Source organism: Mus musculus, chromosome 10, assembly GCF_000001635.26.
Source record: "Mus musculus strain C57BL/6J chromosome 10, GRCm38.p6 C57BL/6J".
Classification (NCBI taxonomy): domain Eukaryota; kingdom Metazoa; phylum Chordata; class Mammalia; order Rodentia; family Muridae; genus Mus; species Mus musculus.
In genome coordinates this window covers 21,664,288-21,736,376 of record NC_000076.6, presented here as the reverse complement: position 1 = coordinate 21,736,376, position 72,089 = coordinate 21,664,288, and the positions used below count along the sequence as shown (strand labels likewise).

General features: G+C 42.4%; 1 long non-coding RNA gene across 1 annotated transcript; it reads right to left on the bottom strand.

Moving 5' to 3' along the window:
* Positions 1-42,398: 42,398 nt before the first annotated feature.
* Gm5420 (predicted gene 5420) lies at positions 42,399-45,532 on the bottom strand. The gene is made up of 3 exons (NR_045843.1): positions 45,140-45,532; positions 44,556-44,795; positions 42,399-43,971 (listed from the first exon to the last, which is right to left on the bottom strand). It is a non-coding gene; the product is annotated as a predicted gene 5420 (long non-coding RNA).
* Positions 45,533-72,089: the final 26,557 nt, after the last annotated feature.

The window sequence follows — 72,089 nt, the reverse complement described above, 5'->3', positions numbered from 1 at the left end:
ATGCTGCTAGGTGTTCCATATATAGTATCCTGTGGGAAGCCACATGTGCCGTTGCTGAGTGGCACTGACTACTGCTGGCCACCATGCATAAGATTGGACAAACAACCAATGTGTACATATGCAGTAAAGTTTTTTGCAAAAACACTGCCTGGCCCAGGCATGATAATGAGGTTCTGTAAGGTACTGAGAGTATAACCAATCGGATGTGAGACATGCAAATGAGGTATGATAATGAGGCTCAGTGAGGTACTGAGAGAGAGTAGCCAATCAGATGAGGAACATGCAAATGAGGCTTAGTGCATAACCAATCAGGGTATGAGACACGCCTCTCCTAGGCCTATAAAAGCAGCACCAGCTCTGGGCAAAAAGTCTTTTCGCCTCTGCAATCAAGCTCTCCCAATAAACGTGTGCAGAAGGATCCTGTTGCAGCGTCGTTCTTGCTGGTCGAGTCCGGTGCGCGCAAGAAGTGGTGCTGAAACCCGGGACAAGAAACATCTTCAGGCACGAGCGAAGACCCCCTACTACAGGGAGGATTCAGAACTGCATCGCGGGGAAGGAGCGGTTAATAGAGGTTCCCGTAAGACAGACTGCTGAGAAGGATCCGGCGTGGATTCAGAACTCTTCAGCTGGGGAGCGGTGTTAATAAAGGTTCCTGCAAAACAGACTGCTGAGAAGGATTCAACAGCATGGATTCAGAACTCTTCAGCTGAGGAACGGCGGTACCGGTAAGTGTAAAGAAATTAATGTAAATCTCTGAGAGGCATGCTCTCCTACGAAGTAGATCCATTAATTGTCGCTGGGATTGTGCTGCTTGCTTGCTTTCTTGCCTTAATTTTATGCTATTGCCTTAATTGTCATCGCCCTGGGCACGAGTGTATCTGCTGGGAATAATTTCACGTAGATAACGCTTTAGTCCAGGACGATCATGGGTAATGGCCAGTCTACGCCCTTAGTAGGGCCGGTGCAAGCCTTGCTTAAAGAAAGGGGTTTAAAAATTTCAGAAAGCACAGTGAGCGGGTTTTTGAGAGAAATAGACAGACTTGCTCCTTGGTTTGCCCCCACTGGGTCGCTGACGCTACCTAGTTGGGAAAAGCTGGGAAAAGATATAGCAAGAGAGGAAGTAGATGGGAAAGTGAAAGCAGGGACAAGGCCGTTATGGAAATTAATTAAGGCTTGTATCCAGGACAAGAAATGTGAGCTAGCTGTTAAAGAAGGACAGCGACTTTTACAGGAGCAACAGGAAAGTATGTCAGAAACAGAGAGAAATGACAAAGAAAGCGCGCGCAGAAAGATAAGTAAAGGGAGAGAAATAAAAGGAGAAAAGGAAAAGAAACCAAAATGTAAAGATAAAAAAGATAGAATAAAAATTAAAGAACAGAAAATTAAGTCAATTTACCCTCCTCTGGAGGACTTTGAGTTATTAGAATTGTCTAGCTCAGAGGATTCGGAACTATCAGAAGGAGAGGAGAAAAATTTGGAGGAGGCTGCTGCAAAGTGTAAGGCAGAAAGATCTGGTCCAATAGGAAGGAGTATCAGTGCTCCCCCACCACCTCCGCCTTATACAGATAAGAAAACAATTGGCTATGGCCACTCCTTTTGCACTCCTAAAGGGCTGCAAAAAATATGTCAGGCTTTTCCTGTTTTTCAGGATCATGCTCAACAGCGATATTATGAGCCAATATCGCATAAACAAGTGAAAGAGCTAGCAGAGTCAGTAAGGACCTATGGAGTTAATGCATCATTTACTCAGTCCCAAATTGATAGATTGGCTCACAATGCCATGACTCCTTTTGACTGGATGAGTGTGGTAAAGGCATGTCTTACGATGGGACAGTATCTAGATTGGAAGTCTATATGGCATGATCTGTGTTTGAGTCAGGCCCGTGCTAATGCTACTGCAGGGCAACAAGCATGGAGCTTTGAAATGCTTACAGGTCAGGGTATATGGACAAATAATCAATTAGGATACCCAGTGCAGGTCTATGATCAAATTAATCAGGCAGCAGTGAAAGCTTGGAAAGCATTGCCTAATCGAGGAGAAGTATCTGGTAACTTGACAAAAATTATTCAGGGAATTAATGAGCCGTTCTCTGAATTTGTAGCTCGCATGATGGAAGCGGCAGGACGTATATTTGGTGATTCTGAGGCCGCAATGCCATTAATTGAACAATTAGTTTATGAGCAATGTACCAAAGAATGCAGAAATGCTATCACACCATGGAAAGGGAAAGGAATACAAGCATGGATGAAAGCCTGTAGAGAAATAGGAGGACCTCTTTCAAATGCAGGGCTGGCTGCTGCAGTCTTGATGGCACAAACAAAAGAAATAACCTGCTATAATTGTGGACAAACAGGTCATTTGCAAAAGCAGTGTACAAAGAGTAGAAAGAGTAGGTTTGAAAAGACAGTACCAGGTATTTGCCCAAAATGTGGGAAAGGAAGACATTGGGCAAATGAATGTAGATCAGTCAGAGATATAAAAGGAAGGCCAATACCTCAGTTTAAAGGGCAACAGCCAAAAAACGGAGTGAGGGGCCCCCGTCCCCAGGGCCCCCAAATGTATGGGGCATTCCAGACCACAGTGTCCATGAGGCCACCCAGAGACCGAGAAGAGCCACTCCGGGTTCAGCAGGATTGGACATCTGTGCCACCTCCAGAGTAATTCTTACACCTCAAATGGGGTGCCAGCCTATTTCATCAGATTTTAGAGGTCCCTTACCAAAGGATACAGTGGGCCTACTGTTGGGTAGGTCCTCTTCTGCTTTGAAAGGATTGGTAATACATCCCGGAGTTATAGACTCAGATTATGAGGGACAAGTTAGGATTATGTGTTCTGCACCCCGAGGTATTGTAGCCATTTCTCCTGGAGATCGCATTGCTCAATTGCTGATTCTTCCTAGTTTGCATAACATGTTCCCTAGTGGCCGGGACTCGCGAGGAGATAAGGGACTCGGTTCTACAGGAAATAATGTGGCCTACATATCTTTAGATTTGGATAATCGTCCCACTTTACAATTACAAATAGAAGGAAAAACCTTTCAAGGTATAATGGATACAGGAGCAGATAAAAGCATTATATCTAGTAAGTGGTGGCCTGCTTCTTGGCCTGTTAATCAATCATCACATAGCTTACAAGGATTAGGATATGAGGCTACCCCAACTATAAGTGCAAAATCCTTACAATGGAAAGATAAAGAAGGAAGGACAGGGCTTTTTCAACCTTATGTACTCCCTTTACCTGTAAACTTATGGGGGAGAGACGTGTTATCAGCTATGAACTTTATATTGACTAATGATTACTCTCAGAAAAGCAAGGAAATGATGAAAGGAATGGGATATATACCTGGACTAGGTCTTGGAAAAAATTTGCAAGGTAGAATTTCACCAGTTAAAGCCACTGTAAAGGCAGACAAGAAAGGGCTGGGTTTTTTCTAGGGGCCACTGAAGAGCCTTTGCCCATTCCGTGGCATACGGAGGACGCGGTGTGGGTGCCTCAGTGGCCTTTACCCTCTGAGAAATTGAAAGCAGCTAAAGAATTAGTACAAGAACAATTAGACCTGGGACATGTGGAACCCACTCAATCACCCTGGAATACCCCCATTTTTGTTGTAAAGAAAAAGTCAGGTAAATGGAGATTGTTACATGACCTAAGAGCCATTAATGCACAAATGCAAGTTATGGGTCCTGTACAAAGAGGACTCCCCCTACTCTCAGCTCTACCTAAGGATTGGAGAATTATAGTAGTAGATATTAAGGATTGTTTCTTTTCAATTCCATTAAATAAGAAAGATAAACCTAGATTTGCATTCACCTTGCCTTCTATTAATCATATGGAACCTGATAAAAGGTACCAATGGCGGGTATTACCCCAAGGAATGGCAAATAGCCCTACCATATGTCAGTTATATGTAGGAAAAGCTTTACAACCGGTTAGGGATGGTTTCCCCTCCTTAAAAATTTGTCATTATATGGACGACATTGTAATCTGTGGACCTGAAGAAGAAAGTATACAGCAAGCTTATGGCTTGCTTAATGAAACTTTAAAAAATAATGGTTTGAGTATTGCACCAGAAAAGGTACAGCAGTCTAATGTTAGTCATTTTCTAGGAGCCACTATTACTTTACAATGTGTCACCCCACAAAAGATTAGTATTAGAAAAGACCATCTAAAGACACTAAATGATTTTCAAAAATTATTAGGAGATATAAATTGGATTAGACCTTATTTAAGGATCCCTACTTCGGAATTAAAACCTTTATTTCAAATTCTAGAAGGAGACTCACATATTACCTCATTGAGACAATTAACACCTGAGGCTTCTGATGTTCTTAGGAAAGTGGAAAAGGCGATCCAAACAGCACAGTTAACTCGTATAAATGAGCAAGAACCTTTGTGCCTATGCATATTACGCACCATCAATCTGCCAACTGCTGTGTTATGGCAAAATGGTCCTTTAGTATGGATACATCCACATATATCCCCTAATAAAACTATAGAGCATTATCCCACCATGGTAGCAAATATGGCCCATAAAGGGATAAAAACTTCAATCACTCACTTTGGAAAAATGCCTGATAGCATAATTGTCCCTTATACTGTCGCACAAATGCAAATATTGTGTGCTACTATAGATGAATGGGCCATTCTTAGATGCAGTTATTCTGGTTTAATTGATAATCATTATCCTAAACATCCGTTATTACATTTTATGTTATTGCATCCAGTAATATTTCCAAAGGTAACGGCTAATACCCCTATAAAGGGAGCCATTGATATTTATACAGATGGATCCAAAACAGGAGTTGGAAGTTATGTAATCAATGAAAAGGCTGTAAGGTTGCAATTTACACCAGGAGCCCCTCAATTGGTAGAATGTTTGGTGGTTTTAGAAGTCTTTAAAAGATTTCCTATGCCCATAAATATTATCTCTGATTCTATTTATGTGGTTAACGCGGTTCTAGCATTAGAGACTGCCGGAAATTTTAAACAGTCCAGTCCTGTATCTGAAATTTTGATGAAAATACAAAATTGTATTTTGATGCGTGAGCATCCCTTTTATATTCAACATATTAGAGCACATACATCATTACCTGGACCTATGGTTAAGGGAAATGCAATTGCTGACTCAGCCACCAGAGACATGGTTTTCCTATCACAAAGTTCCATAGAAAGTGCAAAAAATTTTCATCAGCTTTATCATGTCCCTGCCTCTACATTACGACAAAAGTTTAAGCTCACAAGAAAAGAAGCCCGAGATATTGTCTTACAGTGTGGTAAATGTGTAGAATTTGTTAATGCACCTTCCGTGGGTGTTAATCCTCGCGGATTGCGACCCCTAGATGTTTGGCAAATGGACGTAACGCATATCCCATCTTTTGGGAAATTACAATATGTACATGTATCCATCGATACCAGTTCTGGTGTCCTACATGCCTCTCCCTTGACAGGGGAAAAAGCAGTTCATGTCGTATCTCACTGCTTAGAGGCTTGGGCTGCATGGGGCAAGCCCCTAGTGTTAAAGACAGATAATGGTCCTGCATATACTTCTTCTAAATTTAGCCAATTTTGCAAACAAATGCAAGTAAAACATATTACTGGATTGCCCTATAATCCACAGGGCCAAGGCATAATTGAGAGAGCCCATCGCACTCTGAAACAATATTTGCAAAAACAGAAAGGGGGAATAGAGGCTATGACGCCAAAGATGGCTCTATCCCTTACAATATTTACTCTTAATTTTTTAAAATTGGATGATTCTGGAAGATCACCAGCTGAAAGGCACGGACAATGGCCTCAATCGCCCAATGAAATGGTCAAATGGAAAAATGTCCTTGATAATAAATGGTATGGCCCGGATCCTATTTTAATCAGATCCCGGGGAGCTATTTGTATTTTCCCACAGGGTGAAGAAAATCCACTTTGGGTCCCGACGCGACTGACAAGGACCGTGAAAGAGCAAGATGAACCCCAAGATGATTCTCCTGCTCCTGATGATTGAGACCGGGATAAGTATACCTTTGTGGGCCATAGTAAGATCATGGCCAGTACCTTTACCGATACATTCCAATTCTTCTACCTTGCCTTTATTTTTTGCAACGGAATGTTTTTTGGATGCGCCTTGTGCACGACAAACTCCTCAAGAGCCACGGGTGTATAATAGTACTAGTTTTCATTTGAATTATACACTATGCTTTGTGCATAATGTGGATAAACCTTTTACACCCTGTATATTTTTAAAGAAAAAGATTATCTCTAATTGGGCAGATCCCATTAGCCAAAATAAGGGGAGCTCTGGAGTGTTGTTTAATGCTTTAACACAAGTTGCTCAAGGAGCGCAATCAGGCTCAGGTGATGTTGAAAATAATATAATTTCACCTATAAACATCACCACTATTATGATAAAGGGAAAGGTGACCATTCCCAAAAGATCACGATGGCCTGTTGGCAATGCTACTGCTATACGCAGCATGCCTTGGTGTCATCCGGACCTCGCATTTCCTATAGTTTTTTCACCTTGTCAATCAAAAATTTTTCCTCGGAAAGAAATAGCAAAGGGTTTTGTTTTGTCACCCCCACTAGATTTTGCTATAATGAACGATAAAGGAGATGCTACAGGGAAAGAAAATATTTGGCCATATTACCAATGGATATTAAGCAATGAGGCAGGTGCTAGTACCAGTCTGTCAGCCTTTGCATTGCTGACTGGAACCTTTCATGAGATATTGAATGTTTCTGCCACTCTTTCCAATACCTCTACTCATTTAGATAATGTGACAACTAATAGAATTATCAAAAATATGACTACTTCTCCAGTAGAAGTTTGTGTCAATCCTCCATTTTTCTTTATATTGGCTGAATTTCAAAATAATACAGAATGGTTAGATTGTACAAATGTCACTTGTTTTTTGACGCAATGCTGGAATGGAACCAAATTCTTAGCCTTAGTGGTTCATCTACCAATCTTTGTCCCTGTGCCTGTTGAGGCAGATCCAGAGAAGTTCCCAATAACGAGTCTTATTCGGCAAAAGAGAGGTTTTGGAATCACAGCTGCCATTATTACAGCCATTGTGATGTCCGCGGCATCAGCAGTTACCGCAGGAACTGCTATGGCCCATCAAGTTAATACTGCTGACACCATAAGTCAGATAGCAGAAAAATCCTCTGAAGCATTGCTTACCCTGCAAAAGGTGGATTCTCATATCGCCTCAGGGTTAATGCTAGTGAATCAGAGAGTGGATATTTTACAACATAATATGGAACGGATGATGGATGTCATACAAATGAGTTGTGTGGCATCCACATCGCATGTGTGCATTACTCCCAATAAGTATATTAATAATTCTTTTATTAAAAGTACAGACCTATCGAATTACCTGAAGGGGAACTGGTCGCAGGAGCTGGAGAGGTTGCAGGCGAGACTGCAGATGCAGATCCTGAACCTTAATGGGACCAGAGTGGAACCAGTGACTCTCGGAGACTTTACCTCTTGGTTTACCTCTGCTTTTTCTTACTTTAAGGAATGGGTGGGAGTGATTTTGTTTGGTGCTGCCATATGCTGTGGACTGGCGTTCATGCTCTGGTTGGTATGCAAATTCAGAACCCAACAAAAACGTGACAAGGTGATTGTAACTCAGGCACTTTTAGCTATTGAAAACGGCTCCTCCCCTGAAATTTGGTTATCTATGCTCAAGAATTAGTCAGCATGAGATTAGATGAGAGAGACTCAACAATCATTGATCAGCCCTTGCTCATCAATAGGGTGATCATGATTTCCCCACTAATTCAATTTTTGGCTGGCCTCTTTTGCAGAGTTCGCCCTAGGTCATTTAGCAGTTATTGTCACACAGCACTGCGGTATCCAGAGACGGGCAACTTTCCTCGTGCACAGTCCAACCTAAGACATGGGGCCCGGTGGCGATAGGGTTACCCTATGACGGGTAAGGCTGTGACATTAGAGGAACGACCTAAAACAGGAGCCACGGCGGATGGGCATAATTGCACAGGCCTAGTCCAGCCTCATTTTATTAAAACAAACAGGGGGAGATGTGGGAAGCCACATGTGCCGTTGCTGAGTGGCACTGACTACTGCTGGCTACCATGCATAAGATTGGACAAACAACCAATGTGTACATATGCAGTAAAGTTTTTTGCAAAAACACTGCCTGGCCCAGGCATGATAATGAGGTTCTGTAAGGTACTGAGAGTATAACCAATCGGATGTGAGACATGCAAATGAGGTATGATAATGAGGCTCAGTGAGGTACTGAGAGAGAGTAGCCAATCAGATGAGGAACATGCAAATGAGGCTTAGTGCATAACCAATCAGGGTATGAGACACGCCTCTCCTAGGCCTATAAAAGCAGCACCAGCTCTGGGCAAAAAGTCTTTTCGCCTCTGCAATCAAGCTCTCCCAATAAACGTGTGCAGAAGGATCCTGTTGCAGCGTCGTTCTTGCTGGTCGAGTCCGGTGCGCGCAAGAGTATCCCATTTAACCTTATCAGCAAAACAAAGGATAAGCTTTTAATGCACAATGTTATTGATGGAAGAAAATCAAGGCTTTTAAAGTTAGCTGTCAGTGTCATATGAACAATGAGTAGGTGGTCTCTACGTTTTCCAGTGTCCTCATAACCGTATTATGTGAACAGCTCTTTTCTTTACTTCTGACATAAACTTTCGTTAAGGAGCTCTACTACTTTAAGAAGAATTAAAAATAACTTCTTGAGTTTCATAGAACATCTGAAAGTATTCTAAATCCCCACATAAATTGTGCTTGATATGAGGGCAAGTATTTCATGTATTTTTGTGCTTCTACACTCTGTAAAAGTAGGGAACCTGTCTTCTTAACACTTGAACCACATTAACCCTATTGGCACTAATCCCCAGAGTCATGTCTGATGACACCCAGAGCAGGATGTCACCCAGGAGCTGACTCACCAGATAAGTACCAAGAGTATTGTTCGCAAACCCTCAGATTTACTGGGAGCTATTTTAAGTAACCTTGGATTTAAAAAAAGACCTTATTACAATTAGCATATCTTTAAAAAGAGAGATGTCAGTGCTAAAATTCCCCCACTCCATATGCCTCTTTTGATTTCTCAGTTCTATCCTGATAGCTCTTCAATTGTATAGAAATCATTTCATGCTGACTCCTGCATTCTGTCCTCACTGCAAGGCAAGAATCTAATGAAGGCACCACGCTCAGCAATAGGAAACGAACTAGAAGGCATTCACCCCAAAGAGTAGGGAGAATTGAAGCAAAGGGGAGTGGCATCAAGGTGGGAGCCACTCCGGGAGTAATACACCTACACGGGGAGCCATGCGCCTACACAGGGAGCCATGCGCCTGCACGGGGAGCAATACGACTACATAGGGAGGCATTCGCCAAATGGAGAGCCATGTTTCTACCTGGTGAGCCATGCGCCTACACGAGGAACCAGGTGCCTGCACAGGGAGCTGTGCACCTACACCGGGAGCTATACACCTACACGGCACGGGAAGCCGTGCACCTACAGGGGGAACAATGCACACACACGGAGAGCCATGCACCTATGCAGGAAGCCATACGCCTACATGGGGAGCCATGTACCTACACAGGGTATCATATACCTACACGGGAAGCAATATGACTACATGGGGAGGCATTCGCCTACATGGAGAGCCATGCTCCTACCCGGTGAGCCATGTGCCTACACAAGGAGCCAGACGCCTACACAGGGAGCCATGCGCCTACACGAGAAAGTCTTGCACGCGCTCAACTGGCCAGGAAGAACGACGCTGCAACAGGATCCTTCTGCACACGTTTATTGGGAGAGCATTGGTTGCATAGGCGAAAGAAGAACCCCGAACAAGGAAAATGATGCTGCTTATATACCCCTCCATGTGACATGTCAGCTCCTGATTAGCTGCTCACTCATGACCCCACTACTACGCCCCGGGATGGGCAGTGACTTGGCACGAATTTACTCTTGCACCTGCGCACATTACTTGTTTACCAGTTAGGCACAGCGGAGGCTCGTGATGGCAATTGCTCACAGCTCTCCACAAGAAAGCAATGGATGTGTGCCTACATGGGAGAAATGGATGCACCTACAGAGGGAACCGAGAGATGAAGGCTAAAGAAGCAGCCACAAGAAAACTTGGCTCGTCTTCCTTATGCTTAGTGCAAATGTTTTTAGTACACTTCAGCATACTTATTGCTTTCTCTGAAGTAAGCCTGTCTCAAGTTTCCCTATAACCAGTTCAAAATACTCTTAAATGCCAAGACATTGCCATTCTGATAGGTTTCTAGAAATTAAGGTGGTAGCATCTCATCTATATCCGCTGCTTAATGTAGCGTTTGGTGAACTTAAGTGTACCTCTCAATCAATGGAAAGTTTGTTAAAAGACGGACTCTGGGTTTGCCAGCCTGGGCTAGGGCCTGGGACTCAGCACTCCACGGAGGCTTGCTGGTCACGCTGATGCACACTGATGCTGCTTATCCACAGACAGCTCTTTAAGGAGTAAGGACTTAGGGGACATGCCAGCTGTGAGGCAGTGTGACCTTACACACTTAGCTGACATGTTTAATTTTAGTATTTTTCTCTGCGTGCTCCTGTGTGGACAGCATTTGAGGGTAACTGTCCTTTAAAGTCCCCTACCCCTTCTGCTGCAGAGTCTGCAACAGGGCAAGCAGCATTGTATGGGGCCCTGGGGAGATATGTCCTGGCCCTGGAACAGCTGTGTATTTTGTCAACACCATTACTCTCCTCTGCTGTGTATAATAGAGGATACAGTGTACTGAAGGATAATCTTGGGGTCAGAGCTGAAGGAGAAGGCCAGAACTGGTGACCTTTAGTCACTATGTGACCCAGCTTCCCAGCTTCAGGGGAGCACTTGAAGGTTTGTACCCACCGCTGGCATGAGCTCTGGGGTGACAAATTACTTCAGAGTCACCACCTCCTTGGGTTTCCTTGGGATACATGAGCCTCTGTCTCAAAAGGACAAAACAGTTTCTCAACCAACTAAAGTCTTCACGAGGTCTAGTTATACCATTCCTGATAGGCCTTCAGTCAACCTACTACAGAGATAGACTATACTACAGAGATAGTACTGTAGAGAGTGTTCACAGCAGCACTCATCCCAATAGCTAGATTCTGGAACCAACCCAGAGGAGTGGTGAAAGAAGATGTGGCGTTATGTGTTAGGTCTCAAAGAAATTCAGCACAGATGGCTAACTGGTTCTCATGTTTTCATTCTTTATGTATGTACAGAGAAGAATTCTTGCCAGCCATGATGAAAAACCAAGTTACGTTGTTGGCAGAAAATGGGCACAACTGCAGATTATCTTACCAGTTAAAGTAAGCCAGCCTCAGAAAGACAAATATTGTGTGTTTTCTCTCATCTGTAGTTCCTAAATTTTTATATAGACACATAAAGCTTGTGTCTATATAAAAATGAAAGAAGTACAATTGCCTAGGGGAACACAAGGGAGAGTAGGGAAAGGGGTATGCTCACATACAACATACACTTGTATGAAGATCTTAAAAAATGAATTATTTGAAAAAAGAATCTTTGCCTCTTTGGAAATCAACAGAGGTGGGGCTTAATGCAGGCTCCAAGCTGTTTCCACAAGAAAGGAGTACAGTCAGGAAACCCAAATTCAGGTCAGGGCCAGGGAGACTGTCTTCCTGAGAAAGAAAAGTAATTATAGAAGAGTGTTTCAAAGAAAGTGGTGGAAAGTATTGCTAATATGTCTGGAGGCCTTCACATGGAGCAAGCTCTATGGCCAAAGTTCCCTGGCTGAATAGCTACCACAGGCAACCAAGACAATGGGTGGAATCCAGCCATGCTCTTGCCAGGATAAACTGGGCTGATGTCCTCCTGGTTGTTTTCCTTGACCCAGTGCCTGGGCACCGCCCCTGTGAGAACCCTGGAGAGCGCTAACTTCCTACCCAAGCCCCACTCCTCTGTCTACCCTCTCCCATCCCACCTTCCCAGTTAGGTGAGATATCTTCACACACTCGTCTCATGGGACCATGTTCACTAGGACCAATATTTTACTAAATTGCAACATTCTACTTCCCAGGATACTGGCCCCTCCTTTTCCTGTGGCTTCTTAGGTTGCACTGTGATCTCTTCTTGCATGGGGCCCCACCATAATGCTAGGAGAGCCTCATCATACAGGGTAAATGCCAGTGAAACTACGCTTTTGGAACCTCCACAACTTGAACTAAACAAATCTTTTTTTCTTCATAAAGTAGTCACTAAGACTCAGGTATATTGGTATAGTGATGGAAAGCTATTCCACACACTAAAAACTTTTCTTTTCTCTGTTCCATATACTACTTTCCTTCATTGCTCCCTGAACACTTTTATTCTCTGTTTGCATTACATTATTTTGTTAGGCACATAACAAAATATAAATTATATGCATGTCTTTAGTCTTCTATCAAGCATCTTGCTTCCCTCCATCTAATACAGAGGTCTCTCTATGATTATGTAAATGTGTTCTCATTCTTCTTGATAGCTACAGAATATTTAAACACAGGAATCTACTATATTCTACTCAAGTATTCTATTTGCTGAAGTCTTCGGTAATTTCCAGTGTTTTCTGCTGCAAACAGTAGTGTAAGAAACTCCCTTCTGATGGTCTGTTTTACACATGTTCAGGTACAAGTAAAGGCTAGATTCAGAGACAAGCTATAGCTGACTTAAAGAGTAAATGTAGGGCTAGAGAGACAGCTCAGCCTTAAAAGCTAAGAGTCAAATATAAGAGTAAATGTGATGTTGACACAATGTTGCTAGATGTAGCCCCATCTCCCGGGCTATTCAATAGGGTTTGGGGCACTCTGTTCTCTCTAGTCATCTATGAGATTAACTGTTTATTTCTCTGTTGTCTTGCCAAAGGAGTATATGCCATACTTTTGCCCACATGATAAATGACAAATGTCACCTACTATAGTTGTAAGATTTGGTTTCTTGTTAAAGGTACACCTTTAAGGGCCAGTTTTACGTTCTTCTGTGTTCTTCTCCCACAGCAAAGCCATTATTGGTTGTTTTTCTCTTGAATTCTGAGAACTACTGGGATATTGAATATTATAATTAGCATTTTAAAACCCAGATTTTATCTTTAGATTTTTGCTTGTGGTAATTCTTAGCCATACTTTAGGTTTTTCTTTTCTTTTTTTTAAATGTATGCATCTAATTTTATTGTTATTTTCTCTCTAGATTTTAGAATTTGAATCAGCAATAGACAGAAAGATCTTTTTTTCTACAGTCTTGTAGTTTGGCAACAGCCTCACTATGCAGTCCAAGCGATCCTCAAGTTTGTGATATTGTCCCATCCCCTTAAAGGCTGGGGTTACAGGCATACACCTGGATCTTATTACGGTTTTCAATAAATTTTACCTATATGCCCCTAGACCATTTACTTGGCTTCATTTTTCACATTTAAATGGTTTATCTACTAGATATGTACCCTGTGATGTGACACAAATTGTAGCCAGCATTACCCTTGATTCATTGACTCTGTGACATTTACCAAAGTCAATTGGAATGTTGTCTTGACCCATCTTAAATTTTACCTTTGCCTCCTAGCAATTTCTACTCTGTCCACCAGGCCAGTGTTGGAATTCATGCAGTCATAGATTATCTCTCCCAGAATTTACTTTTAATTAAAACAGATACATCACTTTCTCCCCTGTCTTTCCTCTATCCAGTTCCTCCCAGCCTCCATCAATAGTCCCATACACCCCCACTCTTAGTTAATAGCTCTGTGAAATGTTTCTCCTCGTACATAAACATGCCTATTGATATTGCTATGGTTTCTGTCTTATTTATTCAGGCAGTTCTAGGAGAGGCTGTTTCACAGGTAATTTCCTGGTGTGTTCTTGTTCTTACAATCTTTCTGCCTCTTCTGCATGTTCTCTGAGCCATAGGTTCTGGAACTGTGGTGTACATGTGTGCACTGGGGCTGGGCTTCCACGAGCTGTTGGTATCTGCATTGCATCCACGTGCGGTTTTCTGTGATGGTCTCTGTTTGCTGTAAAGACAGCTTGGGTCATTCTGTTTATTTGTTTAGTTTCTGAAGGGTGGTAGCTACACTTACCTAAGAAGGGGGCCTTACACACAAAGATTGTCCTTGGGCCAGGGATCTGGATCTAGGCCTGTGGGCTTGCAGAAAATGGAGGGTTAGGGTAAAGGTGAAACCAGCCTTATACTATTTGTCAATAGTTGGATGTTTCAAGTGTTTTTTCTAGGTATTATTACTTGAATTGTGTTGGTTTTATTAATAGTAGAACTGATCTTTAGTATATATATATATATATATATACACATATATACATATATATATACATATATATATATATACACATATATACATATATATATACATATACATATATATATGTGTGTGTGTGTATTCAGAATGCAAGGTTGGTTCAATATTCATAAATCAATTTCTGGGCCTGTGGATATAGCTCAATGCTACAGTGCTTCCCTAACTTGTGTGAGTCCCTGGGCTCGATCTCTAGCAGGGCACACACACACACATATGCATGCATTCTCACATATACATATACACAGGCATGTACACACATGCACACAAATGCACATGCATACATATATGCACACACAGATATATGCATACACAGATACATGCACAGATAAACATATACTATCACCACTACTTCAATAAATGATTACACTTTTGGTATATACCATCACATGAATGGATTTGAGGGCTTTATCTTAGGAGAAGGAAGACAAGCACAGAATAATGCTACAGAATTCTACTTTTATAGTAGTCAAAATGATAGAAACAGCATGAATGGTGGCTCTATGGATAGAGGCGATGGAGATGGGACTTTATTGCTTAGAGTACAACATTTCAGTTTTGCAGAATGAAGAGTTCTATAGGTGGAATGTATAGATATGCTTCTATAGGTGAAGTATATCTACAGATTCAGAATATGAATGCAGTTAATGCCTTTGAACTATGTTTAAAAATAAAAGAACAAAGTTTATGTTTTATGTATTTTGTCACAAAAAGATATCATGAATCAGTTACTATATTAGTATATTGAAATTATAAGTAAGATAAAACATAATCTTTTCAATGAGACAAAAATGCTTTTGGCAAAAATTTTCATAATTTTTAAGTATTTTCATAATCAAAATTTTAGTTGAAGTAACAGAAATGTTCAAACTATAATAACAGACTTTCATAAAGGCCTTGTGGGTTATAGTAAACACAGTGGTGAACTATTCCTACTAAACAGGAAAATAGCCCTTGGAATTGTTTAGACTTACTTATTTAACTTAATGTATATGAATGCTTTGCTTGCATGTACATATGTGTGCTCTGTACATGCTTGGTGCCTAAAGAAGCCTGAAAAGGGACCCTGATCGCCTGGAACTGGAGATGCAGATGGTTCTAAGCTACCACAAGGGGGTTGGGAATCAAAGAGCAGGTCCCGTGCAAAAGCAACAAATGCCTGTAACCAGCGAGCCATCGCTCCAGCCCTTAACATATCCCATTTAATAGAAAACTAAGTTTATAGTTGAATTCTTTTCTGTAATTTCCAGCTGATGGTGAGTTTGATTAAACATCGAAGGGCCCAATAGAAAGCCTGTAGCTGAGAAAGCAAGTCCTCCCTGGAAAGCTTGATTTGGAAAGAAAACAAGAACCAAGAAGTGAAGTTACCAAGTCCACAGACTATAAAATCAATGTGTAAAATGTAGTATTCACTTATGGAAAACAGATGGAAAATGAGATTTAAAAAGCAATTTGAACTACTTCAGAATCAAAACCCATCTACTATGAAAAGTTGAGGTTTTCAGAACCCAAAAGCTTTGTACTGAGAGCTTTGAGATGTCATCGAAAGAAAGCTGGTCTGGATAAACGTAAAGTCACAGAGGTATGAGGTACACCATACTGCATTAGCTACTGTGCTCTCCTTGGCTATGAAATGGCTGAAAGACACAACTTCAGGGAGAACATATTTATTGGGGCTCACAGCACGAGGAGATCTGGTCCATTGTGGTTGAGAAGACACTGGCAACAGAAACACCATGCAATGTCACAATCACGGCCTTGGAAATAAAACCAGATGGCTACCATGAAGCAGAGGGAACATGCATTGGTAATGGGATTGGCTATCACCTATAAGGCCTGCACCCAATGACCAGCTTCTGCAGTAAGGCCCCATCTCTTTAAGGGTCCATCAACCTCCCAAAACTGCATCACAAACTGAGGACCAAGTATTCCAGTAGGTGAATAATAGGGAGATAGACATTAATGGGTGAAGGCTCTGAATGGTAAAATTCCAATTATTCTCATATTGATCTAAGACTCAATCTACTCCCAGCCAAAGTACCAGTAGGCACTATTGATCTAAAAACTGAGGAACTCGTCATAAGACTTATACGATAATACAAAAGATCTGCAATAGTCACATGGATTTGGGAAAGAAAGGGAGCAGTGGTTCTTTATAAAAGTTAATATAAAAATAGTTCTGGGGCTGGAGAGATGGCTCAGAGGTTAAGAGCACTGATGCACTTCCAGAGGTCCTGAGTTCAATTCCCAGCAACCACATGGTGGCTCACAACCATCTGTAATGAGATCTGATGCCCTCTTCTGGCATGCAATCATATATGCGGGCGGAATATTGTAAAATAAATAAATAAATAAATAAATAAATAATAGTTCTGACAGTCATAGTTGCAAAACTAAGGAGAAAACACCTAGCAATGAGCAAGTGCTTTGTGCATCTAAAAGGTTAACTGGTACTGAGATGACTCAAATTGTCGTCTGGGAGACATGGTCACAAGAAACCACTCTGACACCCTTGCCCTAGTCTATGCCTCTGGCACAGGGTATGACCTAGTCTATCCTTACACCTCTATAATGTATAGCAAGATGAAGTATAGCATGGAAACAAGGGGAAGGGGGCAGAGCGTGTGAGGACCCCTCCCTGATGGGACCAGTGGCCCCTCCTTCCTTCTGCTGTTCCTGTTTCCTCACTTCTGGGCTAGGGTGGTTTCTCTACTTAACCCTCCATCTTCAACTCCTAGGTGAAGGGCCTTGGCTTGGCTGATTCCCAAATCAGAAAATAGCTTCCAGGGGCTGCGGTTCCCATTTACCAGATTTTTAGTTGTAAAATCCTTAATTACTAGGATCTTAATAAAGCCTGTGTTATCTTGTAGGTACTTTATATTTCACTTGTCTTTACAAACAACTTTGACGTTTCCAGTGTTTATAGATCAGTTGGTTGACACTGAAACAGGCGAACAGTTTTGCCTAAAGGCAAGTCAATTGAGCGAGCTTAGGAACCGACTCTGGTTTCTCACTGTTTTAACCGTTTAATTAACACTACAGAGAAACAACTCCACCATCATCACCATCTGCCACAACTTTCTTGTTCTTATCCCTCCTCTTCTTCCCCATTCTCCTTGTCCTCTTCCTCCTTCTTCTTACCATGTCGGCTCTTAGTGAATACTATTAAGTCATTAATATTTGACAAAAGTGTATTTAATTGAGTTACTCTGTTGTTCTGTGTCTGCTAGAAGGAGTTCAAAATGTAGTGTGAAGACAGAAAGGAGCAGATTCTAACAGGTATCTCCATGCAGAAGGTGACAGTGGAAGAGACGAGCAGCCACCAAAGCAGCTTCTCAGACTGTGGGCACAGGCGACCTGTAGGGTCAGGTGAGAGCAGTAAGATGCCATGGGAGAGCTGATGCCGGTCAGCTGCTTACGGAGCAAAAGAGAAGGTGGCTGATGAAGCAGCCTAGCCACAGCTGTGGCCCCAGGAAAGGACGTGATTGTGTCCAGGACTGTTTGCCATTTCATACAACCTGTAGGTGAAGCTCGAGTGAGAAGCAGCGACTGCAGAGTTAAAGATGGCAAGTCACAAGAGTCCTTGGTGCTTGCTTAAGGGGCTTAAATTTTCTCCTCAGGCAAAGGCAAGGCAGGCAGGGAGTTTAAGCTTCTTAAGGAAAGGGACTTCAATGTGCCAGTGTTTTGGAAAGATCACATAAACGGGATTACAGAGAAGAGAGAGCTAAGCTGCTGTTGCTATAACAGAGGCCTGGGAAGCAGAAAGCCTTACCCAGAGGAGGCAAAGAGGAGGAGGAGGAGGGCTGGGCTGACATCCCTGGCTCATTTCCATCAGTCAAAAAGAGATTTCTTTCTCTCAGTTCACTTTATTGGCGTAAGGAAAAGGAAGGAGTGGTACCCCGGGGCTTTCAGACTTGGACCTAAGCGGATGCCACTGGTGTTTTGTGAGCAGAGAGTGCCCGAATGGCAGGCAGATGCCCATCCAAGCCCTCTGCGTGCCTAACAACAAAACTAGAGACTGATCAACAGGTGTCCAAGCATGAGCACAGATGTGATTGCATTGTTCTTTGACTTGAGTAGCTATACTTCCATTTAGTCTTTTGACTACACTGTGATTGCCTGATTAGTAACTGCTGATACACAGCTTCAGAAACTATGACACTGGCCGGATGATACGTCACCCTTTAACAAAAGCCATCTTTATTGGCCACATGAAAGCTACTGTTTTTCAAAGAATAGAAACAGATACATGTGCATAAAGTCTTGCCTTCCTCCCTGCCCTTTCCTGTCCTTAGTCTTTTGTCTTTTTCTTTTCTCCCCTTCCCTTCCTCCATTTCTCCATTTTTCTTGCCTTGTGCTCTTGTCTCCTCCCCTTTATCTTCCTCCTCCACACCATTATTGATCCAGGAGAAACTCGCTCTCCACCTGAGCTGACTCCACGACTGAGTATCCTGTGAGCACCGGGAGCTCTCAGACCTGGAACGAGACAGACTTTGCTATTGAGCTTAGCAGTCTCATGGAAAGTCCCATCGAATACCCCTTTCACCACCTCCTGCTCATCGCATGACCCACACTTCACCTTCTGTGGCCTGGATTGATTACATTCTCTTCCCAGCTGGCATGTAGAGATCACCTCATGGAAAGAAGTTTAAAAATAATTGTACGTTCATTGGACATGGCAGCGTCCTGGTGGGAAAGGACATAGGCAAGAACAGAGATACTCGTTTCTACTGGTAAGAAAGTGCTTTAGGTACCAAACAAAGCCAGAGGAAGACCAAGGTTGATAGAGATCTCTGACTTTGAGTAAGATGACATTCTTTAGTTGACAATGAAGCAGTTTGAGTGTGACCCTTTGGAGGATTTTTAGTGGCTGCTCTGCTATAATCAGCACAGGCTGTTGGAGAGAACCTGCCATACATTCACATTGTGAGTTTTATTGACTTGCTTTGAGAATTCGAAATTACTTCCTTTACTAGTCTTCAACGTCCTGACCGATCAATTTAGTAAGACTAGCTAGTAATTCACTAGAGCTTCTGGGAATTTGCATAGGTAACTTTGGTGAAACATTTCCCAATATAAATTTATTTTATTATTACCGCTTATTATCATGGACAATAATCTCAGTTTCAAAGGATATTTGATACATGAATGTTTATAAAAGCATGATACAAGAGAAAGTAATTTGTGGTGAAAGATGTTTTTGCAAAACCTTCTGGGATCTCTAAATTTCCATAAACAGGGAGCATTGTTAAGCTTGAGAGAGGATATTATCACTTACTACACAGTTATTTTCCACTCTATTCTTGGGAAACGAGTATCACGTAGATAGTTGGCAATGTGGTCAGAACAGAAAGTTGCACACAGTTCATATATATATATGTATGAACATATATCACAAATCACTCTCTTCTTTCTGGTGGACTTTACAGCAGATTAAATGGTATTAGGCCTCAGTTTGAGTACACAGAGGTCTGAAAATCTGTTCTTCTTTGAAATATGGTTTTATTAGAATGCAACTATTTTAATTTTTGTATATTTTTTATTGATACATGTATGTGTGTGCATGTGTGAGTTTATGTGCACCATGTGGATTCAGGAGGGAGCTCACAGAGAAAAGGGTATCAGATCTTGGAGCTGGAGTTACAGACAGTTATGCACATGTCTGTGTACCATGTATGTATGTCTATACATTTACACATGAATGCACACACACACACACACACACACACACACACACCAGGTACTACAAACCAAACTCAGGTCCTCTGCAAGAGCAGTACATGCTCTTAGCCACTGAACCATCTTTCTAGCTCTGTAAAAACAGGTTCTTTCTTCTAGCATACACTCAATTCCTGTAGTCTCCCCTCCCCCAGCCTGAAACCTGCTTGCTCGGGGTGGAGCTTCCTGCTCATTCGTTCTGCCACGCCCACTGCTGGAACCTGCGGAGCCACACACGTGCACCTTTCTACTGGACCTGAGATTATTTGGCGGGAATCGGGTCCCCTCCCCCTTCCTTCATAACTAGTGTCGCAACAATAAAATTTGAGCCTTGATCAGAGTAACTGTCTTGGCTACATTCCTTTCTCTCACCACCTAGCCCCTCTTCTCTTCCAGGTTTCCAAAATGCCTTTCCAGGCTAGAACCCAGGTTGTGGTCTGCTGGCCGGACACAACAAATTCCTAACAGCAATATTGCTTAATTTTATTCTAGCTTCTGTACATCTACAAGGATAAAGATATGTATATAAATTTATGTAAATCAAGGTCATTGGAAATCACGATCTTTTTATATTTTTAGTATCAGATGGCTGCTGAAGCCATGGTCTGGCAGTATATTTGGATACCTTTCAAGTTTTGGGGCTTTGTTAAAAAGGATTATTTAAACAAACAAACCCAACATTTTTGAATGAATTCAGTATAACCTAGAGCTTTGCCTCCAGGCAGGAAAGTCTGACTCACTGGGGATAATTGCAAACCTGTGCACACAATCCATGTAACTAGACTAAATATGAACGGAATCAATATTAAGACATTTCCTCTCAATAATGATAACTGGATCTTAGAAGCATTTCAGCAATAAATAGCCATGGTTTAATTTCTTTAAAAAATATATGTGGCGAATCCACACCCCTATGAGACATAATAAATGACTTAATGTTCAACTCACTAGAGAGATTAATGTCCATCTAGTTTAGCAAATAGAATACACACACACACACACACACACACACACACACACACACAAAGAGAGTACGTTGGCTGATGCCTTTGGTCATTCAGATGATGGTTAACCTTGCAGACTCCTAGAGAGAGTTGGGTACACATAGGGGTTATCCCAATACGGTCTGTAAAAAGCCCAAAGGGAAAGAAACTTCTAGATCATACTGCCAACTCCCAACTAGCAAGTCTCATTTGAGAACAGGGGGGTAATTGTTCTGATATTGCAGAGAGCCACATGGGAACAAAGTTCACAGTGAAGAATATGGGCAATAAAAACAGTTGGTGTTAGGGTACGAGGACAGGGGTGGGGGTGTGAATCTCGGGTTTATACTTAGAATTTATTTAATGCTATTTGTATTTTAAAAGTCTTGCTTCATGTGTAAATGCTTACACATGAAGAAGCTTTAGTTATGTGAATGTCAACTAATATTTATTTTGTACCAGTTGTGCATTGCTTTCAGTCATGTCTACATAAGCTTTGTGGTAGGAGTATACATTGTGGATTCCTTGGGACCACAGACACCAAAAACGAAGGTGAAAGTTATATTTTAATCATGAGATCAAACTATTAAAATTACTCAAAAAATCATATAGTGAATTTTAGAATTTCTGCAATTGAAAATCATCATAATACCTAAAGACATGTCATATTTCTTGGCCTTCACCCTCTTCTCCTACCTTGAACTACCATTGCTAAGCCAATCTTCCCAAAGACCAGCTTCCTCCCAAAATTCTGCTAACACCTTCAGTTCCTCTCCCTGGACACTCCACAGTTTTGCCTCCTGATGCCTGCTATAATTGGGTCCCATATTAACCACACAAGCATCTCTTCTACCTCACCTGTGCTAACTTCAATCTGTTAGTTTACTTTTCATACTATTCAACACAAGGTCTGGACTTGAGCCCAACTTATGAGCTGTTACGGGCTAAATATCTCTTATCTGAAATTAGTGGGACCAGGGGCTGGTGAGATGGCTCAGTGGGTAAGAGCACCCGACTGCTCTTCCGAAGGTCAGGAGTTCAAATCCCAGCAACCACATGGTGGCTCACAACCATCTGTAACAAGATCTGACGCCCTCTTCTGGTGTGTCTGAAGACGGCTACAGTGTACTTACATGTAATGAATGAACAAATCTTTAAAAAAAAAAAAAAAAAAAAAAAAAAAAAAAAAAATTAGTGGGACCAGAAATGGTTCAGATTTTAGATTTCTCTTTGAATTTTGAAATATTTGCACATTCATAATGAGATGGGGACAAGACTCAAGTCTAAACATGAAATTAATTTGTGTTCCATATACACTATCTATCTGTCTGTTTGTCTGTCTGTCCTGAGGCTTATACAACATTTTTTCACAGCCATGTTTGGAACACACTATTTGTGACATTATATCGGTGCTCAAGACATTTCTGAGTTTTGGAATATAGGGGTTTTAGAATTTTGGATTGGGTTACTTAACCCGTATTTTTAAATTTCTACAAACACTTTTTACATATACTCCAATTACTACTTAAGCTTGATAATCTTGAATTATTTAAAAAAGTTAATACACATTGTGCTATTTAACCTCCGTTGTCCATTTGATGAGAAATGGAATCACCCAGAGGTAGATAACTGGATGTCCCTGGGAGGTGGTTTTGCTTAGGTTGTTCGAGATGGGAAGGCACAGCACAGTGGGTGGTAATGATTCCCATTGGGGCTATGTAAAAGTGAGAAGAAAGTGAGACCAGCCCAGTGTTCACACTACTCTGCTTCTGACCTTGGACACAATGCGACCAGTTCCTTTCAACGTCTGTTACTGTGACTTCTCCAGGATGACAAACTGTAACCTGGATCTGTAAGCCAAAATAAAGTCATTTCTATATCAAGTCCCTCGTGCTATCCTATTGCTTTGAAGTACAGGAAAAGACATCTATGTTTAGTATGTTTTAAAAATCATATCAGCATCTTTTGCTACCTACTGAAGTACATCTTTTTTATCTCTCATAACAACAGTTATATACTCCTGCATTGTTAAATTACAGTGACGTGGGTTTAGACAGGCACTGGACACTTATTAAATGAGAACAGTGTAGCCGGGAGGGAGAAAGGTTCTGGTTCTAATTTTGCTGAGATTTCATAAAAGTTATGTTGGCTAAGCCATTGATCCTTATCTACAAAAAGAGCCAATAAAAGGCTCAATTGTTACTTCTGAATGGTCCCGTCGTTGGGGATGATGATACACCCCTTCTACCAGGCAGCTTTTATTGCTTTTTCTTATCAAGGTTTCCCTTCAGAATTCTTGTGCAGGGTAATCTCAGGCATTCTGTTCAGCATCCTCCCCAGAGCAGAGCAGGCACCTGTAGGCAGGCCTCAGACGGTTTGTTGGTCTGGCTGTATGGCCAAGACAATAAGCAGCTCAGAGCTGGAGGGTAAAGTCAATAATGCAAATGTAATAACCTTAGCCCTGAGCAAAAGATAGAGCTACATTCTCAAATGTGGCCCAAAGCTCAGACTTCAAGATGACTGTCTGCTCAGAGAGCTCAAACTCTAAAGGTGTGAGTGCGGTCCTGGAGATGAATGTCGGCTGTGTGCAAGGGAGGCACTTCAGGCTCCAGCCATGCCTTCGTCCCTGGTATTCACTTAGAAGAACAGCTTGGGACATTTGGGGTCAAGTCGAAGCTGGCCTCCGCAGTTAGGGAAGGAGGGGCTCCTAATGAGGGAGGTCAGGGCAGTGCCGGGAATGCAGGGTGCACAGAGACAACTGGAAGATCCTTCTTCCAGAGAGCCAAGTCGGGCGTGCAGGGTGGGGCAACTAACTACTCATGTCTCTAGTCTGAAGGGAAATACGGCAAGATTCTGTCTGAAAGCAATGCCTTCTCCCTTCTCAGAGAGTTTAACCATGGCCTACGGGACACTATCTCTTCCAAAGTCCTCAGATAGCTGTTTGCTGTCAATAGCAGTGCCAGAAGAGAGTGGCAGGTAGTTGCTGGAGCATGCTGGGTACACATAGCCTTAATGACCACAGTGGCTTCTTGGGTCAAGTTCTAGGCCAGCATACCTTAACACAGCAGGCATTAGTTAAGATGGATCACCATCTAGGCCTGGATGTACAGAACTGACTCACAAGGATCAATCAAGTTCTCCCCCATTCCCCTGCCCTCCATCCCCACGGATACCAGAAAAAGAAAAAGAAAAGAAAGAGAAGGGACACAACAGCAAGCTCCCTCTTCTCCTCACAGGGCCCCGCTTACAGTGGAGAATTCCAGAAGGAGGAAACGGGCACTTTGAGGGGGTGGAGGATGTGGCAGAGATCCGAACTTCTTGTTTGAGGAAGTTCTTAATAACTACCCATCTGCCTTCAGAGAAGAACACATTATTCATTTCAGTCTTGCAGCCTGAGTTCTCAAAACCAAGTCCTGTTGTCAGAAATCTGTGTCCTCCTGTTTTCTCCGCGACAGCATGGACCCCAAGGAGTCGCAAATGATCTTCTTAAATAGTCCAGTGATAATTAGGAGGAGCCCAGATAGCCAGCACACTTTCCCCCCCTTGGCGAGTAATTATAAATTCTATGACTATTTAAACGCATCCTCTGCACCACTTAAAGGGCAGGGTAATAATTAATCAGCAACAAGTGATTCTTGGGCACTTAACAGTTTTCTAAGCATTAATCATACTCACAAATGACTGCTAATGAACCTTATCAACCATTTAGCAACTCTGAAAGTGAATTTCTCTGCAGGCTTAGAGAGCCTTAAGACATTTTAGTTTTACCAAGCAAATATTACCCACACTTCAATTCCTGGGGAAAGAGGTTTAGAAAGTGAGGTTAATTGTTTTGCTGTTCTTTTCTGGACCCAGTTCTGTTTCTGAGTCCAGAAATTGTACATCCCATCTGCGAGGCAAGAGCTTGTCCTGACCATCCTCCACCTCATTTCCGAGAGTGCTCTGCCCGCCTGATCGACTGACTGCATCATCATCATTATCATCAGAAAAAAAAGAATAAGAATATCTGATCTGAAGGAAAAATGAATTTTTAAAAAACCGGGACCTTTTTCTTAGAAGACAAGTAAACTAATGTCTCATTTGCTTTTAAAATAAAAGATGGGGTACTAGAAGGGGCTTAGGTGTAGGAGTTATAAAGGAAGTCTTTATTTAGTTTAGTAGCTGGAAGAGGTTCAACACAGGAGAGAAGACAATGGCGACAAAGAGGTTCGCAGATAAAACTGAGGTTGTTATTTTGTTGCCATTCTTTCTAGTAGGGAATGGCAATCTTCCTCCATAAAAGACCGCTTAGTAACTAGTCTACACAGCTGTAAAGCACACACAGCCTCTGCTTCAAGCTAAGAATGTCCTGAACATTTTCAGCTCACACCTGAACAACAAAGGCAAGGAGCTGTTGGACCCCCAGGGGTAGACTTTGCTGACTGCTGTGCTAAGACTATAGAACAGGACAGATGTTGCCAAGATTCACCCTCTGAAATTTTTATGTGTTTTATAAGAAAGTATCCTTACATAGAAGCTTAATATATTTTAATGGGGAAATATAAACTGGCCCCTCTCAGAAAGTGTGAATTAATATGTATTGGTGCAAGATAAATGACTTTCTTTTTAGGCTTCTCTGTCTTGTGATCTCTTAAGGGAACATGGGAAGCTTTGAAAAGCATCCTATGTCTAGGTTCAGGCATAAAATCTCCTTTAAGACCTTCTCAGATAGGATGGCTCCCTATAGCTCAAACTCAGGCTGGCCTCCAACTCAAGATCAGACCCTCGGTTGCCCAAGTGCTGAGTTAACAGATCCACTACTGTAACTGGCATGGCTCCTTAAATGTTTACATTTTCGTTGTTATTTGTTGTTGTTTATCTTGTGGTTTTTTTCATTCTTTCTTTCTTTGTCCTTTCTGAAGATAATACAATTTATGTGCTTAAATTCAGAATCATCCAGGTGATTGCCGTGGAATGTTTTCTAAATTTAAGATCTCTGGGTGTTGGCTTGATTGGACTGTTCTCCCAAAATGCTATGAACTGGGCTGCTCATGCCAGCAGGGATTTATTTCTCACAGCCTTGGAGGCTGGGAAGTCCAAGATCAAGACAGATTTGGTAGCCAACGAGAACATGCATCCTGGCTCGTTAGAGGAAAGCTTCTTGGGTTGCTTCATGATTCAGGGGGTGAAGTAGTTGATGTACGTGCTGAGGACCTGCGTCTAAGTTCCCAGAGCCCTTGTTGTACTAAAAGGCTGACACTGTAGCGCATCCCTATAATCTCAGTGCTGTTTCTACAGGAAGTGGACTTGGAGACCGGAGAATCCCTGGATGCTCCAGTCAGCTGGCCTGGTGTAGGCTGTGAAGCAGCAAGCAGCAAAGAGACCCTGCCTCAAACAAGGTAGGAGCAAGGACTGCCATCTGAGCTTGTCTTCCGACTTGATGCACACCCTGGCAAGTATGTGCTTGTACTCCACGGGCACACATCTCTGCACATCTCCTTCTGCTTCTCTCCCTCCCTGCCTCTCTTTTCTTACTCGAGGGAAAGATCAGAGGGTCTCTTATAGACCTCTTTGAACGGAGCAAGAGCACCAGCTCAGAGGGCAGAGCCGCATTACTTCCCTCCAGCTCACCTCTTAATATCGTTGCTTGGAGGACACGATTTCTGCCGGTGAAACACCATCACTGTACCCTGACGATGAGAAGACCTGGCTGCGGTATGGATAAAATATGCAGGTGAACGTAGCAGTTTCCATCAGCTGACCGGAAGGGAGGTCTGTGCAGATAGACAGAGCCGAGAGATGCTTACTAATAGTGCTTTTACATCGTCGGAGCCAAACCATTGGTCACACCCAACTATTCTTCTTTACTTGAATTTCACTGAACTTGGCTTATGCACTTTATAAAGTTAGTTTTGACTTGTATAGCTATAACTGAGGGGTGGGGACCATCAGATCAACACGGGAGGCTGGTAAGAGTTGGTGGGGGATTTTCTTTGTTTGTTTCTTTTTTCTTTTTTTCTTTTTCTTTTTTTTTTTTTTTGCTTTTTAAAAAACAACACTTAGAAGGAAGGGTGTCAAAAATCTTAAAGGCCCTGTTTTAGATACCAAATAAAATAAGTATGTATACAAAAATCTTAACAACAATGATATTTTCACTTGAATCTAAAAAAGCTCACTTGAGGCATTTTTTTGAGAGAATGAAGTTCTAGAAACTTAATGTAACTGATGGAATTTGACTGAAATTTAAGCCCAAACCTTCACTAAGATCAAGTCTTCCATATAACTATCATATATCTTGAAGAGAGTTGTATATTTTGGTGCGTACTTCATGGTTATATAACCTAAAATTTAGCTTCACTTTTGTTATCTGAATGTTGAACACGAAATGCAAATGCAAATAAAATCTCTATTTGGTTCCTATTCCTTTTATAGCACAGTCTGGTTGCATTAAAGGGTAAATATAGTTTGAAATATGAATTGTCTCTCACTTGATTCAAATTAGATGAATTATTTTGCACATTTAGTGATTAAGCCAGTCTATGCGATTATTATCCCCACACAAATATAATAATCTATTAACTGACTCTGTATTCACATGGCATGCTGGACTGTTGACTAAAATGTGATCAGTGTGCCGGAAAGTGTTTGGATAAGCTTGGTGTCTTAGGGTTTCTACTGCTGCAATGAAACACCATATCCCAAAAGCAAACTGGGGAGGGAAAGATTCATTAGCTTACACTTTGAGATCAAAATCCATGATTGGAGGAAATTAGGACAGGATCTCAAACAGGGCTGGAACCTGGAGGCAGGAGCTGATGCGGAGGATGTGGAAGGATGTTGCTTTCTGGATTGCTCCTCATGGCTTGCGCAGACTGCTTTCTTATAGAACTCAGAGCCACTATTCCCGGGAATGCACCACCCACAATGGGCTAATAAAGGAGGCGAACTTCCAAGATGGCTGACTTCTTCTCCTCACTTGCACAAAAAGCCTGACAGCTTAAACAACGGTTCTATAGGATTTTGTCTCCCACTGGCAGGCTCTCTGCTGACTGGCTTAACAAGCTCCTCCCCTTTCCACAAAGACGGTTGTGGACCAATCAGCTATCCTGTCTGCCTTCAAACTGACCAACCATAAAGTAGGGGAGGAATGGTCCTCAGGGGCTTCTCTGAAGATCTTCTTTTCTGTGTATCTGCGCATGCGTGTGCTTCCTCATCCCTGATCCACGCTTCTTCACCTGGCGGTTCCGTCTGCACTGCTTGCAGTTTCTCTGCTGCTCCCTGTTGCACTTCAGATTTTTCCTGCTTTATTTGTTTAATCAGCACAGAAAATTAACCCGACCAAGACCCCTAGACTGTATCATTACAAGACCCCTAGACTGCATCATTTCTACATTCATCTTAGCATATTGTCCCCACTGAAGTACAATCACTGTTCCAGTAACATGTTCCAGACATCACTGAGTGATTTTGTCATGTGAACATAGTAAAGTGTACTTACACCAAGATGGCTGTGACCATGTGATCTCACAGGACTGACCTCGTGGATGTGGTTGCATGATTGCATGGCACTTGGCTGCATATGAAGGAACTCTGACCTCTCACTTGTATGAATATGGAGAAGGCAGGACCCTTTCCACAGCCTTCTCAGGTAACTGTGGGGGTTCTCCTTTAATATCATACACAAGCTAAAAAAAAAGATACTGCTATTTTACATGGTATTTTAAATTTCTGGCTCAATGAGATATTAACACCTGGAAAATGTGGACACACATCATTATAAACTATCAAAAAGTCATGCCTCTTCGCAGTCTCACCTGTCTCAGCAAAGCAACAACACATTTAAGTTTTGGAAATCAAGCAGATCACTGACAGCATCACACAGAAATTCAAATTTTCACTCAAAATGTAAGATTTTATTATTCAAAACAAATATCGAAAAGGCAATTCTTTTTTAAAAACTGGCAAACGCAACCCTTTTTTGTTCATTTTTTAAAGAAAAATGTCACCAGAGCGGGTGGTGTGCGCCTTTAATTTCAGCACTGGGGAGGCAGAGACTGATGTGGCTCTGTGATTTCAAAGTCAGTCTGCTCTATAGAGTGGCTTCCAGATCAGCTGGTGCTGAGTAGAGAGAAGAGACCCTATAACAAACAAACAAATAGGAAAAATAAATAAATCTCCAACTCTGAAGAGCCATGGTTTGTCAAGACCCCTAGACTGTTTCCAGTTGATGTTTCCAATGCTAACAATATCCCATGGAAGATGTTTCCAATGCTAACAATATCCCATGGAAGAATGCCAAGGACACCTTGAGAGTCAGCCCCGCATAGATGCGAATACCAGTCATGAAGCTTCAGTAGGCTGCGGAGGAGCCTTCCGGACACCCTACTGTGCCCTCCAGAGCACTGCCTTCAAAGGCTGAGATGTTTAAAATTAACACTGATTTACTTAGGAAGGTTTGGGGTGAAACTAAGTTGTTGTTGTTGTTTTTTTTTTTTTCTCCTTCTCTTTTCCTTAACACAGCAGGGAGTGGGCGGCACAATGGCGGATGCCTTCTGGTGCCACCGCTCGCGCGTTCTCTCTCACCAGCCAAGGTGCTCCTCACCAGCATCAGTGCAAATGTCAAATAGCAAGAATGGGAAATCATTAGAAATGTTGCGCTCTCACAGCCTTCTCAAAGGATCCTCAGGACCTCTGTGGTTTGCTAGACTGCAGTGTAAGAACAACTGGTATTTGCCACAGGGAAGGAAACTTTAAAAATAAGAGTGGAAAGATATCCAAAGTAGAAGATGTTGAAATACTGCCTCTTTTAAAACTCCTTTCTTGGAAAATAACTCTACAAATGTTTGAAGTGTCTTTGTTTCATTAATGTGGATGATATAACCGTCTGTGTGGCTTCTTTGTTGGAAAAGATTTATTATCTCAAGAGATAAAGCCAGAGTGTCATGACCCATAAATAAAAAAGAATCACCTTGACTAAGTTAAACTGTTAGAAGAGGAACCGTTAGCTGCGTCCCTTCCGCAGCTCTGTGGAGAGAGCAGAGGAAGCCCTGGGTGGAGTGTGTGATGTGCTGAGTGGATGTGGATTGTTGACCCGGGCACAGCCAGGCCCAGGATTCTAATGTCTCAGCCCTATAGGAATGGCAGTCTCCACAGCTTTCCTCTAGGGGCCAGGGAAGAGAGAGACCCAGTTGGAACAGACACTAGCAGCTGCAGCTTCCTCTTTGGCCTAGGCATTTACAGCCTGAGACTGCTCGCTTAGAGAGGGCTACTATAGACTAGCCAACCCCTTCCCCCAAGATATACCTAATCAAAATGCTGAGGTCCAAGTTGTGTTAGTAGTAGGTGCCACTCCGTCAGAGGGTTCACAGCCTGCTTGACCTTACCTTTACTGAACACATCTGTCTCTTCATTCCCGGTCAAATTGTACTGTGATAACTAGCCCTCAAAATCTTTTGGACAGTGAGAGGTGTTGATCTCTGTTCTTGAACATCAAACATAGACTAAAACCTGTTTAACTCTTCCACGGACTATCCTCCTCTCTGCACCATTGTTAATGAAATCATCTCATGGGCAAATAGCAGTTGGGCAGGGAGATGCTTATCTGCAAGGTGGGCTTGCAGTGTTCAGTCCCTCTGTTAATTTGGAACACTTGTCACTTTGGTAGGATTCACAATAAAGTCAGGCACTTTCCTCAAGTAGATTATTTTCTATGTGCAAGTGGGCCTCATCTGATCAGCAGAAACAAGAAGGACTTTAGCTCTTTTGGGTCTTGAGACCACTTTCCAGATTTAATTTTCCCAGCCTCCATACTGCATGAACCAAATCATTATTGGTAAGTTATTCTCTGCTCGTGAAATAGATCAAGTCAAGTCAAATTAAAGTATATAAAGGAAGGTTTATTGGGAAGTTGATTTGGACCGGGTTCACTGGTCCCTAGGAATGCTAGTGATGTCCCCAGGGGGAGGGGGCAGAGAGAAAGAGAATGTAGAGAAAGGGGGAGACCCCATACTGAGCTTCTGGGGAGGGCAAGCCTAGTCCCTGGGCTGGAAAGTTCAGTGGGGAGGGCGGGGTATGTGAGCCATGTCCAGTCACACAAGTAGAGACTGAGGAATGTTGGGACAACCTGGAGGCCAGGCCCCCCTTTAGTATGTTAAATATGGACCTCAGCCACTTGACCTGAGTCTGAAACACAACAATTATAATGAGGAGTACCAAACAGACAAATCCTTCATTTGTTCTGCTTCTGAGGAGAACACCAGCTAGTTGAGCTAATATGTTGACGGTTCCCCGGACTTGACTTGGGAACCTCTAGATGTGAGATATAGTTACTTCCTAGTAGCCCTCGTGATTTAATCTAAAGGAGGTTGTTAATTCACTCCAGGTTTCTCTGAATACTAACAATTTCTTTTTGCAATACATCTCCTTAGAACCTGGAGGTTTTTGTTCTCCTTGTATTCTTATCATTGGGACTTAAACAGAAAAGTCCGAGGTCACCAGAAAAGTCCCATTTAATGTAGCCTGAAACCTTCTCCAGAAGATTAAAAAAATTAGATAATATGATAGTTTGTGTACCTTCTTTGTAGGTAAGGAAAAAAAATATATAATTATTACCTCAAGAGATGAGTCCAGAGTGTCATGACCCATGAATGATATAGAAGTAAGATATTAAGACTCTTGAATAACTTCCCCTTTTACAAACTAGATTCTAACCATAGCACAGAGAAGCTTCACATCTGGAAATCACAAGACCACAGCTGCCCACGACGACTGCTGTACAGAAAAGGGATTCAGGATTCCACGGGACCTCGCCCACTACCTCGACAGTCCCCTGGAAGACCTCTGGAATATTTCTTTTGCCTCTGACTCTTTCTGTGATTCTGCAATCTTTTCCTACTACCTAGCTGATTGTCTGTAGACACTTTAGTTCAAAGTCTCAAAAGAGAGGACAGGATTGGTTCAGTTCATCACCGTCATTCCCAGGGGGCACTACTCTTTGTGTCAGACCTCTTCTCAGGCTGTTGGCCAGACATGGTCAGCCACCTTTGGGAGAGGGGTGCATCAAATTCAATTAGCTATGGATAACACAGCACTGTAGAGCAAGATTTGGCTACACATACCTAGGAAACTTCTAAGAGTGACTTCCCAAGTAGCTGTGGGTTTCTGAAGAGAACACGAGGCATGGCTACCATGTTAGGTGTGGTGAGCACTATAAATGGATGCTTTAGTATAACAGTGGACCTTAGTCCAAAAACAAAGACAAATCCTTTACCTCCTTTTTAGAGAAACATTTCTTTTTTTTCAAGTAACACACACACACACACACACACACACACACACACACCCCACTTCTACTAGTATACTTAAGTTGTGAAAATAAAATCCCGAGGGGTAGGTGCTTAAACTATAGGATTTCTTTTTTTTTTTAGGTTCTGGAGTCTGGGAAAGTCAAGGTCACAGTGCTGTCTGATGTAATTCAGTTCCTTAGTGAAGGCTGTCTTCTTGCATGAAGATGGCTGCATTCTCTGTCTTCACATAGCAGACAATGAGAAATAAGCTTTTTGTTGTCTCTCTTTATAAGCATTCATCATGATGAAGGCTCCACTTTCAGAATCTCATTCATCTAAACCTAAAATACCTTTTCAAAGCCCATCTCAAAACAAGCATATTGGCAGGGATGGAGCCCACATCTAATATGGATGTTGCGGGAAGGGGAGGCTTAACTTGGTCCACACCATTCTTTCCCTGTTCTAATGTATCTTCCTCTTGAGGTTCGATGCACACTCTGACCGTCTCATTTCACTTCAAGACATCTTTCTCTCCCTTCCCTTTTATTTGCTCAGAGTTCTGCGTTGTATGGCAGGAACAAATGGATTTTTATCTAATCCCAAGGGTGCCACAAATAAAAGCTAGTGGAATGTCAATTCCAAAGATTCAAAGAGAAAAATTACATACCCAACCATCATAGCCAAATTAATTAAAGCAAGTAATTAATTAAAGCAAGCCTTTTTATTTTGTGTGCAAGCTGTCGTCCCCCCCCCCGCCCCCCGTGGTGTTTGAGAAATCAGCTTTAGATATGAGGAAGACAGGGTTTTATACTTCAGGGGAAAGGGGTTCCCAAATGGGGATTTGACAGGGAAAATAGGTGGGGTTACAGAAGCAGGACCAAAAAAAAAGGTGGTCATAACAAGGTAGTCACAATAATCTTTTGAAACAAAGGTAGGGTTGCAAGATGGTCATTACAAATCTTTGAAACAAAGACATGATTGCAAGATGGTCTTAAGGTAGTCATAACAACTGGTGGTCATAACAACTGGTGGAAATAAAGGTATGATTGCCATTTCCTGGAGTAGACAATACAGAGGTATTTGTAGTTAAGGCTACAGGTGGGTTATAACCCAATCTTTGAGCAGCAGAGGTTTAATCATAAACAGGAATAAACCTAGCTCGTTTTTACTATAAGATGGTTTTTAAGCCTAAGATGGAGGTAGGCTAGTTCATTAAGAATCTGAGTCCCACCACCTCTACATTGTAGATATTCCTGCAGCTATAGCAGGATTTAAGATCCAAGTCCTCAAATGGTTCGCATTCTGAGAGTGTGATAGGTAGCTTGAAATATTCTCATGAAAACAGCTCCTGAGTTTATTTAACTATAGAATATGTACAGGTTGAGTTCTGGGGAAACTAAGAACATCAGAAGACTAAGTATTACAATATAGCTGGAAAAAGCCAGAAATCTAGTGAGTTCTCACATTTAACAAGAACAATAATGTACGTTTTAACCTTTCTATTATTTTCTCTTTTAACCTCTTTTAAGGTTTAAAAAAAAAGTCTCCTTTCTACTATAGCAGCTCTCAGAAACATTCAGTCACATTGAAGCCCATTTCATTTGAGAATAACCCAAGTTGCCCAGCAGATTCCTATTTTTGTTAATTGGAGTTTTTGCATACATTTTGTTAAGGTCTAAAATTACTATAAGCAGAACAAGAGATTGTTCTGTGTCATTTACATAGTTGGAGAGCTCGCCAAGGGTATCCATTATGTATATGGCAAGGGAAGCTGTTGGGCTGTCACATACAACATTTAGCATACTTTCTTCAAGTTCCCACTGCCTCTGTGAAATTCAGAGGAACTCAAAAAGAGCATATTTCAAACTGTTATTGGTGTTCTTTGTACTGCCTTGTGCTTTTAGTAACAAGATTATGGATTCCTTTTCAAAGAAGTGTAAACTTTTTCTTTATTTTTAATTTTTAAGAGTGGTAGCTAAGAATACATAGGCTCTGATTTGGATGAGTTGTAGCTTCGCTACAACGTTCCACACCCTTGGAAACGTGTTTCCCTTGTTAGCATCTCTCTTTGCCTTGATTTCTTCACAGATTAGATTGGGATCATGCTGGTCTGGTGAAATGGTTATGGGATCAGGGACAATGGCTATGTCAAGTGTCCGGCACATGGCAAGCACCCTGTACATTGTTATTTGGATAAGCTCTGCAGCCAGCTGTTTACATTTAAAGGGCATGCACATTCTCTGAGCTTGCTGTGGCTTGAAAGCCCTCTTTCCTGCCTGGTGGCCGACTTTCCCTTTCCTCATTGTTCTAAGAATACTTCGGCATATGGGCCATTGTAAATAGTAACAATTGTTTGGTTGTTCCATGAGACAGGAGAGCCCTTCCTGGAGCCTGGCTGACAGAGCTGTCTGTCTGACCTGTCTAGCTGCTCAAGGGCTGGAGACAAGGCTCAGTGTGCTCACTTCCTCCTTAGGACAAGAACAGTGTCCTTAACCAAAATAGTCTTCTTGCAGGCACTACCCAGAATAAACACAAAGGAAATAAGGGTAAAAGCCACTGCAGCCTCATTAAAGTAGAATTCTCCACCAGATATATCCAGTAACAGGTAGCAGAGTGTATGAGCCATTTTATGCCAATTCTAACATACAAATGGAGTAATTCTAAATGGTTCTGTTTAAGTTAATTGAACACAGATATTTTATCTTTTAAGCCTGGAGGGCTGCATTTGTAAATAAAGATAACGTAGTCAAAAAGCCTAATACTTAAATTATTCATGGGGTTGAGAAAAATCAGTTAACATATACGTGTGTATGCGTGTGTGTGTGTGTGTGTGTGTGTGTGTGTGTGTGTGTATGTGTGTGTATGTGTGAACACAGGAACAGACATGTTACAACATGCATGTGAAGGTCAGTAGATACACTTAGGTATTGATGTCTTGCCTTCCACCTTGACAGAGATAGGGTCTCCTAGAGGCACATGCCAGGCTAGGTGGTTCACAAACTCCTGGAGATTCTCCTGTCTCTAAAGCCCATTTTGTCTTAGGAGTGTTGGGATTATAGACACATCCTACCGTGTCCAGCTTTCCAAGCTGCAGTCCTCACACTTCCATAGCAAGGATGTTACCAAGTGAGCCATGTCCTTAGCCTAGAAAAGGCAAGTCAAATCCTGATCCAGTATAAGTGCAACTCATTGATGATATTATTTGACAAAATTTGAAGGACATCATTTTGATAACTTTACAGACATGAAAAGCTTCATTGCATAAAGGAGTTGCACTCCTTCATTCAGGAGGGAACCATCCTCTAAGTAGGGTTTGGCTGGTCTGCCGGGAAACTTTTACATACATAGAGAAGAAAGCTGTGGTACGAGCAGCTTCCACATGTAGATCTGAGAGAAGCTGCTGCAAAAGAATATATGATGTTCAAAGTTATGTATATATAACATTATTATATATAATACAGAATACACCAACAATGGGCTTAGAGTAAAATGGTCATGTGTGAGCAAGAAGAGAACATTTAACTCAGGTTATATCTGAAAGTAAATTCCAGAAATATTAAGGAACCAAATAGAAACAAAGAAAACTTTTGAGGCATTTGAAGACACTTGTGTAAGTATTGGATGAGGGAAATCTTTGTTGGTAAGATAAAAAAATTCAAAGTAAAATTTTGAATGTATTTCAAAAAAATTCCTCATATTCTTGAGTGTGAGGTGGCATACGAATCAAAGTTTGGGGTGGGTAGTTGGTTAAATGAAAATGTATAACTCATATTTAGCATAGAGAACAAATGATTTTCTAAGAGAAAATATTTAGAACACACAGGATAATGACCTGGTATTCCCAATACAGTAAAGGCACGTATCACTTAATTAGAAAATGACAGATGTGTCAGAGCACCTCACAACACAGGGACGCAAGAACCTGAAAACATAAGAGATGTCTCCTGTTGATACTGTGATCGGAGAAACAAAACTTGAGTCACATTGGAGGAAGGGGCAGTTTCTCTACCAGAATGAGTCCTAACACTTAGTGTGATGAAATTTGGGGGAAATAGACCCTCTAGGGATGCCAACAACACTAGGAATGGCTCAAAATTAGCTTTAGTCCCCAAATAATCTAGCCCTTTTCAAAATGTAAAAATAGTCACCTCTTTTCCTGTAATCTCAGCTCAGTTATATTATAGAAATCACAGTACAATAGAAAACACATGTCTAGGATACTCTGCAAAGGTTAGGGGGAGATGCATGCAGGTTGAGAGGAGACAAGAATGCATTTGAAGGAAAGCATTGTGGGAAATGAGCCCCAAACAAGGATCCAGGTGCCAATAGCCACCAGCACATTCTGAAGAAGTGGAAAAGCCCAGTTAGCTTGGTGGGTTCTAAAAATCTAAGGAAAGTCGGACCTCAGTTCTGAGTGGAGGCTCAGGAAGCTGGCAGGAGCCTGCAGAGCAGCTGCCTTGGTGAACTGCACCATGTAGGACCTCAGGCAACACAGTAGGCATTGCCATAGCCCAGATATGACACAGAAGCCATCAGAGCATCTCCCATGAGCCAGGAATGATACAGAACATCACCATGGCTTACAACAGACATCAGTGTGTTTGGGATCAGTGGACAACACCTAGACAAGATGTGTCAATTTCACCATGGTTACTGAGGCTCCTCATACTCCCAGTCAGTTTCCTGGCTCTATATAAACACTTAATAGAAGAAACATAGAAGGTTTCCAAATGAATGAAGCCTGACTCTGCATGTACCTCATGAGATGAAGTCTCAAACAAACATCAACTAGATCTAAATTGATGTCCATCTCTTGCTCATGAGCTGTGTACTTAACCGAGCTACATGAGCTTCTGCGTATTGGCTGCTGATGATTAAAGGGAAACTGTGAGGAGACCTTTGCTTCTCTGTATGAGCAGAGGCCATGAAGTCAGAAGGAGATCAAGCCCTGGGCTCACTGCAGTCATTCTGTATCACTACAGTGGTTCCTGAGGACGGGCACAACTCTGTATGGTAATCGACAGCAACGGCACCAGTTTCAAAATCGGTTTGAAATACGTTATGACGATTACAGTTCAAGATGCCGATTTAGGGCCAACAACAAGTCTCCTGAGACCTCAGTTTATGCTATGAAGGGCATAGGTGCCTCATTCTCCCAATACTTTCAAAACAGTCGATTTCCTGTTCTTGAACTCCACAACTAGGCCATAGAGGGAAAAGCCGCTTTTGTAAAAGACCTAGAATAAGAAAAGATTCTAACGTACTGTTCACAAGGTGAGGTGATAAAAACAGTCACAACAGACCTGTTCTAAGAAATGGGGTTTCATTATCAATCTCATGTCTGGAGCAATTCCTCTCCCTTTAAACTATAATGTATTTAATTTTGTCCATTTCATACAATGTGTCCTTATTATCCTTCTCTTAACACTTTCCAGATCCACCCCACCTCCCAAATCCCTCCCAGTGTGTTCATGTATGTATGCAGTATGTAGCATACATATGTATATATGTATGCATGTAATATATATGTATGTATAACCCACTGAGTTCAGTTTCTCTTGTGTTCTTTCTTTTCTACATAACCTTGAGAAAGATGTTTTTAAACCTTTGGGTTAGACTATACCGTTAAAGCAGAAGTTCCCAAGCATATATATATATATATATATATATATATATATATATATATATATCACAATAAAACAAACTATAACTGCATAAAGTAACATGGCTAGATTTCACAAACATACTTCTTAAGGGAGAAACAAGGCACAGAAGAATACATACTGTGTAATTCCTAGATACACATTCCAGAGATAGGCCAAGGTGTGCCATGAACTAAACTTTAGAACATAATACTTCTTCTGGGAGAGTGACTGTCCCTAGGATAAGACCCAAGATGTTTTCTGAGTGGAATTACTGTATTAATCTGAAACTGTTCACCTTTAATTTTTACACTTAGAAGACTGCCACTTTCCCCCTGATATTCAGTTCATTTCAGTGGAATGTTAACAAATAACTCTTCCATAGTTGCCTTCTGTGCGATCAGAGTTAAGTTGGTCAGAGGTGTGGCATGAGTCCTCTCTTAATTCAGCCTTGAGGAGGTAAAGGACCTGCCCAAGGTCACAGGGCTGGAGATGAGATAGGAGGCAGTCTCCTTCAGAGGTCTGTGCTGTGTATGGAGTGACTCAGCAAGGGTCCAGAGTCTGCCCTTCCAAACTGATGGAGAATTAACCCAGGGGAACCACAGTCCCATTCCAGACATGAGCCTACACTAATATGCACATGGGCATTTCAATTTTCTCATTGGCTTCTGTCACCTAGGAGGGGCCCTGTTGCGTTCTTGGCAGGGTGTTAAAAGAGCTAAGAAGATGCCACAGCCCTTTTGAGTCTGAGCTGGGGCACAGAGGCCATTCCAGAACATTCTTCTTGCTCCATGCCTAGTTTGTATGGCATCATGGTATAGGAGGCACAGCCTACTTTGGGGCTTTGAACAGTTAACATCTTTCTTCCTTCAGCTTTGCGGAATTACTGAACTTCACTAATTTCAATTTTTTTTTTATCTGTACAGTAAGCATAAGAATCTACCTGAACAGTAAGGTCCCCACCCTTCCTGAATACAACAGCTTAAAAAACAAATACTTTTCATAGTGCCAAATTTGATATACAAGGCACTATTAAAACTGTTCAAGGGCCGGGTGGTGGTGGCATATGCCTTTAATCCCAGCACTTGGGAGGCAGAGGCAGGTGGATTTCTGAGTTTGAGGCCAGCCTGGTCTACAAAGTGAGTTCCAGGACAGCGAGGGCTACACAGAGAAACCCTGTCTCGGATAATAATAATAATAATAATAATAATAATAATAATAATAAAGACTGTTCAAGGACTAACCTATTTAACCTTGTCAGAAAGGAAGTTTCATTTATAACTCTTATTTTATAATGAAGAAGATAGGAGTTGGAGAATTTAAAGGAGGTCTGTAGCTTGATCTGCTGCCACAGTGAGGATGCTTGTCCACGAAGGAAACTGAATAGAAATGAATTGTGCACATCTTTCTTCTTCAAAGTGCTATAAATTGGAGCTGGGGCCTGGCTGGTTGTAGGTCAGTGGTGGGTGCTTACTTAGCATGCATAAGACCCTCAGGTCCATCCTAGGACTACAGAAACACAACAAACGCACAAAGTCATGCAGGCCACGGCTGCCTGTGACTCAGAAAGCTGCTTTCACTTCCCCTAGCAGGATGCAGTCCCTGGATTTGATAACTCTTCTTCAGTTTCCCCTAGGTTGATGCATTTTCTATTCCCTATACATCTCGGATACTTGCGGCAAACAGAAAATTATTTCCGTTATTGTCCAAAAAGTTTCAATAACATGGTTTTAAAGAAGTATTTAAAACATAGATGTTAAAGAGTCAACCAGCTAGATCTTTCTTATACAAGTGCACACTCGATCCTTCTCCTGTTCTGTGGGTCTCCTTTGTGCCTTTGCCCTCGGGACACCTCACTCATCCCTACTGCACACTCAGGAGAACACCCTCAAAGCTGATCTGACACGAATCCCCCAATCTATGCAGAACCCAGGCCATTCCTTTCACAGTGGTGAGCGATACTCGGCTGTCACCTAGTCTGCTTGACAGATAATGCTGAATTTCCTACTCAGTAAACAGCGAGGTTGACAACGTTGCCACCAGGGATAGAACTGAGGAAACACAATCTCTGCTTTATAAGAGACATTTTCCTACAAAGGCAAATGACATTGAGCACCTGATACAGAAGTCAGTTGCCCAACAAGTACACTTGGGAAAGCTTGACTAATTCACAGTATAAAGTGACATTTGTTTCTATTTTACCCAACTCCTCTGTTATTTATTTGCTCAAATCCTAACGCTCAATTGATCTTTAAGGGAGAATGAATTTTGTTTAAGCCATTTTCAAAAAAACGAAATGCAAAGGTTAATATCTTTTCCTTTCCTTTCCTTTCCTTTCCTTTCCTTTCCTTTCCTTTCCTTTCCTTTCCTTTCCTTTCCTTCCCTTCCCTTCCCTTCCCTTCCCTTCCCTTCCCTTCCCTTCCCTTCCCTTCCCTTCCCTTCCCTTCCCTTCCCTTCCCTTCCCCTTCCTTTCTTTTCTTCTTTTCTTTTCTTTTCTTTTCTTTTCTTTTCTTTTCTTTTCTTTTCTTTTCTTTTCTTTTCTTTTCTTTTCTTTATTTTTGTTTTCCGAGACAGGGTTTCTCTGTATAGCCCTGGCTGTCCTGGAACTCACTTTGTAGACCAGGCTGGCCTTGAACTCAGAAATCCGCCTGCCTCTGCCTCCCGAGTGCTGGGATTAAAAGCGTGCACCACCACGCCCAGCAAAGGTTAATTTCTATGAGCCAATACTTTTCTCTTGATGCAAGGCCTAGCAGTATTGGGGAACAGCATTTAAACTCTGTTATCACAATATGTGAGCTACATATTGGAGACATTAAGTTTTAAAAACAAACCATAAACACCACTGTTCATCTTGGAAGGCGCGGTACTCAGTAGGTTGAAAGATTTAGTGTTCCTGTAATAGGAGTTTAGAATTCCAAAACACAGAGAAATTGTCATTTTTTGCTTTGTTTAGCTTGGTTTTGTTCCAGGAAGTTAGGAGACACTGAGCCAGACAGCATAGATGACACGCCGGCCACGATGGCCATGATGTGAAGTCTTCCTCTGCATGAGACAGGAAACGGTCTGCCCCTGCAACGTTCACTCTGTTTTTGGCACATCCATTTGCTTCCCTCTGTTTATTCTATAGACTGTGCACAGACCAGACAGGGAGGAAGCTACAGCTACAGGAAGCACAGCACAGTGCAGGTTTCTGTCATGTTATCCAGGAACCATAAAAATCCACATAAACTATTTTATGAGAAGACACTCAGTATAAACTGATCCTGCTACGGCAGCTTTACAAAGGATCTAGTAATGAGCTCCTGTCACGTCGCACACAGAGACACACGTACACATACATCTATTCGTGATTTTTCTATGTGATGTCATTTGGAGGGGGTAAAGCAACCACTAAACATGAATTTTAACCACTGCGAGTATTTCAGTCCTGTGTTTTCTGGGCTCTTAGCATTTCAGTCGAGTGCGCTTTCTGGTTTAGCTCAGAAATGCATCCAAAAGGCTCCTGCACCAGGGTTCACAGGGCTTAGGGAAATGACTGGGTTCTGAGGGCTCTGACTTATCTCAGTTGATCAACAGATAGGTTTATCATTTGAGGGACTATGAGAGAGTGGCAGAAACTTAGTTGGGGCCCAGCTTGGCAGGGGTTGGGTTGGGGGGGGGGTGTGGATTATTGAGGGATGCCTCCTTTTCTCAGGTTTATTCATTCTGAATTCTTCATTGCCTGGAAGCGATGGAGCTGAGTTAACACATAGTAGGATCTCTGAAAGCAGGAGACTGAAAGATGTTTCCTTGTTTAACTTGTTTTCCTTGGGTTTCTTGTCACAGCAACAGAAAACCAACTACCATACAGGCTCGGAATTAAGAACCCACAGTGTCTCTCCATCATTTTCACATCAACCCTTCTGGCCTCAAATCCTCTCTGCTAGACTCGTTATGTCAACTTTCCCTGCAAGCCTGTAGTTGGCCATTCAACAGTGCATCTCCAGTGAGCTCCCAAAGGCATGCTGCCATTGCTGGTGGGGGTGGGGTGGGGTGGGAGGGGGCTGGGGGATACATGCAGGGAGGGAAGGCCCAATTGGTAAAGAGCTTGCCAGGACAAGATAGGAACATGCGTTCAAATGCAAATGTGAAAAGAGAGACCTTGTGAGACACACTTGTGGTCCTAGTGTTGGGGATGTAGCAGCCCGAGAACCCCAGAGCCTGCAGGCTCCTCTTCCTGTGAAATAAGTGAGTTCTGGGCTCAGGATGAAACCCTGCCTCAAGGCGTAAGGTGGAGATCAGTAGAGGAAGGTGCTGAACATTGATGCCTGGTCTTCCTGTGCACATATACACATATGTGAACACTTACACACATATGTGAACACTTACACAAAACGTATGCATATATGAATGCCTTCCTCCTACAAGCATTGCTGATAAAACAATAGAAGTATTATTTAAAGCCAAAATAAGGAATTCCAATAGAAAAGTAGTACATTTACTACACAGCAGGTTTTTAATTACAAAAAAAACCCTCATTTTAATACTCATTTCTTTTAAAATGTGAATTAATTAATTTGTGTGTATGGGTAGTGCATATGTGTGCATCAGAAAACAACTTACGGGAGACAGTTCTTTCTTGTAAGGACATGGGTCTTGGGGGCTAAGGATACACTTCACACCTTATGAGGTCTTTTAAATTAATTATGTTTGGCTGGAACATCAATATGTCATTTACAGAAACAGACACCACCTAACTTGTCCCACACCATTCTGGTGCTGAATTGTCACACAGATGGGCGAGTTTATACTTCCCCAATGCAAAGAGAATGTTTCTAAACAACCCAAGATCAGGACTGTCGTGTAGTGAGAGTGCTGCATATACAATTATTTAACAGGGGATGCACTTGGGTACCCTGAAAGGTCATTCTAGGGTGGCCTTCACACTGAGATCCCAAGATGGGATACAGGGATGGATGGGGCGGTCCAGGCAAACCTCCAGCTCATTATCCTTCTGCATTTTCAGTGCTGTGGCTACAGGTGTGGTCACCACATCCATTTAGCACAAAAGGCTTTGGTTTTTCAATTGCATTTGTGTATGGCTTTACAAAGAAATGCCAACTTCTGGCAGGTTATCTTCTACAGAGTTATAGATATATGAGAAAACATGCCAAGACATGGGATAAAACCAACATTCATGCTATAAAATAAATATTCATTTTTGCTTCCATTCATTTCACTTCCATTGTGCCATAAAATGTTGTTTTATGGATTATGAGGTTGTGTTCATAGTCTAACAGGTACTTGAATATAAAACAAGTTATCAGTGAAAGAAACACAAAAAAACAGAAAGAAAAAAAAAAACCAAACCAACCAACCAAACAAAAAACCTGGAGAATTCTTGCCAGTGACTACTTAGATCATATGAGACCATGAAGGATACAAAGATCATTTACAAGACAATCGCCCTTCAGTTTGTCTTTAAAATGGACCACAAGTGATGAGGAAAAGAGACATTTGATAAAATATGATTGGATGTCATAGAAGCTATAATTATTAAAGAGCCTTTCCCTTATTAAATCCTCTGGACCTTATATTACAAGATGGCATCACCTAAGTGATTGTCTCCAGGAAACCCAAACACTGGTGACAAAATGAAAACCCACAAGGGTCTCAAGGCCAAAGCTCTTACACCTTTTGAACATTAGGCTCATGCTCTTGGAACAGTCATCTTAAAAATAGGATACCAACAAACAAACAAACAAACAAACAAACAAACCTGCTTTTGGACATAAGCCTATTCATTCTCACAGAATTGTTAACTTTTCCAAATGCCTGTCAGTCTTTAGGAATAAAAAGATTAAGAACTTGCAAAATACTGTGTCAGAATCTATGGTTCAGAAAAAGAACAAACGTACACAGCTCCCAGAATGACACAGGACTGAGCCAACTGAGGCTCAAGTGAGGAGCTTTCCAAGTGATGGCTTCTCCACCGGAGCCTTCTGTGGATTCTCTCAACAGCGAGCAAGAGCCCAGGTCTTTCAAAGCCTGCAGTGCTCTTCTTCTACTGGGGAGGGAAGTGTGCAACATCAGCTACACGTCCTGATCAATCGGTTTAATAAACAGAAACCTTTCTCTGAAATAAACCCACATCAGGAAACTTAGGGAAGAGCTGGACCTGTCCATCAAATTATATTTCAGGTAATTAAATGAATGGTAGAAGATTAGGCACACAAGCAACTCTAATCCATCTCTTGATGCCAGTCTGTGCTAACCTTAGACCAGCTACATAGGTGCTTACTTGTGCGATGGTTTCTATCAGCCTCCCTTTCCCTGCCTCTGACTCCCATTGGTGGGTCCTGGAAGCCTACAGATTCAGGTGAGGAAGACCAAATGGCTTGCCCCAGAGGACGATTCCATGAAGGCTGCAGCTACTGAAGACAACACCTCAGGACATCCAGAAACATTGGCTTTGATGCAGGTGTGAATTTGTTGCTTCTTAAGGGCCCACAAGGACAGTTTCTCAGAGGACAAAGCTGGTAGAGCCAAAGCTCACACACAACAGCTTCATAATGCATTGTCTGTAGCTGCCAAGAATTAAGATGTAATCTAAGGCTTTTTTTCATCAAGATTTGGGAAAAGAAGGCTTACCCATCCAAAACACAAAGCAGGGACTTCTCTCAGCCAGCTATGGAAAGGCACTTTTCACGTAGGCGAGAGGGCCTGGATTCTGACCCCAGAGTGATGGATCTCCCTCCGGAATCCTAGATTGTAACTCTAGATTGGCAGAACAAGTCATATTTCAGCCTGGTCCTGTAGAGTCTGGATCCACAGAGTAAGCTGGCCACCGAGATCAGTATAATAGGTGAGCTCTGGGCTTGATGGAGCGCCCTGCCACAAAGAATAAGGCAGAAGAACTGGGTGAAAAATTCCTGATGATAACCTTAGGCCTCTACACACACATGTACACACACACACACACATGCATCTGCACGCACCCAAGCACCCACTCACACACAAGCATATCATACACAGAGAGACACAGACACACACAAAAAAGACAGAGAGAAAAGATGCGTGCATTGTAGAACATTATCTCGATAGTCTGATGCGCGTACACAGTTTAATAAAACCAATCAGTGTGACTAGTACTTCCGTATCTAAATATTTATCATTGGCAGTGAGGATAGAAGTTGGGAATCTGTTTCCCTTCACTCATTATTAATGAAACATACGTAAACGGTGACCTCTCCATTCTGCAGAATGCTGCTCTTTGTATCCCATTCAGAAAGTGACCTTGTGCTTGGATTCTTAAAAAGAACAGGTCCCACAAGGATGGTGTTCTCTCCAGCTGAGTGTTTGTTTAGTGCCTCTCGAACTTCTTCGGAGGTAAGTAACCGAAGCCAGAAAGAAAACAGCTTGATCTTGGGGAAGTGTGCAGTTTCAAGGAACAAAACAAACATCAATTATCGTAGGAAGGGGAAGACACCAAAACAAACGCAATCTGCTGTTTTTAAGGGAAAGGACGGGCAGGTGCAGGTGAGACCCAGCTCCTCTCTTAGCAGAGCAGCGCACTGTCCTCGGGAGGGCGAGATGCTGAGCGAACCACGCTCTTCCAAACTCCGTTCCTCTTCCCACCGACTCAGCTCCCAGAGTCACGTGACCACAAGGGTTTTCAGAGGGTTCAGGAATGAGACCAGGGAAGCAACCTAACAGGTGTGGAGTTTTGTTTTGTTTTCTGGTTTTGTTTGTTTTGTAGTTTGTTTGTTTGTTGCTTCTTTAAAACTTCAGAAGGTTAAACACAAGACGGAGGATTCTCTCCCACCCCCACCCCCCGGTCCTGCTCGCTCTGGCGCTGCTCTCTATGACCGAGGATTCTAAGCAATGCTTTGCTTAATCCACATGTCAGATGCTCCTGAGGTTGCGACAAGTTTTGGAGATTCAATGAAACACGTCCCTTTTCGCTCTTCCAAGGCTGTCCCTTGATTCTCCGTCCCCCTTGGAAGCCTTCTGTTAGATTCTGAAGTTGTGGCCCTAAAACAGACTGCTCTGGCTAGGATGGTTGGTTGGAGCCTGATGCTCTCTAGCTGAGGACCGGGCAAAGTAGAGAAGCTGAGGAGAATTAGGTAATATAAGCAAGCTGGGAGCGAAGAAGAGTGATCGGGGTACTTGAGGAAGAGAGAGATGTCTATAGTTAGATAAATTCTAAAAAAAAAAAGAAAAAAAATTTTTTTAACCTAGCCTTTTACAGGAAAGTCTGCTGACCCTCTGATATCACTGTATTCCGGTTTTGGAATCAGGCCCTTGGCAAGCCAACTACAGATGAGAGAAAGAGCACGTGGGGGGTCGGAACCAGGCTTTGAGGAATCATGTGCCTCTACTGGGGGGTACGGTAATCATTTACTTGCCAGAAAAGACAAGAAATATGTCAAGCTCTGCGAATAGGAGGAAGGAGATCTTGGTGGCAAAGATGTGGGTGTTATCAGGGGCACAGGCTAACGGCTTCCAGAATCTGGCTGTTGTTGAGTTCAGGAAAGGGCCAGGACCTATCGGATTGAGGTTATCGTGGTGGCTTCTCAGAAGAGGTCGAACTGTGGAGGTTGATCAGAGAGACCTAGGAAAGTACAGGTTAGAGGAAGCAGATAACCACAGCACAAAGGTAGGAAATAGAAGGTCACAGGGGAGTCATAGGTGATAAGAAAGGGGCTTCATGGGGGAAGATCGGATAGATGTATTGTGCAGGAGGATTAGGCTCAGATGGTAAACTGCCTTGACTGTTGGGCTGCATCCACAGTCATTCAACTTGAAACAAGCCATTCAACCAAGGACTTTCCCCTGAATTTTACTTTCCCTTATGTAGTCGTCTTGCCTGCAAATCTGCCCCTTTAGTGTCTTCACACTCGCCTCTGGCGAAAGCCCATCCCCCATGTGTGTTCAGATTTCAAGAAATGAAAGAAAATCAGAGAAATTGATTCTTTTCTTTTAAAACAACTCAAATCACAAACCATACATTTAAAGGAGTACTTCTACCATTAATATTCAATTTAACAAGTTATATAAGGGCGTAGGCTTGTACACTTTCTACCAGAGTAGCCACGACTCAGTACTTGTAATGTCCTCTGACACTGCATAGACACACTTCCCTGTCTTTCTCTACTCTAGCTTGTTAGAAGAATGCAAACCCAGTTTTCTAGCTTCCTAATAGATTGTTTTCCTCATGGCTATACGCCATGCATGGGGTCCTGAAGATGGGCTTTTTACCATTACCTGCTGTCATTATACAGGTGAAACGGTATACCTATGTTATTTGTTTGCAACCTAAGTTTGTGCTCCAGGCTGTTTTTGAGACCGAGTTGCTGTTTAGAACAACCCACTAAGTACAATGCATTTATAGTCTTGATGGTCACACTTTTTTTTTTAAAACTTGGAGACAATTACTCTGTTTTGAAGAAAACACATTCAAATTAATATTGAAATAGACACGCAAGCAGTTGAGGAAAGGAAATGTCCGATACAAATGCTGTGCTCTCTGTTTGAGGACTTTTCAAAGCCTGGCATATCTTGCCTTGGAACTCCTTGTTCTTATAGGCATATAGGGTTCAGTTTATCACACCAAGTTCAGTTTGACTTGCCATGACATTCATCTGCACTCCTTTCAGAAGTTTGTTTTTACAAACTGCCAGTTCCGGCTTGTGAGCAGAGAGTTTCAGTTACGTCCTAGACTCACCATCCCTCACCCTGAGTCTACTAGCTAAAACTCACAAGGACACCGCTAACAGCCTCAGGTTCCCGTGCAGGACAGTTGAGCAAGACCCTTCACAGAACCCTGTGCACAGCTCAAGCTTTGGACGACAGCACAGTCCTTGGTTTTTTAACCCAGTTCTACTGGACATAAAATGAGCTTAACGGTGACAATTCTGTTGCTCATCACTGTTAGCTTTCGTGCTTGGGTGTACTAAATGACCAGCTTCAAAAATAAAATTGTCATCGAAATGACTCTACAGGACATTTCTCAGTTTCTGTGGTCTGATCTATTTCCTTATTCATTCAGGGAAGCTTGAAGACTTCGCACAGTGACACTTTGTTACTCAGCCTTAAGGGAGAAACATAACATTTAAAGTCCTTTTAAACAAATTCCATTTTCAGGAGTATTGACAACCATTCCATCCATTATTGCCCCAAAAGGGAAAGAAACTCAGAGTGGAGCAGAATACCCTTCTTAGGCTTTTCCTTTCTCTTGCCAACTTCACAGTGAGGGCTCATTTCTGAATAGTAAGCATATACTCCCCTCCCCTCTAGAACAACCTGGGGTGTAAAACAAAACAACAAAAATCTCCTGGGTCGCAAAAAGCAACCCCTCTTTTTTTAAAAGCATCTCTGTAAAGCAGTCAGCTCTGTAGATTATTCATGCTGCATGCATTTTCTAATAGGTAGTCGACAGCACTCCTATGAATGCTCATGATTTTCATATTAAAGTGGAAGAAACCCCGATGCCCTTTCCCCTCCACTCTTCCTTTGAAAACCCTGCTCGCTCCTGCGGAGAAGCCGCATCTCTCCTCCCCGAAGCACCGTTCTAGGCTTGTGTAATCATTTCAGCAGGCTGATGCTTTAATAACGATTTTTAAAATGTGAAATGAAACCCGCAGTTAAAGTTTACTGAAAACATAGGTTGCTGTAATTCCGTTGATAAAAGTACAGAAGTAGAAATGATTGGTGTATGTAGCTGCGCTCGGATCACATGACCCATGGCTTCTAGGGTGCAGCTGCTATCTAACCACCCGCTTCACCTCTGGCACCCAACCTGACAAGCATAAAAAGAGAAACAACACTGCAATGCCCCTTATCTCTTCTCTCTTATTATTGTTTTTTTTTTTGGGGGGGGGGAAGGCGAGCCAACAACCTGCCATACATGACTTATCAACAAACACCATCAATATGACACATTCTGTGACTGACTGTATTATGCAATCACCTCTACATGCCTTTGAAACACCGGCCCACACCCACCACCTCCCATAGATATCTAAAGAGAATTACAAAAGAAATACCCTAGATAAGAGATCTAGTCTACCCTAACTTGGACAGGAGAAAGTTGGCCTCGCCTTCATAAATATGCCATCCATCCATAAATATTCATACGTTCCTCTTAAATCAGCATACAGAATCCACCAGCCTTCTAAGCCCCTTTGGAACAGCCCACTCCATCCCTCTTTGCTTTGCTAAATCTACCTGTGGTTAAACTGCCCGTGTCCCTCCATGGAATTCTTCATTTGAGAAGACAAGGAACAAGTGGCACTGCCCATTGAAGAAATCTGCAAGTTATATTGTCTTCATTTTTTTTAACCATATGTGTTCTTTGATTAGTGTAAATATTGTCTACTCTTCACTCATGTAGAAAATTATTACTTAAAAAAATTCACTGACAAAATAACAGCCTGTGAAATCGTATGGCCTCAACACTTATACCTTAGCCAGAAATTATAGTACATAATTAGCAGCACACACACACACACACAGAGTCACAACCCACTCACTTACTCACACACAATTACACAACACACACACACAAACTCACACACCCACTCACATGCTCACTCACATACACTCACATACACACAACTCACACACAGTCACATATACATTCTCACATAGACACTCGGACACACATACACACATACACACACTCACACACATAACACATACTCACATAGAGATGTTCTCACACACACACACACACACACACACACACACACACACACACACGAAGCAGGAAAAAGGCAGGCAGAGAGAAAAAGGAAGCAAAGAGGAAGTGTGAGAAGAAAGACAAAGGAAGGGAAAACACAGAAGAGAGAAAATAAGGAGATAAAAGAAATTGCTCCCATTATGACTTTTAAATAGAAAATCCCTGCTAGGAAAGACAATAATAAGCCAGCATGAAAACAGAACATAGAAACAGAAAAAATTGTCACCTCTCAAATGTGTGTAGGTACTGAGACCAGAGAACTGTGGCTACACTCTTGCTAACCTTTACCATGAGAAACGGTGAATTCAAAGGAGGCACATAACCTTCCTGAACAGGGTTGGATCGGCCCCATCGACAAAGGTGGAAAGGTAAACAAACCAGGGGGCCAGCCCGGAAGTTGAATGCTTCTGTTGGAATCCAGTTGCACCACTGCCACAGTGACCTTGGCTGTGTTATATAATTTATTTACTCTCCTTTCTTCATGTGGGAACCCGTGATAAAGAATCCAGCAACCCTATCCACATCTCAGGGTCATCTGAGGACCGATGAGATCATCCGTTTGTGACAGCTCGATGAAGGTTGTTAAGCACCAAAGTACAGTATAGCATATGACCACAGTGAGCTTCGAGCTGTTCCCAGACTGGCTGGCAGTTGGAAGTCAGATAGAGAAAGGAGGAGGAGATGGGGTACAGCATTTTTTAAAAGGCAACCTGTTCTATTATCCACAGCTGAATTAAACACACAACACAATACACCACCACCACAACAAAACTCCGTGTGGACTTTTCTCTAAGTACTAAGTTTTATCCAACAGAGCTTAGCAACTGCATCTGAACACAGTGAGCTGGAGCAGCTAAAGATACCAGGGGTATTTTTTTTGGTGTTTTGCTTTTAAGTGGTTCTAACAATCCGTGGAGGAAGAAGGGAAGAAGACACAGGTGGCAAAGACTCGTGTGGTCAGGAGTCCTTGTCATCCCCACTCGGGTACAGACCACCGTGGAGAGCAGCTCACTGGAGGCTGCTACTGAGCGACACCCAGCAAACTAAGAGTTCCAGAACCCGCCTGGTGGCTTCTCTCTGACTAGCGGAGCCAAGTGTCTCCTGTCAGAGGTGGCTGGTTAACAGCGTGAGGGACTCAGGACAAGGACAGATGTCAGGGCAGAGAGGCTGACAGTTAAGCTCTCTGGCCTCTGACAGACAGCAGCTCAAACTTTCTGGGCTCCAGGAAGGAAACTCACATTTTGGAAACAGAAACAAAAGGCTTTCCCCTGCAACTGCTAGCATGTCGGACTGAATTTTGGAGGATTTTAAAAAAGAGCCATTGTTCACCCCCTCCCAGGCCTTAGCAAATCTTTCATCACTTTAAAAAAAAAATATGGTCTTAGCCTCAAGGCTTTGTTTGCATGAGGGTGTATGCTGCCCATGAGTGGAAAAGTCCCCTAAAATTTTCCGTTCTCTTATGCCCCTCCCTCCTTTGTCCAGTCATTCAGGTCTTTGTCTATTGTGACCCTAACATGCACTGATTCTCCACATCAACCTCATTTGAAATTTTAAACTTCAAATGCCCTAGTAAAGAAAAGCCACCAGACTCCTTTTGGCATAGAACCAGGTGTCTGAAGAGCCACGTGACAACTTGCTTCCTTAATTAAGTGATCATATTCATTAGAAGTTACATAGTTAAGTCCTTGTCAAAGATGATACATAGTCAGCAATGGATAGGAGCAATTTTGTCCCTAAGAGGACAGAGTTGTTTTTGTATTGCAGTCCCTTTCCCACTTGCAGTCTCTCCTGGCTTCTGTGTCTGGGGCAGGTGTTGACAGCTGTTGTTCTGTGGTAGGAATGGTTAGAGACACCAGCGATGCTGGGTGGACAAATGTCTTCATCGGGAAATCATGTGTGGGTCTGAGATAGGAAGGGCTGATCTGAGCACCACCCTCCCATCAGTCTCAGACATGGCTGCTTTCCTGGTAGCTGTCCTCCATGGTGAATTCTCTTCCGATCCCGCTGGAGCTTGGCACATACACTCACCTCTGTCTTCCTAGACAGGACCCCCTTCTTATCATTTTCTAAGGAAATTGGTGAATAAAGAGGTTATCTATCGGTGGTTGTCAGTTTTCTCTGAGAGAATGGACCAGAAACAAAAGGGAAATGCCTCTGACTGCATGAAGGAGGAGGATGCTTTGCCTAGGAAAGGGCGGTCCCAGGACGGTGGATTCTGAAAGCCCTGCAGTCATTTACCTCAGAGCATCGGCACAGGCGAGCTGGAGAGCAAGTTTTTGAGTTTTTCTCTTCATTATCATGCAAGAACATTTCACACTGCCTTCTGCCTGCAGCACATTTTTACACTTTAAAGCAAATTCAAATTCTTTGAACAGTATAAAAAAAAAAAGAGAAAGAAATCTTAAAGCTAAACAAAATTTAGTCTCACTAGGAATTGGTTGATAAATAATACACTCCTACTGTGAATATATTTTCATAGTGTTAAATATTTATTTATTAAGAAGTAGCATGTTTCCAAAAACATCTCTTTTGATAATCTCCCCAGTGTGGGACATACACACACACACACACACACACACACACACACACACTATAGAATCAATGCTTTGTAGGTAAGAAGAAAAAAACCTTTCAGGTTCTTAAGGAAAATTGATGAGAATTCCTGGGCACAAGGGCTGCTTTCCTTTATCTCAAACAGGTTTCTATCCTCAAATAATCTACCCCAAGTTGTGTGTGTGTGGTGCTTAAGCTAAACCAGATTTCTGACAATTCCTTCATGTTTCTGAGTAGGGAGAACTGTCAAGAAAGGCTTTAATGATGGAAGGCGAGGGAGACATGAAACACTAACGCATTTAGCTCCCTCATGCTCTTCTGCTGGCCGGCCTCTCCACTGTGAGGCAGGTCCTTGGCTTGAAGCTGACCTGTCTCCCCTTAGCTTCTCCTTCATCTTCTTGGTGCCTTCTCTGATGAGCACACCATAATCTTTGCTCTGAAAAAAAAAGAAAGAAAAAAAAAAGCTGGAAAGGGATTTGCTGTGTGCTTAGTCTTCAAATAGCCAACAAGACCTTGACTTGGCACCACACCCAGTTCCTAGCAAGACATCCATTAGCAGATTAATTGACACCACATCATTTTCCTCATGGAAGAGACGCATATTTTCTCTTCCTAGAATAGAGACTCACTGTGAATAGGCATTTGACTCCTACACCCGCAGTATTTCTGCTAACCCCTTCCCACCCCCAAACCAGAACCGTAACGGATTTCACACAGTGTCACTCGTGATTGAGACTTCTTCCATGGCAAAGGGGGCACAGAAGTGGCTGCATGCATGCCAGCTATTGATCTTACTGTGGTCTTCATTGGCTTAATAGACGGACAGACTATTCTTTTGAAGGCCCACTTACTGTTCTTTAGATGCAAAGTTCCACCTAGGTCAGCATATAATTCATATTTCAGTTTCTCCTGTAGTAGGATTTAGGAGTCAGGAAATAACATCTCACTATTACTACTAGTGATCTACTGAGCACATCTCATCCGTCCAATTCCTGAGGCATTGGGCTCTCAGTGTCCATGGATACTAGTTTCAGAAAGAGGAAGGCTTCAATTCAAACCATGCTATGAGTTGATTGAAGTAGACTGCCGCCCAGCTTCTTGACTCATGACATCTAACCCACAGACGAAAAGGAATTGATTTGTAAGGAAACTGTTTCTGCATGAGAGAGCAAAGGCATGCATGTGCGAAAGAGCTAAAGATCTTAGAGGTTGCTCCCAGTCTTCTCTTAACTGTAATTAAAGGCAATGGGAAACCACTTACTCAATTAGCAGAACTGCTAATGACCCCGAGCCTTTGAGAAAAAAAGATTCGGTCCACACCATTAAACAAGAATCCACAACCAACTCAGGCAATCAGAGGGAGGGAGATGGGAAAAGGTGACTATAACTGTTCATCTGTGGCCATGTGATCATGCAGACATAAGTAATAATTATGGGCCTTTCTATTTCATTTTGTTACGGTTATCTATGTATATGTAATTATACAAGTATAAATGTCTCATCTGTTACCTTTGTATGTCTTCTCTCACATCTCCTTGCCATGTGATGAGTAGTAACTTAATATGTATAGGATAGAGTACCAAAGGGGATGTGCATGCCACCTGGGCAACAGGGTAACATCTTCCAAAGTCAAGAAAAAGAGCCTTAGAGTTTCTTCTGGAGGAAAGGTAAGTGTGATTTTGGTTGTACTTGGGAGATACATCATGGTGGGAGGGGACAGTGCACAACCTTAACGTGGAAACTGAATGTGACACAGGAGGGGTAGGAGAGTTCAGACTGGAAGGTACGGCTGTTTAGTGAGCAGACATGACTAGGCTGAATTCTGTCTCCTAGGACTCCCTTTCCTTTGTATTTTGGGTAGGTGGGGCCACAAGTGTGAATCTTGGGCAAGAGCTGGAGGCAGAAGCAAGCTGCAGTTATTTTAGAGCTCTGAATGCTGCCCTTTCACTGCTTGGCCATTTCTTGCATGAGGTAGCAGATAGGCCTGCAACAACCTACCATCCTCTGGATGGTCCTCTGTAAGCTTATAGAACTCTCCAGCCAGGTCTGAGTGTGTGTGTGTGTGTGTGTGGTGTGTGTGTGTGTGTGTGTGTGTGTGTGTGTGTGTGTAGGGTCCTTCTCCTATAGAACACCATATAGTCAATATAAAAATCATTAAGAAGAAATGACAAAAAAAATTGTTTGCCTTTATGAGTTCCAACTGTATCTGATGTCCAGTCCATCTTTCCTTCTTTATATTCATTTTTCTTTTACATAAAATATGCTCATAGACTTTAATTTCCAACATCATATGTGAAGATAATAGCCTCACAGAGGTGGTTCACTATACCCCATAATTTTGGAAGGTTAAATTCCTGGCCCTACATGATAGGCATGCATACACACACACACACACACACACACACACACACACACACACTTATATACATATACACATACACATACACATACACATACACATACACATACACATACACATACATATACATATACAATGCATGTACATATATTTACCATTTTTTGCTTCCTTTATTTAAACATGATCATTTTTAATTTTAAAATTATATATTTTTACATCATTTCTTCCCTTCCTTCTTCCCTCTAACCCTTACCACATTCTTTCCCTTCAACTCTCTTTACCTTATTCCTTCCTAAATTCATTACTTTTAATTATTATTGTCATTCATATATGCATGCATAGTAATTTTATGTTTGAGATCTTCAGGAGCCAGAAGAGGGAATTGGATTCCCTGGGACTAGAATAACATAGTTGTAAGCAACCATATAGGTGCTGGGTTCTCTGGAAGAGCTGCTAGTGTTCTTACCCACTAAGCAATCTCTTCAGCCTTGACATACAGTCTTTATAGAGCAAAGCTTTATTGAAGTTTGATCAATATAGTATAAACAGTATTTACTTAGGTTGTACAACTCAAATGTTGATGTAAACTGATTTCTAAGAAGCAACCAGGTTATCAGAAGGGATATGTTTGGAACATTTCCTTGTAGCAGGAAGATCTGGAGATGCAATCGTTAGATCAGCCTCACTGGTAAGTAGACAGGAATATGCTTCTCTGGATAAGGCTTCTGAAGACCTGATTTTTCCACATCAAACAGAAACCCTCGCCAGTGGAGTAGAGCTAGGCATGGCTGTCTCCAGAGGTTACCTAGGCAACCCAGCCTTCAGCCAGTAAGTTCTGAGTGGGATATCTGAGGGAGACACTGAATGGCTCCAGCCTGAATAGCATTCTTGTTAGTTTTCTTTACAGCACGAGCATGTGAATGCTGAAGCCCCAAGCCTGTCTTTTCACTGGTTTCTCTCTGGCCTGGATTGATCGCCCACTGCCCAGATCAGCCAGTAGAGAGATTGTTCCTCAGGGTGCCCTGTTCCTCAGGGTCTCCAACAAGGAGAATCAAAGAAGGCAACATAATGCAAGGAGCATTTGATTGCCAATCAAAGATCTAGAGTTTTAACAGAGAGCTGTGGCATATTTCCTAGATACGTGACTATATATGCGATTCTCATTGTACCTCATCTCAGCTGTAACCAAAGGAGCAAAACAATGTGATATTGAAAAATCTCTGGATTCTGTGCATCTAAGGGTAGACCAATACAAGCATCACTGATTTACATGTGCAGTTATGCCAAGGAGGACATAGAGAGCCTGAGTCAAATTCCTTCTGGTTACTATGTTAGACGATATAACACAGACATTCAACCACCCACCCAGTCACTAGATACATGAATCCCCACTGGTTACTATGTTAGATGCTATAGCACAGGCATCCAACCACCCAGCCAATCATTAGGGATATGATATTTTCTAGACACTGGAAATAGAAAGATGAATGGAAATAGGATTCTCCTTCTTGAATTGCCCATAGCTCACTAAGGGGAGATAAATATATTCATAGCTAATGTCAATATGTGGAAATTTCAGTAAGGATGTTCAGAACAAAGAAGGTGTTTGGTGATATTGTTATCCTGTAAACCTGGACAAAGTTACAGGCAGACAAGTGACCTTTCCTTTTGTGGAGAAGTCATGGTTGTTACCCTTACTCCTTACCATGTGCTGTTACTGACAATGCTAGGATTCTCATGTATCACAAGTGTCGGCAGGCCTCGAGGAACAGGGAGAAGAAAAGGAAGAGAATAAATCCTGTCCTCCACGTAGCCAGCCACGTAACCATCATGGTTTCTTTACTGATAGACAACCAAAAACTTTCTGAGAAAAAGGAGACGGTATCTAAGATTGGCCCACTTTAACTAGCCCAATGTTATCAATTTATATTCTTCATTATAATTGTGGTGGTTTAAAACTGGGAGTTCATCCTCACTGGACAAATATGCATTTTTGAGGTTATGTCATGCAAGCTAAAAATACTCACAAATAGGCATCTAAACCCTCCAGATACGGATTTCAATCCTTACATTTCTATTTTCAAAACACTTTCTGAGGCTTCTCAGTTTTGTCAATAATCAAACAGCTGGAGGGGCGGTAGAAAAAAAACAAAACAAAACACTTTCTGCCAACAAATTTACCCTGGATATCACTTCTATTTCCCTGGCTTGTATAGCTGAAGACACTAGTAAGCAAACAGATCGTGTTTAAATTTTAAGTGATGTAGCATCCACCACTGGAAAGCCATGCCAAGTGGCTTCCAGGGAGCCGACAAGGTGGGGCCTGTAGCTGGCTGGTCTCCCGGTACCACCTACCACCTCCAACTCCAGAGATGCCATCAGATCCCACCCAAAGGAGCCAGTAGTCCCCAAGAAACAATGAGCCATTCTTATAAGACACAACCGGAGCTCTGTTACTGCGGCACAGGAAGGTCGGATAAAATCTCCCAGTCCCAGCATTCCTTTGTGTCAGCAGCCGCAAGTGGGATGTTCCTTCTGTGGTCCTTGCAGGGTGAGAGGAAGCAAGCTTTGAAACACAATGTTCATTGAAATCTGCTTTCATCCGAGGAATCCCCAAGTGGCTCCTGCTTCGAGGTGCATTCTGTCTGCAGCTGAGCCCTCCTGATGCATTTCCGTTGTTTGTTCTGGAGGGAAGGCAGTACCTTCATAAGACTAGGTAAAGGGCATCTCATTGTGCTGGATAAGGCATTATGTGTCAGGATGTCTCCAGTGAGTCTGGTGCCTAGAAGGTGCAATAAAAAGAAAATAAACTAAACAATTGAGTCCTTCAACACTGTGGCTCAGGGATGGACCAGGGGAAGACGACGCCTCTCTGGTGACTCCTGGGGCTGTACAGCTTGCTGCGTGACCTTAGGAGCAGGAAATCATTCATTGCTCAAGCTGCAACCTTGGGCACAATGCCACTGGGCACAGTGGCAGAACTGAATAGTGTCCTTAGGATTTGCTTTCTAGAACTTTGTCAAAGCAGGATGGACCCTGTGAGCCACTGAGGGGCTACCACTGGAAGAGGGAACTGACCAGTGTCAAACATACATGAGATGCTGCTTCATTCGGGCCTCAGGATTCAACCACCCTCTCTCATGCTGGAGGAAAACCATTCTGGGTACAAAGTGATTCTCTTTTATTAAGAACTGTTCCAAGTTAGCACACAGGAAAATGGGTAACGCTATTTGCTACTTCTATTCTTCTTGCTTAATCCTCTTTCTTCATCGTCTGTTTCCTTCCTGTCTGGCCAAAGTCACCTGAGCCATCCAGCTTGTAACGCAAGGCGAGAGGAGCAGCTCATGTCCCGTGTGGACAGAATAAACACTGTCTTCCACATCCAGGGCACCTTTTAACTCTGCATGCATATATACTTTAAAAATAATTTTTGAAAGGTTCTACATTTTATTACTGGACAAACCACACCCCTAATTTAGACATGAGCAAGTCTCCAGGTTAAAAATGTTGAGCTCCATCTGGTAGGACTGCCCGATGAGCACAACTCAGTATAAACCCTCAGTCTTGCCGTTGTGTGAATCCTTATGGACCCGGCTGCCTTCTCTCCCACTGCCCTCTCTTGGAATTGTATCTGATTTTGTTACCAGTTTTCATCAAATCCATTGAGAAACAGGACAATGTTGCTTTCGTTTCTTGGCCAGGAATCACTTGATTTTGAAAGTCTTGTGAGAAGACACCGCAAGAAGCCGAATCAGGGGCAGGGTGCAAGATGACGGAAGAAGAGAGAAGCCAAACATATTTTTTATTGTTCGCACATGAGCATTTTTGTCTATATCTGTGTCTGTGCACCATGTGGGTGAAAGGCCTGTAGATGCCAAAAGAGGGCACTGGATCCCCCGGAACTGAGGTCAAAAGTGACTGTGGGCTGCTACGAAGGTGCTAGAAATCAAAGCCCGTTTCTCTGGAAGAGCAGCTAAAGTGCCTTTAACCTCTGAGTCATCTCTCTACCTATCCCACTCTCATTTTTCCCCCTCAGATCTCAAATTAAATGGGGAAGTGCAGTAACCATTGTCACTTTCAGGAGTAGAAGGGGTTGGTAGAGAAATCAAGGTTAGAGGGTTAATTGAACCCCAAATTAGAGCTGTTAGCAGAACTCGGGAAAAAACTCAAGTATCAGAACCCTAGTCCAGGATCCTAATCCAGGCCATGTTTTCAGATGGGCTGCCTGTTCTAATTTGACTTCTATTATTGCTAAAAGTAAGTTGGGCAGGAACTTTATTTCAGAGCTTACAGTGTGCCGCGAAGGAAAGTCAGGGCAGGAACTCAAGAGAGGAACCTGGAGTCAGGCACGGAAGCTGAGGACACGCAGGAGGACACGCAGGCAGGAGAGCCACTGGCTCAACTGTCCCCATGGCTTGCTCAGCTTGCTTTCTTAGAAACCCCAGGACTCCTTGTCCTGATATGGCATGCTCACAGTGGGTTGAGTCTACCTTCATCAATAGTTCAATCAAGAAAACATCCTACAGACTTGCCCACAGGCCACTGTAATGGGAGCATTTTCTCAATTGAGGCTCCTTCATCCTTATGGCCTGACCTTACATCAGTTGACAAAGACAAACAAGCAAACAAGCAGTCTACTATCTAAAACAGGTGGACAGGCCAGAAATGGTGGTGCACACAATTAATCCCAGCACTTGAAAGGCAGAGGCAGGAGGATCTCTGTGAGTTCAAGGGCAGCCAAGTCTATAGAGTGAGTCTGAAACTAAAACAGAAGACTCTTCAGATTCTCCTAAGTGTCCAATGAACAATCTCAACACTGAGTGTGGGGGCTGGGGTTCGTCCACACCAGAGGCTTAAGCCCTTTGTGCTTCATGCAAAGGGTACTGGCCTGATCTAGAACCAGACAGTGACACTCGAAAAGCCTGGAAGATATTTCTTAGAATCCAGTGTACTTGTTCTAACCCAAAAGAACAAACGTCACTCTTAGGACTGACGCAGGACAGTGACAGAAACTACAACCCAGGTAGTTAACTTTCCAAGAAGGAAATAAAGAAGTACTAAGAAGTCAGAGTTCTAGCTAAAATTTATGAAACGAACCCAAGCGTCTCTTGAAATGGCTAATTTTCTTCTGAGTTACTAACAGAACACTTGAATTCTGGGAAAATTTTGTTGAATCTTTGTAGAAGATTCTCTGTGAAAGGATTACCCAAACCTAGATAGAGCAGTCCTTCCTGGTGACCTGCCTTTGACTTAAATTTCTCATTCCTGATTGTAACTCCTTTCTCTCTCCCTGTCTCCCCCTCTCTCTGCCTTCCTCCTTCCCTCTGTGCCTGTGTGTGTGTGTGTGTGTGTGTTCCACCTAAATGTCTGGAAGGCAGACCGTTTATACTCTTAGAGAACATAATTCATTTTATTTTAATTCAGCCCAAAAAGGTATGTGTTGAGTGACAGCTGTGTTAACTACTTGTAGCGAACAGTTACACCCTCGTCCTCAAGGATAACACGAAAGTGTGGCCTGAAGACACTGGCAGGCTTTCAGTAGGATTTCTATGCCTACAGCATGGGCCCCTGACTTATGGGCGAACAGGAAAGGCTTTCCGAAGATGATTCTGTGCAGAGAAATGAACACGAGGAGAGGTGAATGGGCCTGAAACACAAATGCTTAGCTGAGGGTGACAGACAACCTCTGGCCATGAAGTTGATGATGAGGAAGATCAGAGGGACACAGCGTGTACCTACGGCCCCACAGTGAAGACAGTCCTGAAATAATAAACGTCCATGGGAACACAGATGCAAGGGACCAGATTGGTCTCCATCACTTTCTGATACCAAGACCAGGGGAACTTGACAGTGTAAGGCGAGGAATCAAAGAGACAGAAAAGACAAGCAGGGCAGAGCTTCGGCTCTGATCAAAAAACGTAAGATGGTGTCATGACGACGTAAGATGACGTCAGGATGACGTAAGACGACGCCATCGCTACCCTGCAAGTCGGAGGAGAGAGGTAGAGTGTCATTGAGTTCTTGGCAGGTGTATGTGGACACTTAGGAGAATCTGAAGAGTCTTTGTAATGAATTCAATTCTTCCTTCCTGAAAGTACAAACCACAGGGCACCTGCAGAGGCCTTGCTCGGTCCTGACTGCAATTATATGTCCCTAGAATAACAGAGAAAGAATTCAAGACACAAGAGAAAAGAGAGGGAGGGATTCAAAACCCTCAGGAAACATGTAAAATGTTTCTAGTGATCTCAAGTTAAGAGGTGAAAAATGGAAGGTTGGAAGAGGACATAATTTTGAAGGGACACACATGAACACCGCCCCTTGAACTTGCTCTGTAGAAAGTTACAGTCGCAAGGAGACTTCTGCTTAACAAAGAGCAGTGTATACTTACAGAAACCAGAAGCAAGAACGAGTATGGGGACATCTCTCTGGTGAAAAATCTAACAGAAATTACCTATATCGCTGTAATTTTTAAAAATCAGAAATTATTTAATCATTGCTACTAATTAAATAATAAAGAGGAGCCTGGGTGGACCGTCAGAGAGAAGAGACTTGAATCACCCCTCCGTGTCTCACTTCCTCTTCATTCTTCTTGAACCTCACTCACTCACTCACTCACTCACTCACTCACTCACTCATGGCATAGCAAGGTCAGGGAGCAGACAGCTCAGGACCAGTTAGGGCTGTAAACAAAGTGAACATGCAGAGCCCAGTATGCAAACAGTGGAAAGGAATGTGCTACTTTGGGAACTAACAAATAAAGCATTTATTTTTCTTTCTGAGTCACTCTCTTGGTTTGTCAGTGCTTTCATTTGTAATTATAATGTTTTTGAAAATTGAAGAAATTGAAATTATTAGCATGAATCTCAGCATTCATCTTTACATTATTCAATGTCTGCTTTAAATGCGACATCAAAGGAACAAAAAATACTTTACTCCCATTCAGGATCATAAAAACAATTTCCTTTTTGTCCTCATATACGCATTTTGTTCTGATTAAAATGATGTGAATGCTGGAGTCCAACATAGATGTTTTAATTTGACTTTTCACTACACCTATACTCTACCACCAACACCCCACCACCAGCACCCTACTAGCAACACTCCACCTACACTACCCCAACACCAACACCCTACCTATAACATCCCATCCACAACACTCCACCACCAACACCCCACCATCAACCCCCACCACCAACACCCTACTAACAACACTCTACCTACAATATGCCACCACCAACACCCCACCCATAACATCCCACCAAAAATGCCCTACCCATAGCACCCTACTACCAATACTCCACCTACAATACCCTGCCAACAACACTCCACCTACAACACCCCACCCCAACATCCTATCCATAACACCTCACCAACAGCACCCTACCAACAACACCCACAAACACTGTTATCTGTGTGTCAGGAAGAGTAAAAGGGAAGTTAACTGTAGCACACCTAATCACTCCTTCAGGCTGTGATTCTAGCATGTACTGTTGGCTAATGCAGAGAAACAACATACAACAGAGTCCATTCCCTGTTCATCTTACTGTGTTATTACCGCTTGCTCATATCTAAAGCAGGTCCTTATTCATAAAAATGTATTGCCTCTTGGCAGTTTCAGGCCATCCTCCATTATCATGGTTCATCTTGATTATCAACTTGCTGAGACTTAGAATCATCATGCAATCAAATCCTTGACCATGTGAGCTATTATTTAGATTAGGCTAATAAAGTGGGAAGTCCCACCCTGAGTGTGAGAGGACTAGGCTATCAAAGCAGACTGATTACAAAGGAGCTGAGCAGCATCTCATATCTCTCAGCTCCCTGGCAGTAGATACAGCCTCAGATGCCTCATGCTCTTGGAGCTGTCATCTCTTTGACATGGACTGAACATTGGCGCTCTGAGCCAGAATAAATCTTTCCTTTCTTAAAGAGCTTTTGTCAGGCTATTTTACCACAGCAACAAGACAAGTGACTGATACACTCCTTTGTCCTACTCACTCCAGAACAGACTAATATATATACTTGATGTCAGTCCCAGTGAGCTAGCACAGTGCAGGTCCACTGGAGTGCTGTGCTCATGGGCTGTAGATGAATGAGGCAATAATAACTTAGACTTATAACTAGACTCATACAGATTAGGTAGTGAGAACAACCAATCACAGGGAAATACAACCAAAGAAATGATTCAGTAGTCTAAGCCAAAGTGTTTTTATTAGAGATAAGGTCTGTGATTATTGGAGCCAATATATTGGCTACTATTACACTTGATCTCAGCCCATAGGCGAAGAAGCAACTAATGACTATTATGATTTTAACTAACTTAATATTCTACATGCAGCTAGATCCTAAGTAGCATAAAACATTGGGTCATGGCAGACATTTTCATAAGAGAGCCTGGAAATACATAGGAATGGCTTCTTTGGTCTCCCTTTGTACTGGAGAACCACCATCTGGGAGAACCACACCTAGCGATGTGATGCACACATTTCATAGAGACAATATTGGTCTCTCTTGTAAATTCATGTACAGGCCAACTGGCATCTATGGTTTTGCACATGTAAAGTTAGAATGTTCTGGCAAAAAGAAGGTCATATTGAAGTACTCGGCAGAAGGAGATGGGGGCTCATCCAGGAACTCATAAAAGACACTGCTGTGGCTGATTGGCAGTTTTAGCCTCTGCATCTGGGGAGTTATTTTTAGCCAACTCTTGACAATTGGTGATAAAGGGAGAGAAGAGGCTATTTAAAAACCAAGCATCATTGACAAAATTTCATTTTAAACTGTTGTTTTTAATTGCCATGATTCTCTCAAAATCTCAACAAGACTTATGAACAAAGAGTCATTTATTACCCTGTGTTTAGTGTCTTTTTATGTTATCTGCTGACTCTTAGGGTCAAAGGTCAAAGGCCAGGGCAGGGAATTGTTGGGTGGCCATAAACAAGCAAGAGATAGCACAAGAGTGAAGGGTCACAGAAGAGCGGGTTCCACCCTACGTGACCACACCACACAACTTCCACACAGACCACAACCTGGAGCACGGGAGCCCAATGACTTGATGAATGCTTCACGAACGTTCTAAATTCCAAGTCACATCCCTTTTGAGAAATGCAATTTCCCTCAAAATTAGCAAAGAGCAATTGCCAAAAATAAATAAATAAATAAATAAATAAATAAATAAATAAATAAATTAATTAATCAATCAATCAATCAATCAATCAATTAATTCAATAAATAAATAATAGCACTGCTTTAGAATCTCTAAGTCGTGATGTGTCAGTACTTTAGGAAGGAAAGATTATGAAAGATCTGTAAAGAGCAAGCTTTGCAAAATGCATCATTTGTCTCGGGAATTTAATTTGACAATGGCTTCAGGACAAGAAGTCTCCTTGGAATACAGCCCTGCACTCACAGTCCGCTTAATTAATTTATGGCTAATGTCAAGAATGACACATTTCTCCTGTGTCTTGGGCCCTAATATATTTTTTCCCCGTGACTTATTGGAAGGAGGGTGGATAGCTCCTTTGTAACCTCTAATTTGTGACTCAAACTCAGAATGTTGTCCTATTAGCAGATGGTCCTAAAATGTGGACCAACTCATCTCCAAGTCTTCAACACATGCCCAAGGGGTAGCAGCAGGCAAGGTGAGGGCAAGGTGAGGGCAAGGTGAGGGCAAGGTGAGGGCAAGGTGAGGGTACATTCACAATGCCACCTGAAGCTTTACTGTTTTAGAAGTGCTGAGTGAATGTGTGTGTTTGTGTGTGTATGTGTGTGTTGTGTGTGTGTGTATTTTTTTCTATTTTTCTTTTTCTTTTTATTATTATTATTTTTAAATTTTTATTTACATTTCAAATGTTATCCCCTTTCCCAGTTTCCCCTCCGGAAACCCCCTATCTCATTCTTCCTCCCCCTGCTTCTATGAGGGTGCTCCCCCACCCACCTACCACTCTCAGGCATTCCCCCTAACCTGGGACATCAAGCTTCACAGGACCAAGGGCCTCTCCTTTCATGATGTCCGATTTGGTTGGTGGTTCAGTCCCTGGGAGTTCTAGGGGAGGGAGGTCTGGTTGGTTGATATTCTTGTTCTTCCTATGAGTTCTGAGCCCCCTCAGCTCCTTCAGTCCTTTCTCTAACTCCTCTATTGGGGACCCCATGCTCAGTCCAATTTTTGGCTGTGAGCATCTGTCTCTGTATTTGTCAGACTCTGGCCGGGTCTCTCAGGAGACAGTTATATCAGGCTCCTGTCAGCAAGCACTTCTTGGCATCCACAATAGTATCTGGGTTTGGTGTCTGTATATGGGATGGATCCCCAGATGGGGCAATCTCTGGATGGCCTTTCTTTCAGTCTCTGCTTCATACTTTGTCTCCTTATTTCCTCCTTTGAGTACTTTGTTCTCTCTTCTAAGAAGGACCAAAGCACCCACACTTTGATCTTCCTTCTTTCTTGAGCTTCATGTGGTCTGTGAATTGTATCATGGGTATTCCGAGCTTCTGGACTAATATCCACTTATCAGTGAGTGCATACCATGTGTGTTCTTTTGTGATTGGGCTACCTCACTCAGGATGATATTTTCTAGTCCCATTCATTTGCCTAAGAATTTCATGAAGTCATTGTTTTTAATAGCTGAGTAGTACTCCATTGTGTAAATGTACCACATTTTCTGTATCCATTCCTCTGTTGAGGGACATCTATGTTCTTCCCAGGTTCTGGCTATTATAAATAAAGCTGCTATGAACATAGTGGGGCATGTAATCTACATGTTATACATGGGAGGATAATTTACCTTAATTACTTCCTCACTACTCAAGCCAAGAGTGGATCCTTCCAATATTAAAAGGATAACAGTATTCCTGCTTTGCTTCCTATTCTTGTTACTATTCTGCTCTATAATAAAGAAATCTCTAACCTAGCCCACAACTGAAGTTTTAACATATGGATTATTGGGAATCATCATTCTCTACTGTATAAGTCAGAGGTCAATCTTTAGTCCCAGATTATCTGTACTGGCAAGACTCTTGACATCATATGTCACAGCAAACTCAGGAGCTAATTTGGCTGAAGGACTCTCTCTCATGTCAGAAGATTTTTAATTAAAAGTTTTATTTTAGATGATATCTTCTACTCAAACATAAGGCAAAGAAAAGAAAGACACACAAACTGCATCTCATGGGTTTTGGTGTGACAAGTATTTCTTAAAGCAAAACATTTAGCAATATGCAAACATTTTTGTGAAACTTGTTCCCATTTTCTTTTCACTGTTGTTTGGATGGGAGAAGAGGAAAGAAGAATTCCTTATGATGGCACACAGACGTGGGTTAGTCACTGTGGCCTCTCACATAAACGGCCCCCATCAGGTTCTAGACCGTGGTTTGGAAGATGAACTATCAAGCGGGCAAGTTCAGTACTTTTCCACTTGGAGCCTCTGTGCAGACAGAGTGCCGTGGTCTGGAGTGGAAAGGCCTTGTTCTTACACAGGGAGTTTCATTTTCACTGCTACACTGTTACTGACTGCCTAGGCTCTCTTGGGACTCCTAACTCTATATCCTTCAATGTTTAACATCCTCATACTGTTTTTAGTTAATGATAATGAGAACTAAATCAGTGTGTTCAGATGAAGTTTTGGATTGTTATTGGATGACAGTTTCACCTACAGACAGATAAGTGATCTACTTCTGTGGTCATAGGAGCTGGCCTTGAAAGTCTCTAAAAAGAACCCTGAGAGCTGGCCAGCTTTCGGCACTGAGTATGGAAATGTCATCACGTCAATGTAGCTATAATGCCCACTTCCACTTGTTCTGCCATCAGCATCTGGGCATGGCTTGTTTTATTTTTGCATCCTCTGCGTCATTAAATGATAACGTTTAGAAAAGTCACATTTCATCGTGGCTGACAGTATCTCATGAGCACAGAGCTTAATAAAACAAAGCTGTAGTAAGGGTTTTGGCTTTGCTTCATATTTCATTTCCTGTCCGTGGCTTATTGTTCTTGGGGCTGGGGAGCATTCCGACGTCTTTTAGAATATAGAATTCACTTACGGGCAGCAGCCGTCCATTCACATCGGGCTAAGGGAAGGAAACAAAGGACACTGTAGTTCTCAGCAACACGAACAAGTTCATCTTGTGGCCTTCATCTTCATTGACATTTGGCGTGGGTTAAACTTGAGCTAAAGGGCTTGATTATTCAAAGTTCTCTGACTTTTTCTTGTTTACGTTGGCATTCTGATTCTGAAGTCTGAACCAGACTTTTCCTTTTATCCATTCCACCTTAGACCATGGATTACCAGAATAAAATATCCAGTGAGGTAGAAAGAAAGGTTGAGGCATGTGGGGGATAGTGAGAAAGGTCACAGCTGGCTAGGATTTTGCCATGCGCTGAGTTTTGAAAAATTTGTTACAGGATTTTAAAGTGTATTTTCCGCTCACTAAAAAAACCACTTGTGGAAACTATCGTGGCCGCCGTGGGAAAAGGAAAATGCTGGAAAAAGGAAAATATGCTCACCTCTGCTTCACCTTCTGCATAGAGGGGCAGACAGGACGACTCGCTCGCTCCTCCTCCGCCTATAGAGGAGGAAACAGAGAGGAATCTGCTGGAGAGCATCTGATCTGTTTCAGGAAAGAGAGCAAGGCAGGCTTGGGACCACCCGCGGTCACTTCCTGTGCAGAAGCGGGCTTCAGGCACACACCAGTCAGTGCCGCAGCCTCCCTGGAGCCAGGCGTTTCTATTGTGATGCCTAAAACAGGAAAAAACGGACACGTGTTTATGTGTGCGTCAGATACTTGGAAATCCACCGTTTTCTTGGCAACATCAGGATGTTTGTTTGTTTGCCCATTACCTCCCACCCACGAACTAAACAAATGTAAAGCCAGAGAAACGGCGTTTACAGTAGTTCAGAACGCGGGTCCTTTATGCCAATGTTTCCTTCTTAGGTCAAACTAAGACGTCCTACAGGAAGTAAACGCAGAAAATGAAAACTAAAAATTAATCAGATATATAAATATCTGGCCATGCCTACTATCTCAACATTGGGAGGACCAGGAGTTCAAGGTTATCCTCTGATGTATAACATGCTTGAGGTTCACACAGACTAGATGAGATGCTGCTTCAAAAAAAAATACATGTTATGTATATATGCAACAAAATACACACATGTGCACACAGGAACTAGAAGGTAACAAAGCGATGGATCTGAAAAACGCTTCAAGAGTTATATCGATGCAAATTTAGTCAAGTAAAATATTTTTAAATTAATTAATTTTTTTACACTCCATACTTTATTCTCCCCTTCCCCCGTTTCCCCCTGTCTACCCTCCTACTGCTCCACATTCCACACCTCCTCCCCATCCTCTGTCTCCACGTGGATGTCCCCACCTGGCCTCTAAACTCCCTGGAGCCTCCAGTCTCTTGAGGGTTAGGTGCATCATCTCTGAGTGAACACAGACCCAACAGTCCTCTACTGTATGTGTGTTGGGGGCCTCCTATGAGCTGGTGTATGCTGCCTGGTTGGTGGTGCAGTGTTGGAGAGATCTCAGGGGTCCAGATTAATTGAGCTGGTCCTACTACAGGATCACCCTTCTCCTCAGCTTCTTTCAGCCTTTCCCTAATTCAACCACAGGGGTCAGCAGCTTCTGTCCATTGGTTGGGTGCAAATATCTACATCTGACTCTTTCAGCTGCTTGTTGGGTCTTCAGGAGTGTGGTCATGCTAGGTCCCTTTTTGTGAGCGCTCCATAGTCTCAGTAATAGTGTCAGGTCTTGGGATCTCCCCTTGGGCTGGGTCCCACTTTGGGCCTGTCACTGGACCTTCTTTTCCTCAGGTTCCTCTCCATTTCCATTCCTGCAATTCTTTTAGACAGAAACAATTATGGGTCAGAGTTGTGACTGTGGGATGGCAACCCCCTCCCTCACTTGATGCCCTGTCTTCCTGCTGGAGGTGGGCTCTATAAGTTCCCTCTCCCTACTATCGGGCATTTCATCAAAAGTCCCTCCCTTTGAGTCCTGAAAGTCTTTCACCTGCCAGGTCTCTGGTACATTCTGGAGCCCCCCCCACCCCCAACCTCCTATCTCCTGTTTCCATTCTTTCTGCTGGCCCTCAAGGCTTCAGTCCTTTTCCCTCATCTAATACCAGATCAGGTCACCCCACCTCCACTTTTAATAAAGAAAACCAAGTAAAAGACATAAAGGAGGAATGAAGAAATGGCTGAGTTGTAAGAGCCCTTTTCCCTCTTCCAAACTGAGTTCCTGTCACCACATGGCAGCTCACAACCATGCTTGTCCATGGGATCTGATGTCTTCTCCTGGTCTCTGAGTACACAAGGCGTGCATGTAATGCACATACATGCATACATACATACAGGCCAACATTGACATGGATAAAATAAAGTAAAAAGGAATCTTTAGGGTATGATGTATCTTCCTGTACCTAACCTGAGAAAGGTAGTGAACTCATGAGTATTTTAAAAAATAAAGGGTTTAAAGGTTAACATAAAACTCGCCGGAATATAAGAAGCTGTGGACTCTGTCCCCAACATTGAACCCTCACACTCACACATGTGAACGCACAGCTTTCAGACCCTCTCTTGGTCATTTTTGAAGGATTTCCTGTGACCTGGGTTTTAAGGAGCTCACTACCACGTGTGGCCTCCATTCTTTCTTTTTTTTCTTTTTCTTTAGATTTATTTTTTTATTTATATGAGTACACTGTAGCTGTCTTCAGACCCAACAGCTTCTTTTAACTCTGTCTTGTGAGCCCCTTTCTTGTTTCCTGGCCTCTGCTCACACTTATTCCTAACTCAATATACATATTCAGCAGCCAGAGGCTATGAGCCACACACCAGGAAGAGCATGCATTTTTCTTTCTGAGCCTGTCTAAGTTAGAGTTTCTCTTGCTGTGATGAAACACCACGACCAAAAGCAAGTTCAGGATGAAAGGGTTTATTTGCCTTACGTTTCCATATTGCTGTTCATTAGTGAAGGAGCTTGGGGCAGGAACTCAAGCAGGGCAAGGACCTGGAGGCAGGAGCTGATGCGGAGGCCATGGACGGGTGCTGCTTACTGTCTTACTCCTCATGGCTTGCTCAGCCTACTTTCATATAGACCCCAGGACCACCAGCCCAGGGATGGCACCACCCACAATGCACTGGGCCCTCCCACATCAATCACTAATTAAGAAAAACGCTTCCAGGCTTGCCTACAGCCCTATCTGATGGAGACATTTTCTTAACTGAAGTAAGTTCCCTCCTCTCGGATGACTTTCGCTTGTGTCAAGTTGACATGAAACTAGCCAGCAGAGTAACCTCACTTAGTATAATATATTCCACTTCAATTTTCCTGCAGCTTTCAGGATTTCATTTTCTTTAAAGCTGAATAAAGTGTGTGTGTGTGGGGGGGGGGACACATGCATGCACATGTGGGCACACACCAAAAATCAATTATTAACACTGGAATTGCAGATCAGAAAATAGAGCGGTACAGAAGATCTGGAAAGGAATCATCAGAGTAAATTATATGCAGCAAGGGCTCAAAGGGTTAAAGGATGTGCAGAGAAACCAGGCAGTAGTGGCAGTGTTATCTATAGTCATATGAAGAATTCGCAGCAAGGACTATGCCAGTCTTTGTCACGGTTTCCAAACAGAAATAATCTTCACTTTCTTTGCTCAGTTAGCCCTGGATGCATATTTTTTTAATAGTATAAAAATGATCTCTCTGTCTCTGTGTGTGTCTCTCTCCCCTTTCAATCATCAGATACTGTGGTGAGTGCAAGGGTAAAATAAAATCACACCGCACTGAAGCGAAGCCGATCACCTCCCACCGCTACTACATGTAACTTTGAAGCAATTTTGTTCAACAACATACAGGCATAACTTCTTGGTCAGCCACGAAGCTTTTAAAACCACTTCTCTAAAGCGATGCTGACTGGAGGCTTGCTGAGCAACAGAGGGGACACTGCACATCCGTGTATATGTACATGCATATATGTATGTCCAAGCATCTGTGTGGTAGAATGTGGAGTCTGTTGTTGGGTATGTGCTAATCATTTATGATCCAGTGGTGTACAATATGGAGTAGCTGTGTTTGGTTTTGTTGAGAGGCCTCCACATTGATTTCCTCAGTGCCTTCATTGCTCTGGACTCTCACCAACAATAAATAAGCAATTTGCTTTCTGAAATGATTAATTAATAATTAACTCTGAAATTATATATTAATCAACAGACACTCCAGGAAAAAAACAATGACTGGAGGAGATGGCAAGAGGGACACAAACCAGAAAGATCTTTAGGACAAAATAAAAAAAACAAGTACAAAGGTAAAAGAAAATCCTTTTCTAATTTGAAAGCAAGAAGGGCTTGCACAGAGTTCCGACCCACTCGCCACAGTCCACTTTTTCTTCTCCAGTTTCATTTAAGAGGCCCTAAGGAAATGCTCAGTCAGCAAGGTCTTCACCATACAGACTTGAGAACAGGAGTTTGATTGACAGTGCTTATTTTAGAACTCAACACAGCAGTGCATACCTATAATTCCAACAGAGAAGAGGCAGAGATCAAAGGACCCCAGAGACCTCTACCAGATTCCCAGAGTGACTCTGTCTCAAAAAACAAAAAACAAACAAACAAACAAAAACAACCAGTGGGGAGCAATTAAAGAAGAAAATCATCCTTGAGTTCTGTCTTCTGAACACTCACTCTTCTCTCAATCTCTCTCTCTCTCTCTCTCTCTCTCTCTCTCTCTCTCTCTCTCTCTCTCCTGAGGAATCTGGATCATCTAGGAACTAATTCAAGGAACAAACCTGATTGGTGATCCGTTTTAACCATTCATCTGTGTGAAGTTTTAAAGCCCCAGTTGAGGGAAGTCAGAAGATCCCAGTCCAAGCTTCATGAGAACTTCTGTTTTACAAGACATGTGGTGGCAGGAGGCTCCTACTCCTCTACAGCCCTAAGCCCCAAGGAAATCCTTTCTTCCTTACGTTGCCTTGGTCATTGTGGGTGTTTTGTCACAGCAAAAGAAGATATACATACATTTAAATAAGTTAAAATTTATAGTATTCTAAAATTCTGCCCCATCATCGGGCCTGAGGCATTTGCTGTGGGTGGGACTTTGCTTCTAGAAAACGTGTATTTTCTCTTCTAGCTGTAGGCAAGGGACTCCGGGTACTTTTCCTGTAGCTCTAGGGTAGAAAGCAGGATCATGGATACAGTAATCCTCACTGCTGCTCTCAATGTGAAGGCCATGAAGGCCAGCACAGCAGGAGACTGCGTGGAATGGAAGGTCAGTTTTAAAACGGAAGTCATTTTAAAGCATATCTTGGATTTTGCTAAATGTTTGCTTCTAGAACAAGAAGGCATGGTTTCAATAGAAACTGGTAAAAAAAAAATATTATAGACATCCAACTGGATGTACACTTCAGTAGGCCAAGAAGGCGCCTCTGACTCACGTCTCCAGTGGGTCCACAACAGGATTTGGGTTTCTATCTACACTCATTACAGATATTTGGTATCCAGTAGCTGAATCATTTCAGAGGTGACTCGTTTTCCAACCT